This window comes from Lycium barbarum, chromosome 10, assembly GCF_019175385.1.
Source record: "Lycium barbarum isolate Lr01 chromosome 10, ASM1917538v2, whole genome shotgun sequence".
Classification (NCBI taxonomy): domain Eukaryota; kingdom Viridiplantae; phylum Streptophyta; class Magnoliopsida; order Solanales; family Solanaceae; genus Lycium; species Lycium barbarum.
Genome location: NC_083346.1, coordinates 112,149,008 through 112,213,468, shown reverse-complemented (window position 1 = coordinate 112,213,468; position 64,461 = coordinate 112,149,008). Strand labels below are relative to the sequence as shown.

At 35.2% G+C, this 64,461-nt stretch overlaps 3 protein-coding genes, 1 non-coding gene and 1 pseudogene across 12 annotated transcripts; all 5 read right to left on the bottom strand.

Moving 5' to 3' along the window:
• Window positions 1-8,612: 8,612 nt before the first annotated feature.
• Window positions 8,613-10,880, bottom strand: LOC132614407 (UPF0481 protein At3g47200-like). 3 transcript variants are annotated; one of them, XM_060328859.1, is made up of 2 exons: window positions 9,283-10,880; window positions 8,947-9,134 (listed from the first exon to the last, which is right to left on the bottom strand). In XM_060328859.1, exons 1-2 carry the CDS (start codon window positions 10,337-10,339, stop codon window positions 9,097-9,099), a joined length of 1,095 nt encoding a protein of 364 aa, XP_060184842.1. In that variant the 5' UTR covers window positions 10,340-10,880; the 3' UTR covers window positions 8,947-9,096. The 3 variants fall into 3 exon arrangements, with proteins under 3 accessions (XP_060184841.1, XP_060184842.1, XP_060184843.1); XM_060328860.1 differs by having other exon boundaries at window positions 8,981-9,134; window positions 9,287-10,880; XM_060328858.1 differs by having other exon boundaries at window positions 8,613-10,451.
• Window positions 10,881-18,570: 7,690 nt separating this feature from the next.
• LOC132613499 (DNA-(apurinic or apyrimidinic site) endonuclease, chloroplastic-like) lies at window positions 18,571-23,378 on the bottom strand (annotated as a pseudogene).
• A 484-nt stretch (window positions 23,379-23,862) lies between these two features.
• LOC132613496 (pentatricopeptide repeat-containing protein At2g39620) lies at window positions 23,863-36,017 on the bottom strand. Of its 3 annotated transcripts, none has more exons than XM_060327529.1 (4): window positions 31,238-36,017; window positions 30,509-30,597; window positions 29,328-29,408; window positions 23,863-24,126 (listed from the first exon to the last, which is right to left on the bottom strand). In XM_060327529.1, exon 1 carries the CDS (start codon window positions 34,776-34,778, stop codon window positions 32,214-32,216), a length of 2,565 nt encoding a protein of 854 aa, XP_060183512.1. In that variant the 5' UTR covers window positions 34,779-36,017; the 3' UTR covers window positions 23,863-24,126; window positions 29,328-29,408; window positions 30,509-30,597; window positions 31,238-32,213. The 3 variants fall into 3 exon arrangements, with proteins under 3 accessions (XP_060183512.1, XP_060183513.1, XP_060183514.1); XM_060327530.1 differs by having other exon boundaries at window positions 23,863-24,120; XM_060327531.1 differs by lacking the exon at window positions 29,328-29,408.
• Window positions 36,018-38,049: 2,032 nt separating this feature from the next.
• LOC132613498 (folylpolyglutamate synthase) lies at window positions 38,050-62,386 on the bottom strand. Of its 5 annotated transcripts, none has more exons than XM_060327535.1 (16): window positions 62,243-62,386; window positions 58,893-59,098; window positions 53,675-53,740; window positions 52,109-52,218; window positions 51,514-51,574; window positions 50,901-50,984; window positions 44,026-44,082; window positions 43,811-43,871; window positions 42,727-42,773; window positions 42,504-42,581; window positions 41,638-41,796; window positions 40,393-40,722; window positions 40,175-40,253; window positions 39,728-39,883; window positions 39,001-39,194; window positions 38,050-38,389 (listed from the first exon to the last, which is right to left on the bottom strand). In XM_060327535.1, the coding sequence occupies exons 2-16, from the start codon at window positions 59,079-59,081 to the stop codon at window positions 38,330-38,332; spliced, it is 1,731 nt and encodes a 576-aa protein (XP_060183518.1). In that variant the 5' UTR covers window positions 59,082-59,098; window positions 62,243-62,386; the 3' UTR covers window positions 38,050-38,329. The 5 variants fall into 5 exon arrangements, with proteins under 5 accessions (XP_060183518.1, XP_060183516.1, XP_060183515.1 ...); XM_060327533.1 differs by lacking the exon at window positions 62,243-62,386 and adding an exon at window positions 61,662-62,132 and having other exon boundaries at window positions 43,835-43,871; XM_060327532.1 differs by lacking the exon at window positions 62,243-62,386 and adding an exon at window positions 61,662-62,129.
• LOC132616242 (small nucleolar RNA snoR136) lies at window positions 38,777-38,873 on the bottom strand. Its single transcript, XR_009573059.1, has one exon. It is a non-coding gene; the product is annotated as a small nucleolar RNA snoR136 (small nucleolar RNA).
• Window positions 62,387-64,461: the final 2,075 nt, after the last annotated feature.

The window sequence follows — 64,461 nt, the reverse complement described above, 5'->3', positions numbered from 1 at the left end:
GGTTCGGTTCGGTAATTCGATTTTCGATATTTTATGCCCAGCCCTACATGTGTATTTGGTTTGTGTTTTATTTTGTTTACTCAAATATTTGATGCCTTAGTTTAAATGCTTAGACCCTTGCTTATCCTTACCCTTTTTATGTTCCATGTGATCCAACACTGGACCATTCGGGCCCCACTTGCATTAAACCTGGTTGGGCCAGAGGCTAGCCCAACCTTATTTCTTTGATTGAGTCCGGGTAAATTAAAAGGGAAGCTAAAATTTGCATGAAGGCCCAATCATGAGTGAAAATGATGAAGGCCCAACTATGATTGAAAATAGTAACTGGTGGGCTTAGGTAGGCCCACCAGCCTAACTCCCTTGTTATTAAATTAATTATGTGAAAAATGTATTTGTAAAAAACGCTTGATGATTATTGGAACCCTTATGAATGCTTAAAACTTAGGAAATATTTAGTATCTTAGGAAGTTGCCAAAACTGATTTTTTTTTAACACGGACAATAAGTGTTTCTGCATGAAATTTAAGCTTAAATCGTGATTTTTAAAAAAACTTAAAACTGGTTCAAGACCACGATTGAGTAGTATGAAAAAAAAAAAGGATTTGATTAAGTCAAATGAGTTTTTATTTTAAATGAAAATGAATGCTTTCTTCTTTCAAGAAACGTTAAGTGACGGATCCAGGGTCATTTTTAGACTGTTGAAAATTGTTTTTCACTTGGCAGAAACAAACTTCAAAACGTTGTTGTAAAAAATGGACATTAAATGATTTTTGCAAAACTAGGCTAAGTATCGAATAAGGGTAATATTGATTTGAACATTTTGGGCTATAGAGGACGATGCTGGACCTGATATGGATTTGGACTACTTTAATTTTGGACTTGGATATATTTTCTGGAAAAGAAAGACTTTTGGGCCATGAAGCCTAGCATTAAACTTGGAATGAAAACAAGATAGCTGTTTGGATTTGATTTTGGACTAAGTTGGATTTGGACTTAGAATATGGGTTGATCAAAATGGGTTTCAGTGGTATAAAAGTTGGACTTGGATAATTAAAGATTGTATTTCCTTACAACTATATATGTATAAAACGGAGATATACTTCATATTTTATATATATACGTATAATAAAATCCGTAAGAGCTAAACTCATCTTATTGAACTAGAATAGTAGTGACTCTACTCGGGAGAAATCTCGGGTGTGTCCTAGTCCGATAATAAAGTGAGTTGAATACTTATGCGGATTTTTGAACCCAAAAATCTCTTTTCTACGGGGACTTTTTGCCGAATTTTTTCTTAAATTTATGATATAAATGAAAATGACATTTTTGCGGAAAGTTAAACATTTTAGCAAATAAAGACATTAATCACACATTAAAGCTCGTAGGTCAATCGTATTCTACGGATCTTTAATATTAGGGTGCGTAAAATCTTTCCTAGGGGATCACCAGAACCCCTTACGTCGAACATTGGTCCAATAAGGTTTTTTTCTCTTGCTTTAAAAACTCTTTGAACCCGATTTTCCTAATTTCCTTTAATAAATTAGGTGGCGACTCTAAAATACTAAAATCCAATTAGAGCAATAACAACTTTTTAGTAGCTTTTATGCACCCACGTAAAAGTAAACCGTAGCAGATGGCGACTTTGCTGGGGATTTCCTAAGTTCTAACCATAAGGTTTCAATAAAATGTGATTTTAATTGCAATTATTTGCTTAAGTGTTTATTTTTATGCAATTATAATTGTCATTCATTTCATATCATAATTCCGTCACTCCTAGCAAAAAGCTTGATTTCAAAGGGGACACACGGGATCACCGTCCAACCTTGACTAAAAAACCCGAAATACCCTTTCTTTGGAACACGTTGAACGTTAAGTTGGTGTGCGGTCACCCAACGATCGACAACGGTTCACCCTGAGTAGTCCGCTCGGGTTCAAGGTCAATTCAAAAAGCCCACTCTTGCATATGCCCAGGTTAGAGCTAAACCAAATCCAAAGATGAAGTAAGCCTTATTCATGAGTCAGGGACTTAGATACCAAGACGGGGAGAGTCGGGACTGAAAATTTGCCTCAGATCGGTAAGCTGACGTTTTACGTCATTATAGGGGTCGTACATTTATGTACGGTCCGTACTTGGATGACGTACTCATGAGTGAAGAAATCAAAGATCCTGGAATTTTCCATTCTAGGTACGGCCATAATGTACGGGCCATACATTATTGTACGACCGTACATGGATCATGTACCTCACTAGAGAAGATTCGGGGCCACTGGAATTTGACATTCCAGGTACGGCCACATTGTACGGGCCGTACTTTATTGTACAGGCCGTACATGGTGCTCGTATAATTCCCGACGTAGTTAACAGTATAAATACGCAGGTTCAGTTCTAAATTCTAGTTTTCATATTCCCAAGCCCTAGCACAAAGATTTTCTTCTCCCACCATTAAAATATACCAAGGGAAGCCTATTCCAAGCCTTTCAAGTAAATTCTAACATATATCCATGAATGATAAGTAGAAATTCATTGTTGCTAACCTAGGTTTTCAAGAAAACCCATCTCAAGGATTCAAGATTGAAGCTTTTGGGATTCTTCTTCAAGTTCAGACATGTTCTACAAGTTTTGGAGCGATTAAGGTATGTAGGGCTTCTACGCACGTGTGAGAATATCATTTGTTCTTCCCTACGCCACGTTCTTCCATGAAAATATGAAGTTTCACCAAAACTAGGGCTTCTAGTCAAATTCATGATGACCCTAAGTACATGTACCATGATATATCATGTTCGTATTAATAATTCATTATTGTGTTCTTAATATTTCATTTTTGATTATTGGGAATCTGCCTGTAATCCATGAAGGCCCATTCTTTGCATTCCATGGATTTTTAAATGCAAGATATGAACTATTTATATATGCTTCTTTTCATGAAATTCTACATGCTTCCATGTTTTCATACAAGTTATTCTATATATCTATATTCATGTTATATTACACTTACGAATCATATTTATGTATTTCACGGGCTTCTAAGCCAATTATGTTCATGTTTTGAGAGTTGCATGGATTATCGAGAAGGTTTAATACCTGAACTATGTATGCCAGCTTAGGATAAGGATGTACTGTCGAAACTCATTATAAATGTATATTTTCTTCATCCACCTGTATTTCTTTGTGCAAGATCTTTAAATGGTCCGCAGTTTGTGCTTGTTTTTCCCTTATGATAACTGTTTTTATGTCAAGCCTCCATTGGGTGCCTTACTGTAAGCTTAGAGAAATATTTTTTACTTGCTAGTTTTTGACACATACAAATTATGCTAATCAGTATAATATTTCTAAATTAATATAAATAATTAGAATATATGTGATGAGTTATAGAAATTTAATTAAAAGCGAAAAATAAAAGCTCAAACTAATGATTGTTGAGGTTATTCGATCCACTTAATTGTTAAATGTGAAATGATTAACATTTGAAAATTGAATAAGTAAGCTTTTAGTTATGTAAGTACGATGTGTAGTGAAATAAATTTTGAGGTTATTTGGTACAAACATGTGATATGACCGTGTCTCACTCAAACACCTACTTATAGATAATTTGGTGGTATATTTCCCATTATAATGTTTTTCATAACCTAACTCTTGTTATGAGCATTAATATCGTTCTTGAGAGTGTAACGTACAGTTATCCATAAGAGAAAAAATGTGCGGGAAATACAAGCTAACATTGGGAATTTGACAAGAAGTTCGATGCTACAATCACAACATATTATAAAATAATCTTTCAAAGCATCATATATTGGAGAGAACAATTTTTGCTATTTAACTATTTATTCCAAATTTGGTTTTCCAACTTTAAAAGCTGCTAGCATGCACAATTTGAAGAAATAAAATAAAAAATTTAATTTAATATAGATACTGAACAAAGTGAAAATTTGTATCAACAAATGTAAATAAAAGATTGAGAAAATAATTTATGAAGTTGACCATCTGTGCAACATTTTTCTGAAATCATAAATAAGGTTAGACAGTTCTTCTTTTAAATTTCAAGCAAACAAACAATTTTACAATTTGATGAACAAATTCATGATAACGATTCTAGAAAAGTATATAAGGAAAGCACATCTTTAATATTACCACAATAATATTTAAAATATTAACGAAAAGAGGAATAAAATTACCTAATTTGACAGATGCAAATTAATTGTACATTGCAAATGGAGAAAAATATACCATATGATACCAACAATCTACTTACATGGGAAGAAGGTTTTACCAATTGATAATTATTTTTTGTTAGAAATAAGAAAAGGGGAAGTTATAATGTCACACATCATTGTGCACCTTTTTTTATTTTGAAACAGAGAAGGTAAAGAGGCTGCCATGAATAAATATTAATATTACTATTGAAAAGTGTAAGAACAAGCGGACACAAATCTAAATTATTATTGTGTTATTTTGTACAGTTATTGAAAGATGAAGGTGTACGGGCATTTTCCATAATAGAGTAACTATATGCACTGCTATGCTATTTGCTTCTCATAAGTTTCGTATTAAAAGAACAGTCAAAGCATGTATGAGCGTATGCAAATTTAAGGGCGGAAGGAAAACTAAAAGTTGCAATAATTAAAGTTCAGTCGATAGTGGAGACTATAAGAGTTGCCATGTACATAATTTAGTGTAGTTGAAATTATACATTTAATTTTTAAAAAATAATAATTAAAGGGCCGGGCAATATGGTGAATTAAAATATGATGAACATTTTCGTAATTCAACTTTATGCTTAAAGTCTTCCCACTTTTTGTATAACTATTTCCTCTGCACGTGCCGCTGCACATGCATTCTAGATATTTTAGGCATAATACATAAATAGGCCCTGAAACTCGGCCTCAGCTGGCAAGTATGCCCTCCAACTTTGGGTGTGCGTAAGTAGGCACCTCAACTTGTATAAAGTTGAAAAGATAAACACAAATGATGACGTGGCATATAAATTTTATATTCTATATATTTTATTTTATTTTTACAAAATGCTTATCCAAAAATAGTTATGAATTTTAAATATGCAAACATATAATACTCAAAAAATATTTAATTGTGATATTAATTAGAAAATATACAAGAAGTTAGCATTGTTGTATAACCTTAAGACCCTTTATGAACGCGTACTATTTATTCAAATCTATCTATGTTCTTCTATCATAATATCATCAATAACGTTTTGGTACATCTCTTGTATGAAATCTGATTGTTCCAATAGGTAATGCTGGAAGCAACATTCATTGAACCACTTTATCTTCTCTACATCCTTACGGCATAACAATATCAAATGCACATTGGCATAGTTTTCCTCTAAAGGTTGATTGCTCGTTTTTGAAATATTGAAGTTTCGCCTTTTCTATTTCAATAGACATGTCATGCACAAAATCTCCATCTTGGTATATATGCCTAAAAAATATTTTAATACATTGATAAGTGTTAATAGTACACATCTCATCATTCGATATGAAAGAGATAAAATTAAAGAAAATTGTCTCCATTTTCCTTGCACTCTTCGAAATTATGCAATTTCTTATTTTTCAGTAAAACCTTCGAGCTTGAATATAACATCGTTGGATATGTAGAACTAAATTGCATAATGAGTCCTCTTTTATCTACTAACTGAAAACAATGTAATCAATTGGTCTAAATATGCATTAGTACAGAAATACTCAATTTTATATTTTTAATAAAATCTTTGACCTTGATATGTTATAAGGGTGACTATGATCCTTTCTTCATATTAACCTTATCACAACAAGGAGCTCTCTCGAATTAATTGAATGAGGTTTAGATAAAGACAACATCAGTTCAACAAAAGAATAAATATAAGAAGTCAAAATAAATAAAATGGGATATAAACAAAGAATTAAGTTTAAACGAACTGACACATTTATCAAAATGAAATTTAAGGTTGCTTTGTCCTTATATTATCATGAAATGATCATCCGATAAGAAAAAAAAAAAAAAGACAGCTCAGTGGACTAAGCTCCCGTTATGTGCGGAATCGGGGAAGGGCCAGACCACAGGGTGTGAAATGCTCTTCTGATATGGTAAGAATATATTACCATCATTTGGAAGAAGTACGTTTTCAATGGCATAAGTTCATGAATGCGACAAACCAAAAACAGTAGAATGGGGACTCACATAGTTGTTGCCTTGTTGGCAGATATATGTGGAACTGTGAATTCATTTTTCTCAAATAATAGAATCTTTTCTAAGAAGCAGATAAAGCAGAGTAATAAGTCACGTAGCAACATCTTTCATAGGACATCCATATTCTAAATCTATTTATATTACAAAAGATTTTGTTACAAAGCTTTTCGATATTTAATAAGAGTTATCTTACTTTTATAGAAAGAATTTCGAAATACATTAGAAAGATTAATAAACAAAAGATAAATGCTAATGAAAAGAAGAAGCAACTATTGAAGTTAAACGTGCATTCTTTTGCTTCTACAAGAAGGTTTTACTCTGCTCTTCATATATTATTGCAAAACGTTTATTTAGACAATACTTCAATAATTTGTAAATAGGATAAAATTTTATATCAATTGAGATCATTATGTACAAGTTGACAGAGGAAGAATCTGAAAGGCCAAAAAGTTGCTCATTTAGGTGAATGTTATAATTTACTCTCTACTTACCTCCCTTTCTTGTACCTAAATAACGAAATTATCAAACTTGAAATTAAAAATAAGATTAACATTATTAGTGGAAATTTCTTCTTTAACTATTCTATTCCATTGAGAGAAAGTCTTACAAGTACATCTAATTCTAAACAACCATATATAAAGGACTAACTTCCCACAAGAAAACAGGGGAAACGAAAAGTAAATTAACGAACACTTAGAAGTTGGACTTAAAATGTAAGCCACCCATTCCCACACTTTGGTTTTAATTGGCTATTGGTCAAAATATGTCATTTGCAGTACACCCAGATTTATGGCACAAACAACCAACTAAAAAAAATTTCAATCTAAAATTAAAGTAAGTCTTGTTTAAGTTAAAAGCCAATAAGAATTGTGATGGGATGAATGAAATCTTTCTGCTTTTAACTAGAGATCTCAGTTCAATCCCTAGTATGAAAAAAATCTTCTTAAGGAGTGATTTTCCCTCAAATGAATCTTACACGGTGCGAATTTGAATTAGTGGGGCCCCAATACCCGGACATCAAATGAGAAACCCCCCCCCCCCCACACACAAAATAAAAATAAAAGAAGTTGAAAGCCAACCAAGATTTATATTAGGAGAACACAATTGTTGGTCCAAGCCAATATCATTGGTATTGCAAAAAACTTATCGTTGTCAGTTATGCAAACAAATAAAATCCCAGAACAAAAGGTTAATAACCAGTATTTTATGGTTTGTGGTTTGAGAAGATGGTTTATAACCAATCATTTTTTGTGCAAAAGGTTAACGTCAAAGGAACGCATTCCTTGTGGAAAAAAGAAAAATGGACACAACCCTTCAGTTTGGGGTGTTTGCACGGTACTCTTTTTTATTTTTTTAATAAATAGAATAATTAGATTTTTAAGAAGGGTATTTAGGTAATTTAACATTTAAGTTTAGGAGTCCATGCTTTTAATATTACTTCTTCTATATATAAGGGATAATCAAAGGACTTTTGTAGTCCTCACAAAAGTTTCCAAATTAATGTTAAAATTTTCAATTAATTAATTTTAGGTCCTTTTTTATTTTATAAGATAAATTTTTCAAGAATGTAATTTTAGCCTAATAAAAACGTTATGGACAATTTTATACGTCGCTTTTAAAATATCTATGATTTATTATAAATACAGAAAGTAAATTTTTTAAATGATGCCATATAATGTTGAAAATGAAGACAATGTCACCCATTGAGATCGGGTTATCTTTAAAATCTCTTGTTTGGTCAACTAAATTTAATTTTTTTTTTAGTATAGAGAATACATGAAGAATTAAATTTTATTGAATCTTGAGGTTCAATTTAATAAATATAGATTATTTCTTGAATTTCGTCTGAAACTAAGGTGAAAAATCACATTTAACTAGCATAAACCTTGGCGCAAGATAATGAAAGAAAATTTAATAAATGTAAAAAAAAATGATTTTTATCTATGAATAAAATCGCACGCTCACAAATTCAGAAAAAGACGAAAATATTTTTTGATTTATGAGCTTTGCATGTTGTAATTACCATACTTTATCATAATCATTGTTAGTGTAGGATATCGAGTCATTGTGTCCATTTGGGATTTGCTAATTTTTCTACCTAACTTTCTTCCTCATAAATAAATTTTGCATTAAAAATTATAAAACTTATCAATAAGATATCATTAACCTGCAAATACATTAAATTAATTATGCGGTAGAAAATGTGTCACGTTATACGTATTTAATAAGAATTTTTATTTTTATATTTTGAGTTTGGGCTCGGGCTTAGCACAGGCTTTCCATAATTAGTAATATAAATATAGATAGATATATGATTAATTCCATGAGTTTTCATCAAGTAAAGTCATTTAACATTTTCATATTTTACTTTTATAATAAGAACACAATCGCACAGAGAATACATGAAAAGGTACAATTACATACAAATATGCAATTAAAAACAATTAGGCCTGCCTAATTATTGTTTATTCAAATACAACCACAATGGAATACAACAACTTATGAAGATACAAGACCTCAATACAAAGCAGAATGACATGTTGACAGGGATACTACACAGTCGTCAGTCTTTTTTGAAAGTCTGAATGCCTGTGAGGACGGTCTGAATTATAGTCATACTGACTGTGAAAATAACAGCAAGAAACACGAGGAAATTCCAGGGACCACTAAAGTACCTTTGGTTAAATTCAGCACAGGCAACTTTTAGAGGGAGCCTTTTGCTTTTGCAGTAAGTAGAAATCTTTCGTTTGACGCCCTTAATAACTTTAGGATTGGGCTCATGATGTGCTGTTATATATTTGAAGAATTCAACCACTGCGTGATCATCGTCATCTCTGTGGTTGAGCTCGACCAGTCCCCTGGCTCGTAGCTCCTTAACATCTTCCTCTCCATGAATGAACGTACCCATTGAACTCAAGTACGATGAGATCCCGGAGGATCTATATTTTGGGCTGCACGAAAATTCGTAAGCAGCTAGGTTTAAAATCAGGGTCTTTCTCCAACGGTCGAAAGTTAGTTGTGGAAGAAACAACTTCCCTGATAACATATTTGAAGAAAAAGAGATGTCTGATGGGAAAGTAGTACCGCTGCATTTAATACCTACTTTCTTCAACTCTGTGACTGTGGAAGGTGGACGAGGAGCTCCTCCAGTTCCAACAAAGATGTCCAGCAGATTTCTTTCGTCGTCGTCCTCGTCGTCGTCCTCCTTGTCGTCGTGGCCGTCTTTTTTTTTTTCTAAAAAAAAGATCAATAGGTCTAAATAATATTGAAGAAGATGTCCAGAAGCTCGGGCCGCCTCCTCCCACTGATATTCACGGTCAAGGAATTGGTCGAATTTTTTCTTCCACCGCCTAAATTTAATGCATAAACAACTCTCGATATAATCAAATGTAGGACCTGGAATAGAAGATGCCGTTAACATGAACGGCATTTCGAGTGACATCCGCTCTAAACCTCCATCCAAACTCTCTTTACATCTAAATGCGTCTGCTAACGCGTCTAGAACCGCGAAAGGCAATTGATTTTCATACAATAAAAGGTCAATACGCACCAAATTGCTATCATCGTTCTTCATATTCAACAAGCTCCTCCCGAAAATAGTAACTAGTGGATTTTGATCGTAAATGAATGCAACAACAAAGCAGCTATCGAGGAACATCATCTTACACCACTCACGGTCTTCTTGAAACGATTCGATAATATCGCAAGAGTAACAATTCCGAGCACTGAGCAACTTTTCTTCCACACTTGCACACACTTGTCCAATGGATACCTCATCTTTTACTCTTTCTGCTAATTCCCTCACAGCTTTCCGCTTGAAATCCTCCATGGGTTTAACATAAGGTCTTCCGTGGTGGATTGGACCAATGGAAACCACATGTGGCCTGTAGTACTTGACATGATCTTCCTCACTAGTATTCTCGAGAAGTGTAGGGGAAATACGTTGTATTTTGTCCGACTCTTCATGTAGTGGTGTACCTAACGGAGGGCCAGGTATATCAATGACAGATTGCGACCAGTCAGGCACTTCAGCTGCACTACTGTTGATGGCATCAGCCTGAGACATTTGAGATGTGTGTGTGTGTGTTAAAAGAGGCGATAAGATCAGTTGGACCATCCATGCATATATATATAGAGAGAGAGAGAGAATGAACATTAAGAATCTTGCACTTTAATTAGTTTCTGCAAAAGCTACAAGTTTTTATATTACTTAATTTGATACCAAGTCTGGTATTTTTTTTGCTTTAACGGTGCCTTTATTCTCAACTTGACACACTAACAAAGGCATATTCTAATATTCTACTCATCCTCACTGTTATTATCATGTTAAAGTGCTGAATTTAAAATTAAAATCATCCTTAAAACTACAAATTTGAACGTCACGTGTGAATTCCTTTTTTTTTTTTTTTTTGATAATCATGGTTTTCGGGCACCTCAACTAATTTCATTGAACATGTGAATTCTATGTCAATGTTTGTTTATATATAGACTAAAGTTTCTCTGAAATGCAGCTAGATTCAGTCAAAGAATCTTCCTTAATAATAAATCATCATAATCATATCATATTGTACTAAAAATGGAAATACCCAAAGTGAAAAGTTAAAATACTAAATGCCCTTATAAAATTCAGTGGAACTATTGCCCTTCTCTTCTATTAAACGCCAACAAACTTATTTATTTTTGTTAAAACCTTTTTCCCAATTAATTCTTTTCATTTCAAACTACCTTCATCCGGTAAAACACAAATGAAGAGTCATCCATATATATATATATATACCATTAACTTATCTTTAATAATAGGGAAAATATCAGCAAAATAATAAATTTACTCAATAAATAAATATTTTTGAATCCATCAAGATGCTGCCATTAATGTACACAAAGTCATAACTTCCACGATTAATAAAAAGATAGTTACTAAATTGTCACATCAATTTGACCCAAATATGGCCACATTTATGTAAAAACTATCATAACTTCTATTGTGCAATTTTAAATTAAGATAAATCTTGACAAGAAAAGATAGAAATGACATTAAGTAAGCATAAATTATTAAATTTGACCTAAATAGTCATATCAATTTACCCCATTTAATTTGGGTCATTGTGGTCAAAGTAGTGTGGCCAAAAGACACTCTCATAAAAATAGTTATGTCTCTTCCATTACTTATCCTAAATATACTCTTTAAACAAGTAGAAATTTAAAAATTAGTTTGGTTAATCTATCCTTGAAAGCAAATAAAAAGACTTCTGTTATAATTTTATTATTTAGGTTGAATAAGTGAAAATTATAATAGTTATATTTATATTATTCTAAAAGTGAGTTTCAATATGAATATATTGATAGGTTAAAATAACCCTATAAAATTGAGAGACAATAACACCCTAAGTAAAAAAAAGTAAATTAATCCTTCTTAAGTTACTACATTAATTAAATTTATGTTAGCCAACCTCTTGGTTGCTGTAAGAAAATCGTAGAATTCAGAAAGGTTCTAATGAGTAATTAATGTAAATTAATCCAAATGATAAATGCATGACTAAATTCAAGGAATGACAAAGCAAGAAAGGGTTTATTTCTCTCAAATCTCTTCTCCTCCATCTTAGTGTACTTAATATTTTGCATGTGTTTTCATTAATTTATCCTTTTTTTGTTTTCTTCTTGGTTTTTTCAGAAAAATATAAAATGAGAGATGGGAAGCACATGTAGCTCTTGGAGGTTGAAATGGAAATAGCTGTGAGAATCAACTCTCGCTACATTTGCTATCTTCTTGCAAGAATGTAAGAAGTTCAACACAATATTATTTTTATGGCACATAATTTTTGTGTATCACGATAAAAAATTTAATGTCTTTTGTTAGCCTAGCATATAGTGCTATAATTTTAACATACAAATATTTGTCTTCTATTTGTGGCAGGTTATCTCTACTTTATGTAAAAAAGTTGATATATCTTTAATTTTCTTTCTAATGAGGAGACATTTGTTATTTTTCTTTAAGTTTAATTTTGTTAATTGGTAATTACCTATACCTTCTATCACAATTAAGGTAAATTATTTGGCAAAAAGGAAGAATAGTTGGGGTTCTATCAACACCTTTAAGACATAAGAAGATAAATAATCTTCCTAACAATAATTAACTGAAAAAAGAATGATAAGTCATTGGTATTTAGACTTGAACATAGTTAAATCTAAAATATGCAAGATTAGAAATGATAATCTAATTAATAGTGCAACTTACAATTTTCTTTAAGATCATGCAGGTTTCCGTTTCGTAGGAATGGCAAGTTAGGGGAAAAAAAATAAAAATGCCAATAAAAACTTTTTCTACAAGTTAATTTGATAACTAAAATATGATTTTTATTAATTTTGAGATCATTTATTTGTGTGACGATTATTAAGCGAAAGATAAAATAATCTAAGCAAAATAATTTCATAGAGAGAATCGAATCTATAGGGAATTGCTGGAAGAGTAAATTTATTCCTGAACTATTGCAAAGAAGGAAATTTTGATACCAAGTCTGGTATTTTTTTGCTTTAACGGTGCCTTTATTCTCAACTTGGCACACTAATAAAGGCAGATTCTAATATTCTACTCTTCCTCACGGTCATTATCATGTTAAAGTGCTGAATTTAAAATTAAAATCATCCTTAAAACTGCAAATTTGAACGTCACATGTGAATTCTTTTTTTTTTTTTTAATAAACATGGTGTCCGGGCCAGCTTGCACGCACCTCAACTAATTTCACGAAACATGTGAATTCTATGTCAATGTTTGTTTATAGACTAAAGTTTCTCTGAAATGCAGCTAGATTCTGTCAAAGAATCTTCCTTAATAATAAATCATCATAATACATTTAAAAAATGTTTTACTCGTTTTTTCATTTCTTTCTTTTTTAAAATAAAAAGACCGGATGAAATTTTCTTCTTTTTAAAAAAAAATCAATACTCAACAAAACAAGGATCACACCATATTCATCAATTCATAGCAAATAAAAAAAATGCTGAGATGAAATAAACTAACCAACCTTCCTGAAAATCTTGACCCAAATGAAAATCGTTGAACAGTGTATGAAGTCAACTGCTGCTTTATCTTTCGAACAACCAAAGCTTTGAGTAAGCAGATTGCAACTTTCTTCAAGGAGTTATTTGCTAGCTATTGGAAACTACTAGGATTAGGATGTCTGGTACAGTCAAACCTCTCTATAATTGTCATTCGTTCTTAATAATAACATTTCATTATAACGGACTGATTTTTTCCGAAATCTATTTTTCATTATATTTTTTTACTTTTTTATATAACAACATTCTACCTATAACAGCAGTGACATTTATTATAGCGGTACACTCTTTACAAAATTACCTTTCTGTAATAGCCATACTAAAAATTGTGTAATAATATTTTGTAAGAAATAGATTATATATAAAAATAAAATATTTAAAAGATCATTGCACAAGTCATTGGAGTGGAAGAACAAGAGACAACTGATGCAGAAGGCGACAATGAAAGTGCTGATAAAGAGCCTCAACTTAATGTTACTTGAAGAAAGATAGAAGAGTTAATTGTTAAGCTCTTATACGACCTTCAAGGAAAAACTATTGAATTCCCTTTTATTGAAAGTTTGGACAAAAACGTCAATTCAAGTGTTATATTATCACTATAAAACTGGAATTCATGAAACAACTTACAATTGTAGAATTCTTATGTCAAACTTGAAATATTTAAATTTTCAATTAATTTTAAATGCATATGTTCCTTAGATTATAATTCTTATAGGCATAGGTATGGTACAACTAATTATGGACTTATTAGTCTTTTCAATTTTGTATATAATGAAATATAAAAATTAATTGAGATTTTAAAATTAACAAAGTATTTTATTTTCGTTTATAACATAAAAAGAACAGAAAAATAACTTTTTGCATACTTTTATTTATAACAGTTAAATGAGATCTAAACATCAAATGTCAGTACACATACATAACAACCATGAAATTTTCAAATAAATGCTACATTAAAGAGAGGTTTGAGTACTTTAGTACTAAATAAACCTCCACAAGTCAACAATAAACATTACTAGTTCTCTCATAAAAAAAATTATCAAGAAAACTAATGGAATAAAATACTGGTTGAATGAAAAAGAATACAACCAGGGGCGAATTTATGTATATAATTTGGGTCACGTGAATACATGGTCACTCGACCAAACTCGATATATAATTCTGAAAATATATCTAATATTAACTGAAGGAACACATGGTCAAACCAGGCTGAGTGGAGCACTAGTTAGGGGCTATGTTTATATACTCAAGGTCTTGAGATCAAACCTCAGCTCCTGTACGTTTTTGTTTTTTGCTTTTATTTTCTAAAGCAGCCTTTTAACCTTCCTTTTTATATTAATCTAAATCCTTTTTCTTCTATAATTTTAATTACCCAGAAGTAAAAAATGTGTTTCTTTATTATATTACATCAGATGACGTTCCCGTCCTTTATTTCTAATTTATCAAGTCCCAAAAGGCAAAATAAATAAATAAAAACCCCTTGGCGCTAAGCTTTAACTATGAAAAACAACTTACTTCATTAAAAAAATGTAACGTTTTTGTTTTTTGATTTTATTTTCTAAAGTAGCCTTTTAACCTTCCTTTTTACATTATTCTAAATCTTTTTTCTTCTATAATTCTATTACTCAAAAGTAAAAAAAAAAATCTTTATTATATTACATCAGATGATTTTTTTCCTTTATTTCTAATTTACCAAGTCCTAAAAGGCAAAAGAAATAAAAAAAATCCCATGGCGCTAAGCTGCAACGATGAAAACAACTTTCTTCATAAAAAAATGTAATTAATTATCTTTTTCTCATCAAGTTGATGTCACTATGAAATTTTATATCTTATCTTAAAATAATTGTGAACCCATCCTCTTGAAATTCTGGATTCGTCTTTGAATACAACTCACATTTTACTCCATAATGTAAACATCAATTTTTTTCGGAAAAGGGCCTAAAATACCCTCTAACTATTGAAAATGGTGCAAAAATACCCTTTATTCACCTTTCAGCCTCCAAATACCCTTATCATCCACCTATTGGGTCTAGAATACCCTTATTACTAACAGACCCATTTCATTAAACACGTGGCAAGTTTTTATTGGTTGGCATATAAAATTAACTAAACTAATTACCTTTTACAAATCTTGACGGGATAACCCAATCCCCCCCCCCCCCCCCCCAAAAAAAAACAAAAACCCGACCCGCCCCCTTTTCAACTAACCATTTAATAGACTAAGAAACCCTCCGACCCATTTGATCCAAAAAAAAAAAAAAAACTACACCTAACATTCATAAATACACCCAACAAATACACATATACACAATACAAAAACAGAAAAAAAAAAAAGAAAAAAAAAAGAAAAAAAAAGCAAGAAATGAAGAGGAAAAAACATATAAGTGGTCTGACCAACAAAAGATTCCAACTTGACACAACAATCAACAAAATATTCCAACTTGAAACAATAATTAAAAAAAAACTAACTTGTGACACTTCATATAGTGTGATGGAGTAACAACAACAAAAAAAATGACTAAAACAAGCATATAACACATGGAAGATCAACAAAAACGACAACATACATCAAATCTCGCACAAAATCAAAAAGATTCTAAACCTAACTGAAAATAAATAAGCAATAGGCAGTGAAATCTTACTTCAAAAGGAGGAACACAACTCGTACAGTCCAAATCTTCACCCAACGAACGTATTCACGCAAAAAATAGGAACATTTTGGCCAGAAAATAGGCACTGATTTTTTTTTTTAATGAAATGGGTTCAATTCATTTTTATTAAATGGTTAGTTGAAACGGGGGCGGGTGGGTCGGGTTGGGTTATCCGGTCATTAGTAAAAGGTAATTAGTTTAGTTAATTTTATATGCCAACCAATAAAAACTTGCCACGTGTTTAATGAAATGGGTCTGTTAGCAATAAGGGTATTTTAGACCCAATAGGTGGATGGTAAGGATATTTGGAGGCTGAAGGGTGGATGGAGGGTATTTTTGCACCATTTTCAATAGTTCGAGAGTATTTTAGGCCCTTTTCCTTTTTTTTTTCTTTCTTTTTGAGAAGGTAATAAGCTTATATATTAATATATAGGCTACACAAAACTTTGGAGCCACCCATATTTACAGTGTGAAATACAGGAAGAAACTCCTAATCCTTTGTTTTCTCACAAAGATTTTAAAACATCAAAAATTGACTCATGGTCTTCTAAATACTTCTCTTTGCACTAAAAATAGAAACACTAGACACTTCATTTTCATCTTCTGGATGTCAAATTTAGATATCTGATTTTTTACATTCTGAATACGTATTCACAGCCGAGTGGTGTCACACTTTAGGTGGGAGAGGCAAAGGGCTAGCCTTCTCTCCACATCCCCTTATTAATAATTTTATATAGTAATCACGTAGTTTCTTACTCTTCGATGTGCATTACTATTTGTTGCGCATTTGCGTTGTATGTTGCTGCTATATTTTTTGTATTTGTTTCGATTTTTTTCTATTTCTCCTCCTTTTCTTTTGAGCCTGGGTTTTCGGGAGCAATCTCTTCGCCCCACAAAGGCAGGGGTAAGATCTGCGTTCATCTTTCTCTCCGCGGACCCCACTATTGAGATTACACCGGGTATGTAGTTGTTGAATGTACACACAATTCTACAAATGCTTGGTTGGTAGATAGGCAACTTGGCCACTTGAATATCAATTTTCATCATATCTCCTGCCGCATTTATAAATTGTACAAAATGAAAATCAAGAACTTGGAGAACGAATTGCAATGTTCCGTCTTGAGGATGAATGTTATGAACCAGCCTATTGGGCCGACAAGAAGCAATAGGACCAGAAAGCCTTTACAAAGATTGATTTGATATCCAGGCCCAATTAGCAATTAGTGTTAAAGGACTAGGTGCCACAAAGAAGGGATTATGCAGATGGTAGGAAAACAATCTTTTCCTTATCTCCTTTCTCTAAGTTTCTCATCCTCTTTTGGTTTCCTCTTCTCAGTTTTCCTTAATGACTGTTACTCGGTAATTACTTATTGTTTCCCTTTATGAGTTGTAATTGGTGTTCTAAGTGGTTATAAATATATTAGTGTTGTGTTGGATAATTAGGTGTTGTTCCAATGAACTTGGAGGTGCAAACTCAAAACGAAAATCAAAACCAAACTGCAACAATATGCAACTCGGGAAATGAATCCGAGAAAAAGAAACAGAAACAAAATTACGAAATGCAAATCCATGAACCATAAACGAATTAAAAAAAAAAAAAAAACCAATTCAAACTGAGGAAACGACATATAAGAGGATAAATAATATGCATTCTCTTGCTATAAATCAAGCTCATAACTCAAAACTATATACAATATCTACAGGAAATATACTTGAATTAGTTGCGTGACTCTGTAGCTGAAATGACAATAGTTGAGTGACCGTGAAACAACAATAATTGAGTTACTTTGTAGGTAAAATGTAAAAAGTTGAGTGACTTTTTTGTTACAAAACAAAATTGAGTGACTTTCTTAGATAATAACCATTAGTTAAGCGACTTTTATATTACAAAAAAAAGTTGAATAACTTTCTGAAGTAAAATCTGTTAATTGAGTTTCTGACTCATAAATTAACTCTCTCTCTCTCTCTCTCTCTCTCTCTCTCTCTCTCTCTCTATATATATATATATATATATATATATATATATATATATATATATATATATATATATATATATATATATGATATCAATAGATTGGTTAAATAATTACCAGAAATTAGAGAATTTTGATGGGGAGTCTGGTAAGGGAATTAGTAGCAAGCAAGTTGTGGGTTGCGATACCCCAATTTTACTTTAAAATTAAACTTGGTAAATACTTAACCGCACTTGTTTACACTAAATCAATTCAGTTACTATGGTTAGTGAATATATATATATAATTAATCATGATTAAGCAAAGTTGTATATGCACAAACACCTCATACATCATTGGATTGGTGTAAATACGTGTGTAAACTTTTACCGAGTGAAAGGAGGGACTTGGAGAGATAATATTTGATCGTAGGTTCTTAACAAATTGCATTTTATGGGTAAGATATGCAATTGAGTTTTGAGTGACTTCATCGTAAAAGTAATTTATAGAAACAAATAAAATAAAAAAAATTATATTGAGAAACTTCTTTTTCTACCCTTAAATTAGAAATTTTGATTTGAGACTTAAAAATAGAATCCACTTTGATAGTGAGCAATAAAATCCTCCGCAATGAGCCTTCTACGAACATGAATTTAGATTAATCGGAAATAGGGAGCACTTACCACACGTCAGGCAAAATAAGGAGCACTGAAACCCCCTTAGTAGGCTTATTACGATGCGAATTCGAATTAATCGGGTCAGTAAGTTCAGAACATGAGAGATAGTTAAACAAAAAACAATAGTTGGGCAGTATTATGACATTCAATATGCTCATTCCAAATTTTTACTCAGTGCCCACTCCAGCTCTCCCTAGAAATGTGACACCGTTTGCTTCCTTTGTGAATCAACAAAGCATTAAAATAGCAGAACAAATAAGGATATCCTGTATGCCATTTTAAAAATCAGGATCACTAATTATATGTCAAAACATAATCATCGTGTTTTCTTGTTACAACCCCATCTCAGGAAAAACATCAAGATGTTGGAATCAGCAAAAAAGATGGTTGGAACTTGGAACCTAAAGCTTCAGGACAAGGCCAATGGGGCTGTGATCACTGCCATCAACACCTGGCAGAAGTACGAGTCGTGCACCTTGTCAGCAATGCATTCCGAGACAAGGAAGTAGTCGAGCCGCCATCCTGCCATTTTATACCCCAGGTGGAAAAAATATCATAAGAGAAAGATCACAGCGTATAAATTCTATGCCAAACTATCTGAAAAAACTTCCTTAAAATAGCAAATGACATTGGACAAAGAATGTGATGTTGGAATTATCTTATGAAGTAACAAATATGATAGTCCACGAGACATTGAAGGGATAAGATGTTGGACGATTAGCATAAACAGGTCAATATGTAAAAAGAGAGTTCACACTCAAAAGTTGGACTTTTACAATCACCGCTGTCTAAAGGGCAATGTTGTCATTTCACTAGACAGTAAAACACAAAATGAAACACGCGAAAATATCTAATTTTAGGGGCTATGGAAAAGAAGAGTACATCAAGAAGCACAAACTGAGGCATATTTCAGGTTTTCTTAATTTGTCATAATAAGAACAGCCCGAGGAAGCAGAGGACAAGTTAACAGCATCATAATAGAATAAATGTTTAAATACCTTTATTAGTTTTGCGTCCACCATGGCGGTAACCCCAGTAAGTATAACCAACGACACCAGGATGCTGCTTCCTGAATGTATCTACAAACCCCTTGTCTAGGAAGTTCGTTTCAAAGGACTGTCTTTCTTCTTCAGTAAAGCCTGCACTTCTTTTATTTCCCTAAGCAAATGAAGGGAAAAAAAAAAAAACAGAAACGATGAATCAGAATGATATCAAAACTAAAATGCACCTTCAGTAAGCTAAACTAACAACTGAAGACAATGCTAAAATCAACAAGGAAACAGCAAGTTACGAAGTCAAATCATTCTGTTAGCAATCATAATTTCCAATACTTGATTTGTATTCTTTAACCAGTGAAATAACACTTCCAATAGATGAAGGGAGCAAACAAGTTCCCGTGGTGCTAGGTCAGTAGGCTTTGCAAAATTGATACTCCCTCAGTCTCAATTTAGTTCACTTTTTGCTTACTAAGGTTAATTCAACCGACTTTCGAGCAAAATTGTACTTTCTTTTAGGAATTCAGAAGCTACACCAAGAAGGACTAAAAGATGCATATAAACATCAGGAAATAATACATTTAAATTAAAGTGCAATCACCGACCACTCAGTTTGACTCCAACAAAGGAAAAAGTGACAACTATTTCTGGATACGAGAAACATTATATTGCCACTATCAAGCAAATCTTCTCCACTTGCTTCTAGAATGTTTCCTGCTAAAACTCTAAATCCTGAATCATAAATCAGAGGTCCTTGGTGATTTTACTATTCCATGTTTCATCTTTCAAAGAATATTTTGACCTGTATACCGTAATTGCATAAGCTTTCGTTTATGTTCGATTCCAATGCTATTCCTAAGGATAGATGCTAAGACAATCACCTCAAAAAGTTAGTAACTTAATTGTAGTATCGTTTCAATCTGCTCTAATGCTCGCTCACTCATAGCTTTATTTTGTTCTCTTGGGGTCAATACTGATGCTACTTTGTATCTTCTCTTACAACTATATATTAAGAGTCACTTAGCGCCATCTATCATTCACATAAGCATAAACTGCTTCTGCATCATTTACATGATAGAACGTGACAGTAAAATACTTACAGCAGGATTATAAATATCTATCTCCTCGTGAGTGCAATTTAGATCACCTATCAAAACAACAGGCTTCGACTTTTCTAGCTCCTGCAAAGCCACAGAAGAATAAAAATACAATGAAGATAAGACGTCAACAAACCAAAATAGAAATCTCCAGGACAGAATAAACAAGATACACCCAAAACAAATACGAAAGGAAAAAATCCACAATTTTTTGACGACCATGAAAAATAGCAGCAAAATAAGAACAAATAGTGCTTGAAGACAAAAGTGGAAGTATCCCTAGCTGGATTCAGTGAATGAAGGCTAAATGGCTTGATGATTTTGACTTGATGAGATTCAAGATGCCTATCTGAAAATGAAAACTTGAAAAGAACGTAACCTCGAAAATTGAGGTACCTGTAGACAAATGATACATGGTGCATAAGACGTCAGTAAAGAAAATAACACTTACTTTCATCTGATTGCCAAGAGAAGGATCCCATTCTGTAATTCTGTACGTCTGGTAAAGGGGTAAGAGGAAATGCATAACATAACAAATACAAAGAAGAGATATAGACGTAGCGAACTACCAATCATCGTAGTCCATCACCAGAATTTGGAACATATCTACACAGTAAATCAAAGTTATAAAATTCCACCGTGACAAGCCGTCCTTCAGTACCATGATCAGGTATACCGTGACCATAGCTGATAGAAAGTGGTTTAATCTGTCAAAGAGGAAAACAAAAGGATAATACTAGTTAAATACCAAAGAAACCAAAACCAATTCAAGGAAAGAAAACCTCAATCTTCTTCCTTCTACTCTATAAGTAACAAATATTTCTCAGAGACTAAAGTAAGGCACCCAATGGAGGGCTTGACATAAAATCAGATATCATAAGGGAAAAACAAGCTCAAATAAAGAAGATTAACTGCACAGACCATTTAAAGATCTTCATGCACAAAGAAATACCCGCAGATGAAGAAAGTGTACATTTATTATGAGTCATGGCAGTAGCTAATTTTCGCGGTACTTTCTTTCCTCCGACAAGGTCCATGTGGCACAATGAGTCGTTTACTCAACACCTCATCAACAATAGATTATAAGGTCCAAAATAAACTTTACTCGCTAATAAAAATACAGTCATCCCCTTCATTGTCCTTAGACAGAGAAAAGGAACACATTGCATTACTCTCTGACCGGATTGCTAAGTAAAACAAATGATTTACTGTTAAACAACGACGACAACAACTACACTCCTCCAAGCTAGTCCGAATCAGCTATTATAAATTGCTCGGCTTAGACCAGTTTCATTTCAATACTCTAAAAGTAGAATTTCTCCATATCTTCTATGAAGTACATATCTCTAAATAAATCAAAAAAATTCTCCTAGCAAACACTGGTCCTAATGTAACAAACTAACATGTCTAGACCTTAACCCAACTAGTTCCCCATATTTATGTGTGTGTGTGTATATATAGCTTCCCTTGCATTTTCCTTTTGCTAAGTCTACATAGCTTCCAAGAGATAGTAGGTCTATGCAGGAATTTTCTTCAATGTGATTTTAAGTCGACCCTTTTCCCCTCTAACTTCTTCAACTCAGGTTTTACACTTATGGACCGGTGTATTTGGAAGTCTATGTTCAGTGCATGCATGGTGGAGTAAGATAATTTGACCGGTGTATGAAGAAGAAAAACTGAATGAAAAATAAAATAAAAAAAGAAAATGGGAAGAAGACGGAAGGGCAAAGGATCATACCCTTGAGATGATTGCAGTACCAGAATACCCAAGCTTAGAGACGCTGCATGTCCAAATTCTCATAGCCGTGGAGACTTTCTTTGATCGCTTCAACGTCTTTTTCCTGCTTCAAAGAATCAGATGTGAAATTAGCCCAGACAGCACAAATATTTGTATGGAAGGGAAAAAATCTCTAGTTGTCACATAGGAATTTACGGAGTATTCATAAACCATCACTGATGACATAAACTCATTGATGGCTGTAAGCAGTTTAGTTCTAAACTATACTAGAAAGCAAGTTTCCATCTTTTTTCAAAGTATACCAATAACTAGAGTTTGTAGAACTTAGTTTAAAAACAAAATCATAAAAGAAAACCTCCAGTTTCTGTTGCAGTCTCGACAATCTAGAATCTGAGAACTCAGTCCGCCTTAAGTTTGAAAAATTGTGTCAACTAGGAAGCAAGTAACCTTAAGGAACTTATGATTACACACACACATACATTAATATGAGTGTGTGAGGATATACATGAATATGAGTTTGTAGGTGTGGTAGAAAAAGAAAAACAATTTCTTTCGCCGAGAAATTAAGAGGAAATATGTAATGAGACATAACTGCCTTCAGGGTATTGACCATGCTGCTGTTACACGCAAGTTTTATTGTTGTTCGAAAGACGAAGACCATAATTTTGATAAGTGAAGTATCGTCTGCATCCCAAGTTGTTTACAAAGATCTCAATACGTTGTAAGGTTGATGAGTAAGATAAAGAGTTGTCATATCGCATGCAGAAATTTGAAGGACACACTCCAGAATGTCCAAACATCATAAGAAATTTACATCTTGTCATATCGCATGCAGAAATTTGAAGGACGCACTCCAGAATGTCCAAACATCATAAGAAATTTACGTCTTGTCATATCGCATGCAGAAATTTGAAGGACGCACTCCAGAATGTCCAAACATCATAAGAAATTTACGTCTTTACCATTTCCCTTCCTTTCATCCACTCCAATAATCTAAGAACCGAGAAAGATAGGGTACCAACTCCATGCCTGAAATTTTGAAATGTGTGTTACTTATGTAGATAACATGCATTAAAACATCAATTTGATCTCTATAAGCAGAAAAGAGATAAAATGGGAGTTTGCCTGTAGCTTAGTCTCCTGTGGGCATAGTACATCAAAATCTTCCCTATCAGCAAGCAGCTGTATGCAAAGATTCTTTGACTTCAGTGGAGCCCTCAAACCATTGACATTCCAAGACAATAACTTAACATGTTTTGTATCCTTAGAAAGAGGAGGTGACCTCATTGTTTTAGGATTGCATACAATCCACCCATCCTTGGGCTTCTTGTGAGCGAAAATAGTCCAAGGTTCATCTTGATGAAAGATCAACGCCCTCAGAAACTTTTCTCTTTGCTCGTACATTTTTCTTTCCTATAAAATTATTCATCATTTAATTCGCTGTCACAGAAAAGCCAAGATGTACAGTAAGTCAAGTGCGAAATAACCAGACAAAACGAAAAATACCAAATCACCTTTGATGTCATTAGATTCAATCAAAAGTTCTTCGGTAATTTCAGCTTTTTTGACAATAATGTCAACACAGGTATCCTTGGTGTGGCCTTTTTTCACTCGTTTTTTTTCGTCTGCCTAGCAACCTCTGATGCAACGACGTCGCTTTGGTCACGATTCTTACTTGACACTTTTCTAGACTTCTTTTTTGAAGTGTTATCTGCTACTCCTACACTCTCCTCAGATGATACTTGATCCTCCTGTGCCACAGATCCATTGCCTGCATCTATAGCAGAAAGTTACAGTTTAAGAGTATCTCTCTGTTACATTTTGGATTTTTGAAAAGTCACAAAATAATACTGAAAATTTTGGTACCCAAGTTGCATACTTTATTCATCTGTAGGGGTACAAATTTATAGTAGAAACAAACAAACAAACTAGCTATCTGATCCCTTGATTCTAGCAGATTTGATAATCAAGGGATGATTTTATTTGATCTAATTTCCTAAAACATCCAATAGCATATCAGATCTGATTTTATCAGATCAATTAAGATATTACAAAATCAGGTATGATCATAATCAATTGATCTGATAAAATCAGATCTGATCATAATCAGATATTCACAAATCAACATTCCCCCTCAAGTTGGCATGTAAATATCTGTCATGCCTAACTTGCTTACAAGAATTTCAAATTTTGGTTTAAAGAGTCCTTTTGTGAAAACATCCGCAATCTGCTTATTTGTTGGGACAAAAGGCATGCACACACTTCCTTCTTCAATCTTCTCTTTTATGAAGTGCCTATCCACTTCAACATGCTTTGTTCTATCATGTTGAACTGGATTGTGAGCAATACTTATGGCGGCTTTGTTGTCACAGTACAACTTCATTGGTAGAGCAAATGGTTTTTTAGATCTTCCATCATCTTCTTGAGCCAAATCATCTCACAGATCCCATGAGCCATAGATCGGTTTTCAGCTTCGGCACTGCTACGGGCTACGACATTCTGCTTTTTACTCCTCCAAGTCACGAGATTTCCCCAGATAAATGTACAATATCCAGACGTAGACCTCCTGTCAGTAGTAGAACCTGCCCAATCCGCATTTGTAAAGCTTTCAATGCTCCTTTGTTGGTTTTTTTTGAAAAATAACCCTTTCCCCGGTGAACTTTTCAGATATCTTAGAATCCTATAGACCGTGCATGAATTGACTGACTAAGCTTACAGCAAAAGCTATATCCGGCCGAGTGTGTGACAAGTAGATCAACTTTCCCACTAGTCTCTGATATTGACATTGGTCAATTAAATTTCCTTCTTTGTATCCGAATTTTATATTCGGATCAATAGGTGTTTCAGCTGGACGACAACCACTCATCCCTGTCTCGCTCAAAAGATCTAGCACATACTTCCTTTGTGACACCATAATGCCTTCTTTTGATCTCGCTACTTCCATGCCAAGAAAATATTTCAATTGGCCCAAATCTTTGATCTCAAACTCCGTGGCCAACTGATTTTTTAAATTTTTCATTTCTGACAAGTCATCTCCTGTAAGTATGATATCATCAACATACACTATTAGGATAGTTGTCTTTCCCTCAAGTGAATGTCGAATGAACATGGTATGATCTGCTTGCCCTTGAGTGTATCCTTGTTTTTTCACAAACTGAGTAAACCTCTCAAACCAAGCTCTTGGAGATTGTTTGAGCCCGTAGAGAGATTTTTTTAGCTTGCACACTCTAGGTCCATACCTTTCTTCAAAACCCGGGGGAGGATCCATGTAGACTTCTTCGTCGAGTTTTCCATTCAAGAATGCATTCTTCACATCTAGTTGTTGAAGTGGCCAATCAAGGTTGGCAGCAATGGTTAGAAGAACCCTGATTGAGTTCAACTTGGCAACTGGAGCAAATGTTTCGAGATAGTCAATCCCGTAGGTTTGAGTGAACCCTTTTGCTACCAGACGTGCCTTATACCTCTCTAGGGACCCATCTGATTTAAACTTGATAGTGAACACCCACTTGCAGCCCACTGTTTTCTTTCCGCGTGGTAGTTCCGCCATTTCCCAGGCTTCATTTCTATCAAGAGCGTTCATCTCCTCTAGAATTGCCTCCTTCCATTCGGGAACTTTCAAAGCATCCTACACATTTCTCGGTATCTCCATTCCAGATAATTGAGAAAGAAAAGCTACATAGGAAGGGGACAAGTTTCTATATGACACAAAATTTGACATGGGATGGTTGGTGGCTTTTCTTACCCCTTTACGTTTGGCAATCGGAAGATCAAGGTCTAAAGTAACAAGGGGTAAATCAGAGTTAGGTTCTAGAGAATTACCTTGTATCTCAGTGAGATCTTGCGGGCTGGACGTTTGGTTCTGATGAGAGTCTTTAATCTCTTTTTCTTGGTTCCGGTTTCTCCTCGAGTAAACTTGTAATTCCCTTGTTTGTTCCCTGTTCTTATCATTAATTGTATCATGAAAAGGCTCTATTGACTCAGTTTTTTCATTTTCATTATTTAAGTTGTGATCTCTTACCTTCTCATGGTTGTTATTACCAAAAGTACTATTTCCAATGTCTATGATAAAACCCGGGTCATTTTGTTTGTCACACATGAGGTCAAGAGGTTCCTTATTATCCCTCGAATCTTCACTATGTTTCTCCCCCTGAAGATGAGTTCCAAAAAACAATTGAGATTCAAAAAAAGTGACATCCATTGTGACAATGATCTTCCTAGAATTTGGGTCATAACACTTGTATCCCTTTTGACTAGGAGCATAGCCAACAAAAACACATTTTTTAGCACGCGGATCAAGTTTACTCCTATTATGATCATGAACATGAACAAATGCACTACACCCAAAAACTCTCAAAGCTAGATCAGCAGTCAATCTAGAAGCAGGAAAGTATGTCTTGAACATACTGAAAGGGGTTTTAAAATCTAGAACACGGGAAGGCATCCTATTAATAAGATAGGTGGCTGTCAAAATAGCTTCTCCCCAAAGAAATTTAGGGACTCCACTTGTGAATAATAAGGCTCTGGTTACTTCCATAAGATGCCTATTTTTTCTCTCGGCTATTCCATTTTGCTGGGGTGTATCAGGACAAGAACTTTGGTGTACTATTCCCTTGGAAGTGAAAAAATTGCCTAGCTGGTCATTAAAAAACTCTCTCCCATTATCACTCCGAAATATTTGAATCTTCTCATTAAATTGTGTCTCAACCATAACATAAAAAGCCTCAAACATATGTTTTACTTCCCTTTTGTCTTTCAATAGGTACACCCAACTTAGTCTAGTGTGATCATCTATGAAACTCACAAACCACCTTCTTCCATTTACAGTTGCTACCCTAGAAGGTCCCCAAACATCGCTATGGATTAACTTGAAGGGTTTTGTGGCATGGTATTTTTGGGAAGAAAAAGATGAGCGTCGGTGTTTAGCCATTTCACAAAATTCACACTGGAAAGAAGATGGACTTTTATTCATAAATAACTGAGGTAACAAGAGTTTCAAATAATGAAAACTGGGATGACCAAGTCTATAGTGCCATAACATGACTTTATTATCAACTAGAACCGAATTCAAACAAGTTAAACTAAAATTTGCTGATTTGTCACCATCTTCAAGAAAATAGAGACCTTCAGACTCTCTAGCATTGCCAATCGTCCTCCCCGAGACCTTGTCCTGAAATACACATGAAGTAGAGTCAAATATAGCACGACAATTAAGGTTTCGAGTCAATTTGCTGATGGACACCAGATTGCAAGACAATTTTGGAACATGAAGGACATCAAAAAGAGTCAAATGAGGGGTTAATTTGATTGTCCCTTTTCCAGCAATTGCTGAGAAGGAACCATCAGCAACTCTGACTTTTTTATTTCCTGCAGAAGGAGTGTAAGTCGAGAAAAAATGGGAATTCCATGTCATGTGATCACTAGCCCCTGAATCTATAATCCAAAAACTCACACCTGTTGAATTTGTACTCATAAAAACAGATGGTACAATACCTGTTTGGGAAAAAGAACAAGTGGGAGTGGAAGGATCGAGTTTACTGGTTTGGAGCTGAGATTGGAGAAGTTTGTGCAGTAGCTCTAATTGCTCCTTGGTGAATGGTGGCACTTCTAGAGAAGGTTGCAGCCCTGATTCTTCGCTGGAACTCTGAAAGGCCTAGCTGCCACGGTTGTCTGCCCCCTTTTTCTTCCAGTTAGGTGGTTTCCCATGGATTTTCCAGCAGGTCTCACGAGTGTGCCAGTATTTTTTGCAAAGATCACACCACGGCTTCTTTTTCTTGTCATTTTCATTTTTCGCAGTAACTAGAGCAGAGGAATCTATATTTTTTCCTTCCAGATTAGACTCTAATTTTAGCATAACATTCCTCTTTGTTTCTTCTCGCCTAATCTCAGAAAAAGTTTCCCTCAAAGTTGGCAGTGGGTTTTTTCCAAGAATTCGTGAACGAAGTTCATCAAATTCTTGGTTCAATCCTGCTAGAAATAGATATACCCTCTCATTTTCTTCTTTTTTCATTGCTTTTACACTATCCTTAGGACACTCCCATTCATCATTATAGCATTGATCTAATTCTTGCCATAAGGAAACCATCTCATTATAGTAAATAGTAACACCCCTCTCCCCCTGCCTAGCTTTCCACAGTTTAATTTTTAATTCAAAAATCTGAGAAGCATTTTCTACGTCAGAATAAGTCTCTCTAACAGCCTCCCAAACATCCCTAGCAGTGGGAAGAAACAAATATGGTTTACCTATGGCAGCTTCCATGGAGTTCAGTAGCCAAGCAATTACCATTGAGTTTTCTGATCTCCAGGCATTCATTTTTAGGTCTCCTGGTTCAGGTTTTTTTGTCTCTCCAGTTAGGTGCCCAAGTTTTCCTCGACCATCAATTGCCAAACGAACAGACTGCGCCCATTCCAAATAATTCTTGCCATTCAGCTTGTGAGAAGTAAGCTGAAAAGACAAATGAGAGGAATCTCCGCCTTGGTTCATAGTTGTCTCGGTCGGAACTTTGTTAACAGAATTCTCAGCTTCTGTTGATGCTGCTGGGTGACGTTGCCCAGTAAATGTTGTTTTAGTCATGAACAACACAAGAATAAAGTTGCTCTGATACCATGAAAATTTTGGTACCCAAGTTGCATACTTTATTCATCTGTAGGGGTACAAATTTATAGTAGAAACAAACAAACAAACTAGCTATCTGATCCCTTGATTCTAGCAGATTTGATAATCAAGGGATGATTTTATTTGATCTAATTTCCTAAAACATCCAATAGCATATCAGATCTGATTTTATCAGATCAATTAAGATCTTACAAAATCAGGTCTGATCATAATCAATTGATCTGATAAAATCAGATCTGATCATAATCAGATATTCACAAATCAACAAATACCATGACCACCAAGATAAATACCGTTCATCAGTTTCCAAATTAAAGAAATTATTTTATGGGCTTGGTTGCAATTAGAATGAACGAAAAGATTACCGTTAATTTTGCTGTCGAGGAAAGTCTTCAAAGAAGCAACAAGCTCTTACTTAGCACCTCTTGGAAGGAATCCCAAGACTCCTAAAAAGTAAAAACACAAAACTGGCAGTCATGTCACAGAATCAAAGCGAAAGCTGCTGCAACATTGAGCAAATTTTGTCCCTTCCACACAAATCATTTATGAAGTGGAACATCACCAGAACAAAGGTTCTAGACCAACTAGTTCAAGTTCCAGATGAATCACTTAGTGCTATATGCTATAATGCTTACAGCCACTTGCTTAGTCCAAACCAGGGCCAGGACTCTTTTAGCTCTACTAAGGCAGCATATTTTTTTTCACGAAGTTCGATAATTTTACTTATTCACTACTTAAGGAAGAATTTTGTGGATCAATCTGGCAAGAGCCTGGGTAAAGCTAGAGTTATTAATGCACAAAGGCAGTACATGTTATGGCTGTCAGGTAATCATTTTCACATATATAATTAACCTATATCTAATATGAGAAAATATGACAAGAAGCTATATAGAAAAATCTTCCATGTACACATCCTGACAAGGACTAGAGGCGAATCAAGGATTTCTAATATATGATATCAATTAAGTGGGGATTGATCCTTGAACCTCAAGGTAAATAACTTGACTTTCAACCAAGTGCACCACTGAGCGTTTTGTAGCATGGGTTCCAAAAGGTAATATTAGATATATTTTATAAATTATACACATAATATACCGAGTTTAATCGGGTAATCGGGTGACAATGGGTTCACGTTACCTTTTCTTCACACCTAAATTCACCCCTTGTCAGGACGGATGGCAACCAATCATCTTTGTTTGAAACAAAAGTCCAGCCAATGTTTTCCCCCCTCATTTTCTAAGTGACTAATCCAGGCACTTCATGGACCATAGGAAATTATTTGATCAAATCTCTAAACCAAGTATAAATCGGGATTCCTTTCTCCGGAAACCAAGAAACTTAATTGCATTACTACAAACATGCAATGCAAAACCCATCTTTGTTTCCTCCATTCTCTACTCTCTTATTATTTACTAATAATAACCAAGAAATCCCCGAGGGCCAATGGTGTACCGCTCAAAACTAAGTGATAGCAAACAAACATGAATCATTTACAACATAACAGAGCATACGATGCCAAACAGTTAGCACTATAAAATAGTAGTACCTAAGTTTTACTCTGAGCTGTGCAACTGTCATTTTCTCTATTGTTTCCATATCCTCCAAAAGAATCTCCCCGCGCTTGCCACCATTTTCCTACATGTAATAATAACAATTCATTCAAACAAGAAAAGGAACATATCTTTCCTACTGAACCATCCTCCAAATGCTAAAAAAAGACATTAATTGGTCAACAAGGAACAACCTTTGAAACACCCTTATCATCTGCAATACTCAATCATTCATTTGATTTTGCAGTAGCTGATGAAGTTGAAAAGGGTCTTTTCTTTGACCCCATTATTGTCAAATTCAAAGAAACCAAAAATTGAAACTTGGGGTTTCCTAAAAATGACTCCAACACTGAGAAAAAGTATTTTTCATATTTAACTAAAGGTCTAAGTTTGAGCTCTAAAAATGAAAATCGCCTTTGATAAGAAACGCTTTACCCTTAAAGTGAAACTTCAGAAAAAGAAAAGAAAAAAAAAAACACTTATTGAAGCCACAAAAACACTTACTGAAGCCACAACCCAACCCAAAAGCCAAAAGCCACTCTACAAGAAAGACACAACCCAAAAGCCACTCCCCTTGTAGACTCCCAACAAAACTCAAGACTTGCTATTTACATGAAAAGCCTATGTAGAAACACACGTAATTTACTTCAAATAGACTAAATATCAACTCATCTAAACACAACAAATACAAAGCAAAAGGAGAATGAGAGGAAGAAAGACTGTACATGAAGTTGCAGAACCCAACAACATACAAATCGAGATGCTGTATAGTCACCATTGCAGATTTCGTCTTGCTCCTGGTCATTTTTTGGCGAGTAAACCACGTGTTGATCCCTTCCAACATTACAACACTAAGGTCCGACGAGATTAAATATTAGTTGTAGCTCTAGCTCCTACTTCAGGAAGAGATATAAGACCTGTTTCACCTTCTAAATTTTCATCTAAGAATATACTCCCATCGTCCCAATTCATGTGATGCACTTTCCTTTTGAATTTGTCCCAAAAAGAATGAAACATTTTGTATTAGAAACAAATTAACCTTCAACTTCCATTTCACATTTAGCCAGATGATTTAACGCTACACAAATAGATGTGACTTGTTTTAGACCCCAAGTTTCAAATGTCTTCAGTGGTTTCTTAACCTTCATGCCCAGTCAAACAAATCGCATAAAATGGGTAGGAGGAAGTAATATTTTTGTGAAGCATGTTCTGTTTCCCGAAACTGAAGGGGCCTTATGATCAGTTATAGATCCAAGAATTTATGTGTGGAGCTTGAAGCTGGCCATATTTTGCAGATATAGGAGATTCAACCTCGAAGATGTAAGCGGCTGCATAATCATGGAGATTTTTTTTTTTTTTTTTATTTTTTTTTATTTTTTGATAACCTGGTGTCCGAGCCAGCTTTGCGCCCATCTGGACTAATTCCTTGGGCCACTTGCTACCTCCTACCAGCACATGTACCGAGTAACTCTGTCCTCCAAGGCTTGGACAGATGAAAGAAATCACCTAATGTTTTTGACAATGTTAGGTATTGAACCTGAGACCTAATGATTCTCAACCCACTTCATTAACCACTAGTTCACACCCTTGAATGCAAAATCACGGAGATTCTTCACCAGTTGGATTGCCACCCCCAGACCAGGTCAACAAAGAATAATATCAATGGCTATTTCTATTGCACCTACACAAAATCCATGTGCCCTACTTCACCTCAACCCAACTATAGCCTGGATTTTTTCTCAATCCAATTTCATTCATCTTTACTCTAGTATGAACTGCATCGTTCCACCTACCAGATTGAGAATATAAACTTGATAATACCACATAATGAGCTGGATTTCCTTCCTCAAGTTTGACAAGATGCTTCAAAGCAACCTCTGCTATCTCGATATTAGAATGCATTTTAGATGCATCCAACAAGGCTCCCCAAACACCGCCATCTGGTTTCATACGCATTGTCTTAAGTAGATCCATAATTTCATTAAACAAGCCAGCACGTCCTAACAAGTCTACTAGACAGGCATAGTGTTCCACGTCTGGTTCAAACTGATATTTGTCACGCATGCCCTGGAATATTTTCCTTCCTTCTTCAACCAAACCTGCATGTCTGCAGGCAGACAAGACACTAAGGAAGGATATAGAATCAAATTCGATGTCTCTCTCTTCCATTAGAGAGAAAACAGAAAGAGCACGATCACCTTCCCCATGCATAGAATATGCTGTAAGTAAAGCATTCCAAGAAACACCGTCAGTGTTCTTCATCTCCTCAAATATACGCTCCGAAAGGTCAAGTTGACCACATTTGGCATACATATCGATAAGACTGTTCCCTACAAGCTTATGGGACTGAAAACCATTCTTGATTACGTAGGCATGTATATTCATGCCCTCTCTCAAGTATGTTAAATGTGACACCGCAGGCAGGATGCTCACAATTGTGACCACATTGGGCTGAAATGATTCGAATTTCATGGAATGGAACGCGGAAAGGGCTTCCTTGGCGAGTCCATTATGCATATATCCTGCAATCATTGTGTTCCAGGACACCTCATCCTTAGAGAACTCAGTTATTTTGAACATGAACTCAGCCAAAGATAATCTTCCACATTTGGCATACAGGTCAATTAGAGCGTTCTTCACATGACAGTCCGACTCAAACCCGTATCTGATAATTTGACAATGAAGGCACATGCCCAAGTGTACATCACCCAGGGAGGCACAAGCTGGAAGCACACCAACCATTGTCCCTGGGTCTGGGTATAATCCAGCTAACCTCAATTGGCAAAACATTTCTAATGCATTACAGCAGTCACCAACCTGGGCATACCCATTTATCAGAGCATTCCATGTCACTGCCTCAGTTAATGGCATCTTATTGAACATATTAAGTGCAGAACTAAACAGGTTGCACTTAGCATACATGGAAACCAAGGCAGTTCCTGTTGAAATATCAGAATCGATATTGGCTTTGATGGCATGACAATGGACACTCTTTCCTAATCTCACTGCCCTTAGCTCTGCACAGGCTGGGATTACGCTCACCAGAGTAACATTATTTGGCTGTGAATACTCATTCTGCATATCTCGAAACAGAGAGATCGCCTCTTGAGGATATCCTGATTGTGAGAAAGCAGCTATTGCTGCAGACCAAGCAACCAAATCTCTTCGCTTAATCCCCCAAAACAGATCTCTAGCTTTGTCCAATACTCCACACTTTGCATACATTGTCATTAATGAAGTAGCAATCATAACATCAGAATCAATCATTTCTTGAATTGCACATTCATGAATTTCAATCCCTCTCTCTAAATCACCCATTTCACCAGCCCCGAGCAATGCACTTACAGCTGATACTTTGCTCATTTTCAAGCCCGTCCTCTTCATGCAATCAAACAATTCCAAAACTTCACGAAAATTCCCATTATATGCATAACCTGCCATCATTGTACCCCATGAAACATCATCTTTTCCCCTTAACTCATTAAAAACTCGGTGAGCAACATCGGGATAATTACATTTTGAGTATGTATCAATCAAAGCATTATAAACAGAAACCGGAAACACTCTCCTATATACATAACCATGTATACACCTGCCTGCCCTCATATCCATTAATTTACAAACCCCAGGAAGCAAATTCAATAACGTCACCGTATTAGGACTAATTTGACAAACAAATTGCATTTCCTTAAAAAGGTCAACAGCCTTAACTGGGTCTACACTCTGTGCAACCCCAGAAATCATTGCATTCCAAGCTACAACATCTCTTTTAGGCATTTTATCAAACACCTTCCTTGCACTATCCAAATCACCCATTTTGCTATACATATCAATAAGCCCAGTCCCAATAAAGACATCATTTTCAAGATCTCTTTTCACTATCTCTTCATGAATCTTGATACCATTTTCAAAATCATTCATTCCAGTACAAGCTTTTAAAACAAAAGTGAAGGTATACTTATCCGGTTTAATAGACTTATGTTCTAATATTGAAGTGTACATATATAAAGCTTCTTGATGCTGATTTGTTCTTACATATGCTCTGATCATTGAATTCCATAAAATGACAGGTGGGTTTGGTGTAAAATCGAAAAGGATACGAGAAAGATTGCATTTTTTGAAGGAAGAGTATAAATTTATGAGAAGGGTTGTTGTGGAAATGTTGAAAGTAAAGCCAGAAGTGATTATATGAGCATGAATTTGGAAAAGAGAAGTGAGGTCTTTGCAAGAAGAGAGAAGACGTTGGTGGTAAAGAATTGAGCTCATTCCTACTTCTTTATGTTTATATTTTTTTTGTGATTGAATGGAACCCTTTTTATTTGAAGAATCTGTGTTGGCGCCACTATTAGGCGTTTGGCCATGAAATCTTAATATTTATCACTTTATTTGTTTAAGTTGCTGCCCACGTGACCGGGAGTGACAGCTTAGTGCACTGTCCATTTTACTTTATTGGGAAAAAAACTTAAATATGCTATAGAATTATATAAAATGTCTCTTTTATGTCACTCATTAATAGTTGTGTCTATTTATGCGATGTTGTGACTTAAATGACTCATTCATGCCACTTACTGTTAACAGCTCAAATGGTTGTTTTAAAATACTAGGAAATATAAAAAATAAGTTGTTAATGGTAACGGGCATGAATGAGTCATTTTGGTCACAACGATAGCATAATATACCCAACTATTAATGAGTAGCATGAATGAGGCATTTCGGATAGTTCGGTGTCATATTTGAGCTTTTACCCTACTTTATTTGAAATTTTAAAGTTGGAGTTGAAGATGCCGTTGTGTTTGATTATAGTTTTGTAAAGAATATTTGATAGTTTGAACGTACTGAAAGTATAAAAGAAAAAAGTGACAACAAGATTCTAAGTGAATTTTCATTACAAACACCGATTTTCAAATAAAGTGAAAAAAAATTCAAAAAAAATGAAAATTTCTCATGGTCAATCGCTTTAGATTTGGGTCTCGAAAAGAAAAAAAAAAGGTAAGAAGTGTTGCTAACAATATTGTTTATCCTCTCCACCTATTAGACCACAATTGATCTTATTTTTTGTGTTTAAAATGTCATGCTTTCTGCCTATTAAACCTCAATTGTCCTTGACGTTAATTTTTGAATTAAATTCCTCTTCGTTCTAACAAAATTATGAAATGACTTATGTGGAGTTTTAATTGAACAGTTAGAACTAATTTAGAATAAGGTAAATACTACCTCATCGACACTGAAAAATGCATTTCCCCATACACTTATATTGAGATATTGGTCAAAAACATACTCAAAGTATCACGTTTTTGCGAGTTTCCTCCTGAATTATCAGGTGTTTGTGTTTCCTATCGGCACTATCAGCAACTATTTATGAAAACACACATGAACCATGAGTCCGGAGCCTAAAGGGTATAAAAAGACACAGTATTTACCAAAAGGGGATGACAAAAAATTAATATACCAAAAGGGGTATATCGTGGATCAGCCCACTATATACCTCAAAAAAATTTGATGGGCGGCTGAGTGTAAATATGGTAAACATAAAAGGTATCACGTAGCTGGATACAACAAGCAGCGAGAAAAAATTACCCAGCTGTAGATGGTGGAGTCTCTCTAATTGTTGCTCGCACAGCTGCGTTAAAAGAAACCAGCTTCGGTCATATCATTTTTTCGCAAACTATTTTAACAGAAACTCAAAAATTGAAGGCAATGCATAATATGTTACCAATTCTAAATTGATTCCAATCATCTTGATCGTCAAGACTACACCCTTGGTACTTTATCTTCGTGGTGAGATTAGCACCATTCGCTGTCTCGCCAACTGGAAGAAAATTTTCAAAAATAGTTGAATGTTCTATGTTCTGACTTGAGAGTGACAAATACTGCTAAAGGAACAGAATTGAAAGATGTACACTCATGTGATGTAATCATAAATACCTGGTAATATATATCGGTTGTGTTAATATAACTTGATCCACGTTATACAATATAAATTGTATAACGTGGATCATTCCACATTATACAATTTATATAATTGTATAACGTGGACTGATCCACGTTATACAATTTATATTGTATAACGTGGATCAGTCCACGTTATACAATATTTTTTTTTTTTCGTTGAATCGTGTCTGACAGGTAAAAAAAAATTTGGGTATATCGTGGGCTGATCCACGATATACCCCTTTTGGTATATTAATTTTTTGTCATCCCCTTTTGGTAAAGACCGTGTATTTTTATACCCTTTAGGCTCCGGACTTCATGAACCATCACCAACTACTTATCAAAACACACCTGAACTATTAAGTATTTGCATTTCATACCTGAACTATCATCAATTATCTATCAAAACACACCTCAACTAGTATTTGATGGTACTGAAAACTCGCAAAAAAGTGATACTTCAGGTGTATTCTCTTCTTTTTTTAAAAAAAAATAAAAATCAATTGGTTCCCTTAATTATCCACCCGGAGTATCATTTGACACCATTTTTTTTTTTAAAGAGAGATAATGTACACCAACTAGTTAAGGTGTGTTTTGATATTAGTTGGTGATAGTTCAGGTAAAAAACGCAATTTAATAGTTCAAATAGAAAACTCGCAAAAAGGTAATGCTTCAGGTGTGTTTATAACCATTACCTCATTTGTATTTTGTTCTCTGTTAAGAAAGAATCGAATGTTAAATCACCACGAATATCTATGGTTAAGATGAAAAAATTGTCTAGAAAAATTCTACACATGTTTTGAAACAGACACCATCATAGTTGGATAAACCTCGTCTAATCTAAGATGTTTTATGTTCAAAAGTCTATTATTTTTTAATACTAGATTTTAGATGATACAGATATATAAAATAATATTCTGATAACCATTAAATCTTATCATGGAAATCCAAAAGATTCTTATTTCTACATTTATGTGTCATCCTTGAAAAATCGAAAATCCACCCACTATTACAACAAAAACAGTCATGCCCTACTTCGCAACAACAACCAAACTAGTGTAATCCGACAAATGAGGTCCGAAGAGGATAGAGTGTAAGCAAACCTTACCCCTTCCTTGTGAAGACAAAGAGGTTATTTCCGATAGACCCTAGGCTCGAGGGGTGAGGAAAAAGAAGCAATAATAACAAGCAATAACAACAGTAAGATAGTAAGATAAACGAAGTGAAGCGAAGCCCTTTACTTCACTAAGAGGAAAGTAAGCAACTTCTGTTAGCGTCGGACCTTGAGTCAAATTGATCGCGTCATGTGCAATGTCCATCAATGAAGGTTCAAAAATGTCATGTGCAAGACAAAAAGCGCTAGATGATTTCACCCCATCATTTTGAGCCTGGTGGGTATAATTATCATGTACAAGTGTTGTTGAGAGGTAGTAGACACACTCGCGGTAAAATAGTCGAAGTACGCATAAGCTGGCCCAGACAGTACCGATATGAAAAGAAAGAAAGAAAAAAGTACTACAAACAATTGTTTTGTTCTCAATCAAACTTGCTATAACAAAGTCATCTAATACTCTTACAATACTAGGTATAGCTAGAAAATAGCAGCTTCATGGAAAAAGATTGCTCAAATCTCTAATAAATCTTAGAAGGATTTCAAAGGAATAACAAGCACTAAACTGTGAAATTATTGAATCAGACTGAGCAACTTCATCAATGCCAATATGAAACATTACCCGCGTAAACTAATGAAATAGAAATAAAAACGATAACAATAACAATGGCAGAAAATTCAATTCTATAGGGTTGCGGTGCATAAGCAACTCTCAAAAATGTTGCAACATCCCTCCATCAACCATCCCCAACCACATGTGGAAGGAAATTTAACATCACCTTCTTAGTAGCTTCAATACATCGCCAACGAGATGCAATGAACCAGTGACAAGAACCTGGAACAAGAAGTAATAATGCTTTAGCTATTATGATGGTTGACAAAAAATTTATTGTTCGAGCCTAGAAGTGTGGGGATTGGGATGTTACATCATCTTTATTACCTCAAATATTAATCAGGAAATTAATGTCCTAGGTTTCAGCCATGAGAAGTACGAAGCAACCAACATAAGCATGAAATTATCTTCCATCCGAAAGCTCTAACAGACATTTACAATCGAGTTGGTTGTCACTTGTCGGTTTCATGTAGGTCTAGTTGTAGCGTGATTTCTCGAGTTATATCAAGGAAAATAAGATAAAGCATTCATCTCTATCAACTTGAAACTCTAGTTTTGTACATGAATTTTTTTTTTTTTTTTTTTTTAAGAAACTAATCTTATGGATAATAATGTAGTTCCCCGACGTCCAAATACACCACAAAGGAGCAAAGGATAGCGAGAGGAACAATCTTTCTAGCTTCAGTTGTAGCTTTGCAAATGAACTTATGGTGTCATCTATGACTAGTATACATACATGAAAACCTCTAAAAGTCTAATGCAAGCAGGTTTAGCATGTATGCCATACTATAAACAGTCGTAGTGTATTGTGATATTCCAGCAGTGTTATGTACCTGAAGTCTAAGGGAAGGGTTTTCTCTAACACAATCCCTCAACCAATTTATTGCCAATGGTAATGAAGGAATAACCGCACTACTACAAGCAAAATATCCATCTCCTGGACCACAACAAGAAGCCTCTTCATAAAGGAATTCGCGCAGTGGTAAGCCTACTGAGGCCTTTATCTTGAGATTCTGATCAGGAACATCTGCATTAGACAGGAAGATATATGAGGCTTCTAGACGGATTAGCGCCCGAAAGCTTTTAGCGCTATAAGCAACCATTTCAGGAGGATCATTAACCAAGAAATAAGACGTGGTGTCAAGCTGACATGCTTGATCAATTCCGAACATACAGTTCTTCCTTTAGTGACAATGCCTAAGATAAAATTTGGAGTTCCCACACCTCTTTTGTTTTCAAATTTCAAACAAGGATGATATACACTGCTTAGGCAAACATTTTCGAACAGCTACTGCAGATTAAACCTGTTTGAATGATGACAGCCAAAAGATCGAAGTAACATGAATTAATAGGAACTCTTACATCAAAATCTTTTTATAAACCGTAAGCGGAGTATTCTTTTTAAGGATATGTTTCAGATGCAAGCTGCTTTAATCAGCAATTCAGAACAGAAGACCTTACTCCAGATAAAAGCAGTCCACCTAAGATAGCTCAACAGACACAAATCATGCAAGAGGAAATAGAGTAAGACAAGATACCAAGGAACGGGGCAGAAGTTACCTTTGCCATTAATGATTCTCTCCCAAATTCTCTGAAGGTTAAACTGCCACGATAAATCCTTGCCAGGGATGTATGAGGGTATAGTAGAGGTAGCAGAAGTAACTTTGGTATAGGCCGAAATGCTTGGCACAAAAATAGCTTTTGAGAAGTAAACACCTGCAGAAGGAAACATTCATATTCGCACTTATTATTCTCAATAAAACCACCTCGTCATTTAACATAAAAGAGATTTAAACGAGATCAAAGAATTTTATGTGATTTTCCTTGAACTAGACAGGCAAGGTGCCCAGGCACGAGCTATTTGGACAAGCATGAATCTATCGTATGTCGGTAAAATCATGCAAGCCAAATGGCAAATACGTCTGCAGAAGTAAAAATCATGCAAGTCTGCTGAGTTCAAACATTAATGACAACAATGAATTCCTACATGATTATCTTGTTCACTACCTGATGATGCACAGGTATTGACAAGCTTAGGAAGAAGAATTTGAGGATCTCTTGCATCCATGCAGTTGAATAACAGAATCTGCAGTGCAGAGACTATCTTGTTCAGAAAGCACACCACTCAACAAAGACAAGAATTAGAGGAAAGGAAAACACATTGCATAAGATTTATGAAATGCAGAAAAACTGAATATCATGTATTGATATGAAGTTTCTTTTACCCGCTTCAATATTTCATCAGACTCCTCATTATGACAATGTTTGATGTAACTGTTTGTCCTAGCTCTCTCCATTGTTTCGACTTTTGAAGAAATTGATGAAAGTAACAGGTCTTTTCGTTCAACCGCAGCAGCAGAATACCATCTTGCGCAAGCATCCATGCTCTCGGGACTGTGAGCTCCATCGAGGTAGAAGGTCAGATCTCCTGATAACCTTTCACTTCGTCCAGATGCATTGATCAGAGGGTCAACAAAAATCTGAGCCCTGCCAGAAAGATGTGCAGCTGAGAGACCCCTCAAGAATTGCTCTGGTAGACCATCTTCCTCATATGCCTGGTTTGATGCCAAGAAAAAAAGTCTGGGTCACTCTCCTTAAGCGACATTGACTAATGAAATCCCCCTACATTACATAGCAAGATGGCACAAAAAGGTGGAGGTGCAAGCATACAATCATCCTCTGATTGCTTCAAAATATGAAGGAACATCTGTATTTCTTGGAAATTTTAACAGCTTTAGAATTATAGGTCGTCCACACCATAATTTTTTATGACAAACCCAGCAAATCTGCAACCATGCAGAAGTATAGCAGTTGAAATCAAGGCTTTTATAATCAGGAGGATGGGAGACTTGCGCAGTATTTAAATGAGAAAATACATAATTACCCCCCTGAACCCGTACCTTATTTTCAAGAAGACACTTAAACTTTGTGGGGGTCCTATTACCCCCCCCCCCCCGAATAAATTTGAACCGGTAAATATGGCCTTTTTCGATCAATCCTACTTTTGAGAAAGTGAGTTTTCATAAGTTTTCATCTTTTCCTTTTCTTTTCTTTCTCCTAGGTAGAGAGAGAGAATTTAACTTAAAACTTTCTCTTTTACAGTTAATGAAATGATTTACAGCCACACAAATATATAAGGCTTGTTTAGAACACAAGTTTCAAAAGCCTTCCTTTCTTTCTTAAACTTGGTGCCTAGTCAAACTATATCACACAAATTGGGATGGAGGGAGTACTATTTTACACTTCATCTCAACAATCAAATTTCAGTTAGAAAAAAGAATAAAAATTCATAATCAGCAATGAAGGTTAAATTTTATCATCGCATTTAAAACTCAAAAACAAAACACAGGCTTTACGAATATAAACACTTGACTGGACAAAATCATGAACATTAGTACTGGTGGAGATGTTAAAATGTGATTCCCGTATGCACAGAGTAATACAGAGTAAAGAGTAAAGAGAGTACCAACATCTTCAAACAGATTTTTCCAGTTTCCTGTTCTTCTAAGCCAACTTTTACAAAGGGATACAGCAAGGGCAGCATTACTGAGCTGGTGATCACCAGACAAGCTTAGCCTTGTCCCATTTAGCTTTTCCATGGTTAGCGGTGCGACAACTTCCAGCGGAATCTGCACGGAAAGAGAGATAGTATTTAGAAATTGGTGTGTAGTATGTATATCATAGCTAGTGGAGCCTGTATGGAAAGAGAGAATAGCATTCAGTGTTAAGAATATTGTTAGTTATACTCTATCAATTAGGATTAGTTAGAATGAATTAGATTGATTCTTTCTTGTAATTAGGAACTCAGAATACTTTTCTCTCAAACACCTGTACACTCACTATTTAAACCCAGTAGCTTGAGGGAAAGATTAAGCTGAGTTTATCTCAATTCTCTATTCTGTCTCATTGTATAGTTAGATACAACATAGTTACATGGTGAATGGTTCAATAAGCTAATAGCTTATCTGCATCTTTCCTAAGATTATATGACTGTTTTCTGCATCTAGTATCTATCCAGAGCCATATATACGTGCAAGGAAATGAAATTGTGGAAACATAGTGACACTCAAAGATTAGAGAAACTTGCTTGCCATAGATACAAATTATATAGCCACTTTCTCACATCATGATTCTTCTGTTCATGGAAATATTTTAGACCCATTCAAATTATGCGATTATGTGGTAAAGAAAGTATTACATCAATGAAAACTGCCTACATGTGTAAGAAACTTAATTGAGTTTCACCAAAAGGTGTGATCCCAAGACATGATTTTAAAGGTAAATAAACATTAGTCAGTAATCTCACAAATCCAAGAGGTAATTTACAGTAGATTACCGTCAACTCATTGGCCCTTTCTTGAAGAACTTCCATTGCTTCAGAAAGTTGCGGTACGCTGAATGCAGGAATTTGAGGCTTCGCGAGCAGGAAAACCAACCCAATTCAGAAAAAAACTTCAAAATATAACTGCCAGCTCAAGATATGGGTAGGCACTTCTCCATAAACAATCCACTATAAACAAAAACATATCATACTTTTGAAATTGCACAAAACTAAGTACCTTAAAAATTCCGGCCTTGTGAGAAGCAATCTGGCCTAGTGTATCTCCTACACATTATAGTTGGCAGATAAACAAGTAATATCAAAAAGGTGTTCTGGTAGCCATCTAGCAAAGATTTTCATTCTTGCATCAAAAAGAATAAAAAATTTCAATCAATGCAAAATGAAAAGCTAATGGAGCACTCTCGTCTCCCACCAAATTAAAGAATGTTCCAAATCAATTTGCTCTAATAAAATCTCATTTAGATAGGCAACTATATATAGAGTTAATTAAATGTTAAATAGTTAGATTTAATGGATAATACTAGCGTCTCTTATGAATATAGCTATACGCATTTTAAAATGATATTTTAAAGTGATTCATGCTCAAGACATATGTTGAAGATATAACTAAGTAAATAAAAGTGTGCCTTCTCTAATAACTTAAGCTTTTAATGAGATGTCACACAATTCCACATGGTACCAAAGCAGGCAAAGGCTCTATGCATAATTCTCATCGCCAGCCATTATTAAAAAGAATTTTCACATGCTTATCCCATGAAAAAGAATCAGGTCTGCATGGGAAGGGCATATTTTTTAATACACACACACACTAACAACTTAAACTTTTAGATGAGATGGTCACACAATTCAACACATTCAATAGCATATCCAATTTGAAGCTGCTGAGCGTTTATGACCCATGCTTCCGGCTCTAGATGTGTATGCTATTATTAGTAGACATTTTTTTAATAGAAGTGAACCGAGTCATCTAAAAATTTAAGTTGTTATAAATTAGAGACAATTAATATTCATATTAGGGTTATCAACAACACTTAATGCAAATGCTATTACCTATTTAATGTTCGAATTAATAGAATATCGGTGTCTCACAGAACAAAATATAGCTATTTACCTGGTAAAGTGTGTCATTTTTTTTGTTTTTGTTTTTGTTTTTTGAGAAGGTAACAGTCCTGGTAAAGTGTGTCATAAAAGGATTAAATTTGTATTCACACATTTTGTCAGCCTCTTCTCCTTGTTTTCTTTTTTCTAATATCTTCACATAGAAAGTAACAAACAAGTCTATAGAGGACAGAACGCCACACCTAAAGTTTCCATGTGATCCATACCCAGAGAAGTAATACCACAGACAACAGGTTCCTTAATCTGCAAAATTGTTTTATCGATTAATTACATGGTCACCAATGCCAAGGCTCAACAAATTATTTCCCAACAAAGCAGAAAAGAATTCTCCAACGACTATGCTACCTTGCAAGTTTTATATGTAGGAATAACATGAATACACGATAAGATGCATTACCACATTCGTAGAATCCAGTTTTCCTCCGAGACCAACTTCAATGATGGCGACATCAACCTGTGAAGGTATAGCAAGTCTTGTTACATAAATGTTAGGCTCACTTGTTTTTTTCTTGTTGCAAAACCCAAATATAAGCTACAGATTTGGATGCAATTGAGAATAATGTTTCTTTATAAAGTAAATAATGTTATTACCGGTGGGAAAACTCTCATTTACAAGAGGTATGCCAAAAGTAGAGAATCTACCATAGAACATGATTCTCTATGAAAGACACCAAATCATCTATACAAGTAGGAACCTCAAGGGTGCAGCAAACAGCAATCAAAGACAAAAGGCTATCCCTCAAATGTACAAAATTAGTCTTAGTCCCCTCAAAGGCTCTCCTATTTCTATCCATCCAAACCAGTGGCGGAGCCAGGAATTTTATTAAGGGGTGTCAATTTTATTTATTTATTTTTTTTTTAAAAGGCCAATGACTGAAGTCAAAAAAAATAAGCATGTCACCAACTGGGATCGAACACGCAACCTTGTTAGCCTGAACCTTTGACACCCCTCAACCACCCGACTAAGCCCTCAACTTATTACAAGAGGTGTCAATAGTAATACATATATGTATAAAATCAGAATTTCACATACCTATACAACGTAATTTTCCGGCGAAGGGGTGTCGCTTGACACCCCTCGGGACCAGGTAGCTCCGCCCCTGATCGAAACGACCCACGTAAGAGCATTTAAGAATAATGTTATCAACTTTCTGACTCAAAATTATCTAATTCTTTCAATATTCTTTTTCACATTTGTTAATGAACGTTTTCTTTACCTATCAAAGAAAAAATACTCCTTTTTCTTTTACCACTTAAAACTTTTGGGTATAAAATTTATCTGATCGCACCAGTTATAAATAAAGGGTAGCTCGATGTGCTAAACTCACATTATTCGGGAGGTCCGGGAAAGGGCCGGAGCACATTGGATCTATTGCAAGCAGCTCTACCCTGTAATTCTGCAAGAGGCTAAGGCTTGAACATGTGACCTCTAGCCATACCACGACAACTCCAACCGTTAAAAAAAGCATCCCAGTGCACAAAGCATCCCGCGGTAGCAGGATCCGGGGAAGGGCCACACCCCAAAGGGTGTCATGTAGACGACCTACCCTAATGCAGGCATTAGTGCCTGCTTCTACGGCTCGAACTCGTGACCTATAGGTCACATGAAGACAATTTACCATTGCTCCCCTTCGACAACTCCAACCGTCAAGCCTAATTTATTCGGTCTGGAAGAATAGGACTTCTGACTCCAAGCCTACACTGCTCAGGAAAAGATTCAGCTATTGATGTAGCCTTTTTGTCGATACTACTAGTCTTCTCCCTTCAATAGCACTATCAATAAAAGAAGAAATTATTCGATAGTTCTTTAACACTATTAGGGTAAGAGAAAAATCATTAAACATATTTCATTTACAAAGTGCCAGAAATGACACAATTTGGTCACAAAACAGACACCAAGACATGTATGTCGCATGTTTGTTAATGAGATTTAGATAGAAGTTTGATGATATTAAAAAAAAAATTGATTAAAAGTTAGATATTGTCTATCCTAGTTGTTGACACCTAATTTTGGCTCGACGTGCTTAAAATTAACGTTTTGGGGGGCCCTGATTCTTCAAAGAGCACGAAATACATTTTTTACATTTTTTTCAACAATTTATTGATGATTATCCTTATTTTAGGAATTTTCTCAATTTATTGTCATTTTTTTCAAGAATCATTATTTTGCACATGTACAGCGTAATACTACAATTTTTTGTGCAATTAATAATTGTTTCTTAATTTTATAGCAATACATTTTTCATATCATAGACATTAATGCTTATATTTTATACTTGCGTTATTATTTATACATGTATTAATTAACTATATTTTAGTACAGTCTGACAGTGCAGGGAAAATCGGAGTAATTAATTTTTTTAACGCAGAGTAAAATCCGATCAAGTCAAGGTTTCATCACTTTTTTTTTAAAAGGGATTAAAATAAGCATTGAGGGGACAAAGGGGTGCATTCTTTCATTTTTTGGACAAAAGAGGGTGTTCATTGATATTATAAGAAAGGGTGGGGTTAAATTTTATTTTTTTCATCCTTTGTCTTCATTCTATACACAAACACACACTTACACAGACAACACATCTCATTTTCCAGATTTTATTCCTTTCCCCTTTTCTGCAGGCCCCACATGTTTTCTACCTTTTGAATTTTCTTCCATTTCTTTCCCCCTAAAAACTCTCTCTCCTCATTATTCCACACACACTAAATATTTTCAGATTTTTTGCTTCTCCTCTCTTCCAACAAAACAAAAACCCTAAACATTTTCTCCCCCATCTCACTCCCCTTTAGCCGCCGCCACGCCGGAGCTACGCTCTCCGGCGAGGCACCAAACTGCCCCCACGAACCGCCACAGTCACGAAAACACCTGCACAACTTCATCTTCCTCCATCTACCACCACCATCGTCACTCCGCCCACTCTTCACACCGGAGCTCCGAGCTCCGGTGAACTTCTCACCACCACACTCACGAACCCCCACTGCTTTAGGACCCCATTTCCTCTCCCTTCGTCTCTCTCTCTCTCCCCTAGACAGCCGCCCGTCTCCACCACGAGTTGAAGCTCCAACCACCTCCTTATTTCTCCAATCCAACAGCCGCCCATCTCCCCAATTCACGGCACACACAGGGACAAGCCTCATATTCACTGAGCAAGAAACTCAATTTAACTAGGATTAGCTAAAATTTCTTAAAACCTTTACCTAATCGAGTCTTTAGTCTAAAATTTTATTCTTTCTTTCTTTGCTGAGTTTTTCTAGTGTTGGGAAGCAAAGGAGTATCCCAGTTCCATTTTAGCATAACTCTGTGTTAATTAGTTATTAGCCTGTTTGCAGTAGTTCATATATGTTGGTTAGTTTAGTCATGTGTGTAGTTTAGTCCAGTTGTTAGTATGTTAAGTTATTTTATAATATTCTGTGGTTTAGTGGAATTTAAGTGCTTATAGTTATTTTTCTGTCATCATTTAAGTTTAGTTTCGTTTAGTTAATATCATACTTAGCTTTTTTTTTTCTTTTTTGTGTAAATTCTAGTTATTTAAAATGTTATAACTAGGATAGCTTTGTAGTTCATTTTTATTTCTTGTTCTTGCTTAAGCATGTGTTAATTCTGGTTTAGTTTAGTAATAATATGCATATGAGGGGTGAATAAGTCCATTCCATTTGCTTGAAAGCCGCTCAGTGCATGACTTGACTACCCCATACCATTAACCCCTTTACATGCCCCTCTAAGCTTAGATACTTACGTCTTTTCATGCATGTCAGGATGGCCGATGAAGAAATTTCCGTCGATTTCCAAGGCCTTCCATGTATAAAGACGGGTTTTTATTTTAAGTTTATTCATTATTTCTTTAGTTCATCCGATAGTTATTTATTATCTTACTAACATTTTTATTAAGTCTCATGCAGGCATCCGGAGTTATTTTTTGAAGATGACACTCAAAAGAAGTTCAAATAGCTTCTTAAATTCTTTGTTTATATTTTTTTTTTTTTACATTCTTAAATTATACAAGCATAAAGTATAGTGAAACTTTACTTTTTAGGGTGCCGGTTGGTGGTATTTATTTACGATCTGCTTAGGTGATTTAAATTTTATGTGTTTTAGACAAATTAATATTAGGTAGTTATTATTTTCGTAGCTAATATTCTTATAGTTATCATGTTTCGCTAGAGTTTTAATTCAATAGCTTGGCACACTTAAGTAAATAAAATAGGGTGATTTGCCTCAATATTTAGGCTTTAGAATGTACTCTCATAATTAATTGATTAGGCGTACATACTTAACTAGTTAAATTAGTTAACTCACTTCGAGTGCAAAATAATTTCATGTCCATTTTCTTTTTATACCTTTGTCACATACCCAAGTTTCTAAGTTGCACATAACCTTTTTTAAAAAAAGTAATTATTATATCACATATGTAAAAAATACATATTGCACGATTATTTATGTGAATAGTCATATTAGTTATTCTTTAGTCTAAATTCTACTAATTTTTGTAAGTAATAATCAAGCCTTTTTACACATCCCTCGAATAGTTAAATTGGTCCAGCCGGGAACCACATTTGTGAATTCTGAAGGATGCCTAACACCTTCCCTTCGGAATAATTTGAACCCTTACCTAGAATCTCACTTATTTTCGTAGACCATGTTAAGCTGCATATATTAATAATTTATAGGTACCCTAGTATACCTTAAATGCTAGGTGGCGACTCTGTACATAATTAACTATTTCAGAGCTCCATAAGTTGTGCTTTGTTTAGCCTTTGGTAAAAATGAGGTGCAACACTAGTTGTTGAGGATATAATTAAGTAATATAAGTGTGCTATGTTTTGTGCTGATTGACGAGACGCGAAGCAGTGTTAACGTGAGGTTGGAGGTTTGGATACAGACTCGGGAGTAAAAAGGTTTCAGGTTGAGCAGGACTAAGACAAAGTACTTGGAGTGCAAGTTCAGTGACGTGATAGTACATGTAGAGGACGAGGACGAGGACGTGCGGCTTGATACTCAGGTCATCCCCAACAAAGAAAGTTTCAAGCACGTGGGGTCGTTCATCCAAGGGAATGGTGAGATAGATAACGATGTCACACATCGTATTGGGGCAGGATGGATGAAATTTAAGCTCGCATCAGGTGTGTTGTGCGACAAGAAGGTGCCACCTAGACTTAAGGGAAAGTTCTACAAAGTGGTGGTTAGACTGACTATGTTGTATGGGACGAAGTGCTGGCCAGTTAAGAAAGCACAAGCCCAGAAGATGAAGGTAGCAGAGAAGCAGATGCTGAGATGGATGTGTAGGCATACATGAGGGATATGATTCGGAATGAAGTGATTCAGGACAAGGTGGGTGCAGGCCCCGTGGTGTATAAGATACGGGAAGGAAGGTTGAGATGGTTCGGCCATGTGCAGAGGAGATGCGCTGATGAGTCAGTCAGGAGGTGTGAGAGGTTGGCAATGGCGGGCCTAAGAAGAAGGAGGGGTAGGCTAAAAAAGCCTTGGGGAGAGCTGATTCGGCAGGATGTGGCGCAGCTTCAGCTTACCGAGGACATGACACTTGATAGGAGGGTGTGAAGGTCGAGTATCAGGGTAGAGGGCCACGAGGATTTCTTTTCAGTACTAGGAGTATCATTATCTTTGTTCATTCACTTATTTTGTAGATCTCTAATATAACTTGATTGTTTCTTTCTTTCTTTAACTACATTTATCTTATTACATGTCGCTATTATTGCCTACTGTTATTGTTGTCTTGGCACCTTCTCTTGAGCCGAGGATCTATCGGAAACAGCCTCCCAAGGTAGGGGTAAGGTCTGCGTACACTCTACCCTCCCCAGACCCTACCTTGTGAGATTATACTGGGTATGTTATTGTTGTTGAAGTGTGCTCTGTCTAACAGCTTAAGCTTTAGATGAGATGGTCACAAACTTCATCACGGTATCAGAGCTAGACCCATCCCAAATCTTGGTTTACCCGATGTTGGGCCCCCATTATGTTGTCCACAGTCCAGTTAGTAGGAATGAGCATTCAGGGGGTCTTAAATTGTCCCACATTCGTTGTGGGATGTGGATTTGGTCTTCTTACATAGTCTTCGGCAATCTCACCTCATGAGCTAGCCTTTTGGATTGAGTTAGGCCTAAGATTTATTTCCTCCCATAGTATCATAGCAGTTAAAGGTCATGAATTCAAGCCTCACACCATTATCAAAAAAAAAAAAAAAGTTTCCACGTGTTAGACCCATGAAAAAAAAAAAATCAGGCAAGCATGTGAGAGGGTGCGCTGACAATATATTTAAATAAATAAAAATGTGCTCTCTCTAACAGCTTAAGATTTTAGATGAAATGTTCACACACTTCAACACTGGTGACGGTAATGTGACAAGTCAAACTGCAAGTTAATGGCAATGCATTGTTGTTTACAAACTGTCTCATTAGAACCTCCACAACCCCACCCCTCCCCGGGCAAAAAAAAAAAAAACACTTAAAAGAAAAAACAATTTGTAGCCTAAATTGAAATAACAAGAACGCTGCTCTATTTCCAGAACTTCAAGTCTACATCACTATTAACTAATCGAAAAGAGAAAGTTATTGGTTTTAGCTTGATTTATCCATATCATTTCAAAGCCTGAAATATTTGTGATATGAACCAATACTTGGTCAGCCTTAACACAATCAGGAAGGCCTACAAAATCATCAGAGAGTTTAAAAGGAATTGTGAGTTCTCATCTAGCAGTAATCATTGTCTGGGTAATCAATAATCATTACAAGATGAAGATCCAACACCTTTGTCAAAGTAAAGATTTCTGAGTAACTATATCTAATCCACAAGTCGAGGTCAGAGGATAACTTAGTCTTATTCCTTCAGTAATTTTGTTCCAGGTACTGATTTTCCTATGGCCATGATATTTCTTTTTTGGAGAAGGCCGGGTTTCTCATGGACAAAGATATTTGGAGAGCAATATCAGTATCTCATATGATAATGCCACCAGACATGAACTGTATAAAACTTTCAACCATATCTTAGAAAAGAAAGATAAGCATCAGGACTCATAACTTAGTCTTTATTCCTTCAATAAATTTATTCCAGGTTTTGGTTTTCTACGGCCATCATTTTTTGAGAGCAACATCAGTATTCTCATATGGGAATGCCACCAGATATAAATTGTAGACAGCTTCCAAGCACATCTTAGAAAAGAGAAGATAAACACCAGAAGCCAAGTCAAACCATAGCAATGGAACCTCAAGTCACGCAGTGAAGGCATATCCATATCAAGCAAAATAGAGGGAACAGGTTTCTACCTTCTCGCTCACAAAAATTTTAAATGCCAATACGGTAAGGAACTGGAAGAGAGGAGGCATAGGCAAGTGTTCAGAGATGTTTGCCTGCAAGTTAACATTTCTGGGATGAGCAAAAGCTAACCATCAAAAGTTTTACCGAATGCAGATTACTTGAACTAACAGTAAAAGGTGTCAGATGATTTGTCAAACTATATTTTTCTAATCCAACACAAACCATTAAAACAAAACAAAAGTATTTCCTAGCATGAGCTTAAAGTAAGTCATATTATACTATATCGAACAGTGGACATCAAAGAATGATGAAGTCGAGAGATGGTAGATCAAGCAAATGAAGGATTCCTATTGAAAAAGTGAACCAATAAAATCAGAAAGATCTAGACATCTCTAGTATTATCATGATTTTTCCAATTTGCTGTAACTAGTATAATCCCACTGTAATGTTGAATCATAATGACGAAGAACTTCATTTTTAAACCAGAAAAAGTACTTAAGTTTACGTAAACGTGAAAAAGAGAACCAACTGACATGTAGTCAAGGTAACTCGGAAGATCCACTAGCATAATTAGATAGAGGCATCTTGTCTTCCAGCACAGAGCTGAAAATGAAAGAATACCTTGAGCTGATTCCAACAATCCCAAAAGTATTGAAGAAACTTTTCCTGGCATATGTCCATCCTAAGCAACATGTTGTAATGGAATCAGAAATTTCATCAATAATTAAACTATAATAAAAAATAGGAAAGACTTCAATCACATAAGAAAACCAATTAACAGCAATGAATTAAAGCTCAATTTTTTAAATTCCAGTAGGGATCCCTTGTGTACTTCAAGACATACAAAGTAGCATTTGAAATCGACAGGCTATTGAGTTATTCCCTATCTGTTGATTTGTTCTACAAAAACCTCATTGGGTACACTTAGTAAGATGATGAACGAGAAAATCAGAACTGTTACCTAGAGTCATCTACTTGGTCAGCGAGAAAGTATTTAAGTCCATGAAAAGGAAAAGATTGAAATCCTCCTCGAAGAAAATCATTTTATTAAAGTGAAGAAACTTGCTTCCATCCGTCGAGTTTTCTCATATGCCTTTTCTTCTCATCCAACTTTTCAGCATACAGAATTCCCTCCCCACCCCCCAATTAATTTAGTACATACACTGAATACTCTAATAAACAAGAGTTGGGAAAATTCAGTAACAAGAATACATACCCATCAAGACGGTATCTTTCTCTAACATCGATCAAATGCGGCGAAGTGAAAAGTCCTGTTCTCAAACCACACTCCCGTAAAATTGCTTCACAGAATGCACATGTTGAACCCTGATATGAATTGCGGAAATGGAGAGAAACAGTAAAGGAACGAACTAGAGAATTCTTGCTCTCTAGAAATATCAGTAATTGCAATCAAATACAACATGGGTTAACTTTCCAATCAAAAACTAAAAGAACATGAGAAGTCAAAATTTCTCTAGAAAAGCTTTTCCATTTTGCCCTTGTTCTGGGCTACACGTGAATGTTAGATGCTGGACAATTGCAGCCAACTAGTAGAAGATGTTGGAGCGCAACATTGGTTGAGGCCTTGAGGGTATGGACGGTAGTCTCTTTATATAGCATTGGACAATCCTCACCAGATGATCTGAAGTTAACTTTTGGGGTTGAGTTAAGCCCAATGTCTATTTCTTTATCATTGTATCATCAAACCCAACTTTGCTCTTAGTTAAGCCAATACTGAACCCGTGTTATATTGTCCACGCTACAAATATCCAGGCCTAAGCGTGTGGGAGGGAGGGTGGTTAGAGTCCCACAATAATTGATGGTGGACTTTTTTGTATTTTTTTATAACCATGGTGTCGGGGACAGCTTATGCGCACCTCAACTAATTCCAGCAACATGTACCAGGTAACTCTATCCACCAAGGCTAGAACAGATGAGAAGAAACCACCTAGTGGTTTGTCTCTGCTAGGGATTGAACCTGAGACCTCATGGTGCTCAACCCACTTCATTGACCACTAGGCCACACCCTTGGGTGCTTAATTGAGGGTGGTCTTGGACAATCCTTACCTCATGAACTAACTTTTGGAGTTGAGTAAATCCCAACTTTCAATTTCTTATCAGAAGACAAACATAAATACTCAAGAAGGAGTATCAAATTCACTTAGCTATACATAATATTCGTTATAAACACACCACGTGCATAGCAACAGTAAATATTGTTGAAATCCTGGAAACTGACAGGTTACCATAAAGATGTATAGACATGCAGTATAAGTTAGCAACTTAACCATCAAAGATACATCCCAAAAGCTACAAGAGAATCTGGCACATGCTTTTTGACACTTTTTTAATCTCTCTTTTTTTTTTTCTTTTTCTTTTGGGGTTGGGGGGGGGGGGGGGGGGGGGGGAGGGCGGATGAGGGGTTGGAGGGAAGGAAAGTTCCATTATGGGTTCTGCATCGAGAGCCTTGACAAATGAAATGGTAATTCAACAGTAAATGTCTTTTCTAAAATTGTGTCACCTTTTTCCGAAAACTGACTCTGCTTTCTAACTTGTACTTTTTTCTTTATTTTTATAAAGGTATTAGATCTCATATTTTTAATGGAAAGCATCACATCAAATCATCAAGGATATCGGGAATGACTTGGATCAAATGTTACAGAAAGGAACAGGTACAAAAAGAAAAAAGAAATGAAGGTCCAGGGGAAATAGACATCCTTCGAGCTCTGAATGAGAAGAAAGCTGGATTTCTACATTAATCATAACATCAACTATGAGATACCTTTCCTTTAGTTCCAGCAACATGGATAATCTTAAGGCTATCTATCTTTTCTTCCAAGCCCAAAATCTGCAACAGAAATAAAACACGTTATCATGTCTACCTTTTTTCGAAAAATATATTTAAGAACCAATATTCTTGTAATTTGAAAGATATGAAGTTCCAAACTTCTACTCCCTCCGTCCCAAAAAGATTGTCTTCCTTTCCTCTTTAGTCTGTCCCAAAAAAATTGGCACCCTTCTATATTTAGAAACAATTTAACTTTATGAGAAGACTTACAGCCACACAAATATCTAAGGCTTGTTTTGGACCACACATTTCAAAAGTCTTCCTTTGTTTAGTAAACTTTGTGCCAAGTCAAACTAAGACAATCTTTTTGAGATGGAGGGAGTAATTGCTATCATATAACCAGTGGTACACAGGTACAGGTAATCCACCCACCAAGGCTTAGGCGGCTGGGAAGAAATCACCTTACAGTTTTTGTCTCTGTTGCAGTTTAACTACAGTTCTCCCACGGTTCTCTTTAATCTTTTTTTCTTTCTTTTTATTTTTATTTTTTTGTTTTTGATAAGTAAAGTGATCTCTCATGATTTTGACCACTTCATTAACCGTTTCCTCTTGTGCTTAAAAAACATCCTAATTACCCAAATTGGTAATGGAACCTACAATTAGCTTTTTGTGGTTTCATGCAACTCATTGATTCAGGCTTACTGCACTAATTTCTAATCTCACTGGCAAAAAGCATAGTTGAACACCAACACTCATATATATCTTTTACAAATGGGGGGGACAGGGTGGGGGGGTTGGGTCTTGGAATTAAGGATTTAAAGGTCTTTAATAAAGCTTTTATTAGGCAAGTGGCTTTGAAGGTTCGAAATGGAGGTGCAAGCTTTGTGGAGGGGGGTGATAGATGATAAATACGGGATTGAGGATGGGGGATTTAGAGATATCACTTTGCCTTCCGGTTGTGGTTTGTGGAGGAATATCATGACAGGACAGGATTATTTTTGGGTAAATATCTCATTCAAGGTCAGAGATGGATGGAGAGTAAATTTTTAGGGACATAGCTACTGTGGAGAATTTTTTCCAAAGATGAATTCCACAATTTCTTGTCAAAGAGACTCGACAATCCAGCAAATTAGGGGGGACAAAGTGGAGAAACTTTTTGTGACTTGAGATTTAGAAGGGCATTTCACGATTGGGAAGTGAGATTGTTAGCCTTACTACATAGTCAAGTCAACCAGGTTGATAACTCCAATGCTTGGTGGTGGGGCCTGGGGAATAATGGAGTGTTCTCTATGAAGTCCTTTGATGAGAAATGTTTGGTTAGGAAGGTGCATGTTTTTCCATGTAATGCAATTGCAATATGGTTCCAAAGGGGCCGAAGGAAGTGCTTTTTCACTTGGCTAGCCACTAGAGGGGTGATTTTGGCAGTGGAAAATCTTAGAAAGAGGAAGGTCGTCTGCATCAGTTGGTGTTACATGTATAAGGAGGCGGGTGAGGACATGGATCATCTTCTTCTACATTGCGGTCTAACCATGAGGTTATGGTGGGATATGTCTAGGTGGTTTGGCATTCCATAGGCAATGCCACAAACTATGAAAGATTTGATGTTCAGCTGGAAGAGAGGGAGAAGGAGGAGAAGCAAGATAAGAGCCCTCCACTCTCAAAGAATAAACTCCAGATATGCATACTTGGAACTGCAAAGATGCCACAATTGCAGATAGCAGAGATGCAAACGGATAGCAGATTAATGTCATAAGAAATATTTACAAGAAATCTTTAGGAGTGGGAAATTAAGAGAGTTTCACTGCTTCTTCTAAAGCTGCGAGAATAAGAAACTACATCTTCTGAGGCAACACCTTGAAATGGAAAATGAATACAGAAGTCAAAAGCCCCCCACCCCATAAAGTAAAGAAGCAGCTAAGAACAATGTGGAGAGCACTTCTTGTGTGCATTTATGGACTCTTCGGCTGAAGAGAACTTCTTGTGTGCATTTATGGACTCTTCGGCTGAAGACGAACAGAAGATCTTTTTAAAAAACAAAAAAACAAGAGCAATTTCTGTCTGAAATATTTAAATTTCGGTCTTTAAGTTTTTTGTGTAATATTGAAGAATGTATGTGGCTTTGATACTACTTTAGATTTCTTAAATCCAGTTGTTGAAGGAGTGTAAATCTGTTGTTCCTGTATGCACTTTTAGCACCACTTAGTGCTATGATTAATGAAATTATCTAATTTACCAAAGGAAAGGTGCATCTTATGTATTCAGAAATTATTAGGGGAAGCAGCACCTGTTCTACCAGGAATTGATATAACCATAAACAGAGATGGACCTTGGCTATCAGTCCCTCAACAACAAACACTATTGCAGCCTATAAGACTATAACTGAGGAAAAGATAGCTCAAGTAGTGAAATCCCTACATTGGTTCCCAAAGCAGTCATGCAATTCTTTGATACAGACAAGCTTCTCAAGGAAGTAAACTATGCCAGAGTCACATTGGTTCCAAAAGTGACTAACCCAACGTTTGTCAAAGAGTTTAGACCCATAGCATGTTGTACTACATTGTACAAAATTATTGCCAAGATTCTAACCAACAGGCTCAAAACAGTGGTGGATTTCCTAGTAGGCCCTGCACAGTCAGCTTTTATTAAAGGAAGAAACATACCGGACAATGTTATTGTAGCTCATGAACTGATTAAGGGGTATGCGCAGAAGAATATCTCACCTAGATGCACCATCAAAGTAGACATCAGAAAGGCATATGACAGTTGAATGGAGTTTCCTAAGGGTGTTGCCACTGGAATTTGGATTACCCACTAGATTTGTGAATCTGATAATGAAGTGTGTAACTACGGTTAGTTATATTCACTACTAGTTAATGGTGGGCTTACTTCACAGTTTCAAGCAAAGAAGGGCCTCCAACAAGGTGACCCCATGTCACCATACTTATTTGTGTTGGTGATGGAATACCTGAGCAGATCTCTAAAACAATTAACGCTAAATCCTGACTTCAACTTCCACCCAAGATGTGCCAAACTTAACATAACACATATTTGAACTGATTAAGGGGTATACGCAGAAGAATATCTCACCTAGATGCACCATCAAAGTAGACATCAGAAAGGCATATGACTCAGTTGAATGGAGTTTCCTAAGGGTGTTGCTACTGGAATTTGGATTACCCACTAGATTTGTGAATCTGATAATGAAGTGTGTAACTACGGTTAGTTAAATTCACTACTAGTTAATGGTGGGCTTACTTCACAGTTTCAAGCAAAGAAGGGCCTCCAACAAGGTGACCCCATGTCACCATACTTATTTGTGTTGGTGATGGAATACCTGAGCAGATCTCTAAAACAATTAACGCTAAATCCTGACTTCAACTTCCACCCAAGATGTGCCAAACTTAACATAACACATATTTGCTGATGATCTATTGTTATGTTGTAGGGCTTTCACTCAGTTCTCAGAAGCATCTGTCCTAAAAGCCAATATGGAAAAGAGCTCTATATCATCTGAGTTCAAAGATCAAATACTTCAAGAACCGCACTTCACTGCTGGATCTCTCCCATTCACATACCTTGGAGTTCCACTGTCCTCAGGAAAGCTAAGTGTTGCCCAATGTATGCCACTAATTGAAAAAATAGTGGCAAGAATTAAGTGTTGGACAACTAGATTCCTGTCATACTCTGGTAGACTTCAACTTATCAAAGGTGTACCGTTTGAGATCCAGACCTACCGGGCCCAAGTGTTTCTATTACCTCAGAAAGTACACCAGCAGGTTAAAGCACTATGCAGAAGTTTCCTATGGAAAGGATCCAGTGAAAGCAGCAAAAGAGCACCCGTAGCTTGGGAGAAACTATGTCAGACAAAATCCTCAGAGGGCCTAGATATAATTGATTCCATTATATGGAACAAAGCAGCCACTGCCAAACTGTTATGGGCCTTGACCAAGAAGAAGAATCGACTATGGGTGCTATGGATAAACTATATATATTAAGGGACAGGAGTTGCAAGATATGATCACGCCCAAACAAGGAAGATGGGTGGTGCAAAAGATTTTTGACATTAGAGAAGGTCTGGCCAATGGAATAAATGACCTTAATTCCTTTGTGTCTGTTGAGAAATATAGTATGAGCAAAGCTTACAGAGCAATGCAACCTACTTGGCCTAAAGCTCAATGGAAACAGTTGGTGTTGTTAAAGGGACTAGTACCGAAACATCAGTTCATTCTGTGGCTAGCCATTCAAAGAAGATTGGCAACAGTGGATCGACTACAAAAATGGGGAATCCAGGTTGCAAAGGAGTGTGTACTATGTGAGACTGATGCAGCAGAAACTCTAGACCATTTCTTCTTCCAATGCTCTTATTCTCAATTCCTATGGAGGACAGTACTTACTTGGATGGGATTCACCAAACTGATTGGCTCTTGGGAAGCTGAGGTAGTATGGATGGTCAGAGAACAACAGGAAGAAATCCAATTTACACTGCACTGGGTATCACATTTGCGGCTGCAGTTTATCACACATGGATTGAAAGGAACGCAAGGAGATTTCAACAACAAAAGAGAACCAAGGAAAATAGAGTTAGAGAAATAGTATTGATGCTTCATACAGTAGGCCAGAATTGTAAATGGCAAAGAGTATTAATGATTTTGAATAGTTTCACATGTTAGCAGGTTGTACACACTGAAGGATACACACTGAAGGGCCTATGCTAACTCACAATTCCAGTGAGGTAACAGAAGGGGACAGTGTATAGGAATCCATAGAGTATATTTTTGAGACTGCCTGACTCTAGAGTCCAATGAGCAGGATGTGTAAATACTTCCACTTGGTTGAAATAAAATTTTACCTTTCGACCAAAAAAGAAAAAAAAAATAGTGTATAGACACGTTCCTACCAAAAGATACCTTAAATCTGATAGATAGTTCTATTTATTTAGGATAACATTTGATTCAACACATTCCGCAAAACATAGATACCAAGAAACAACGAAGTATAATTGAATCACAACTCAAAAAAAGTGGTATCATTAACAAAGTGAAACAAAGAATACAATCAGTATCTACATATTCTGGAAACAGTTGTCAAAAATTACAAAACTAATTTCGATAAGTTTGTGACATAAACAGAAAGGCAAGACCGGTACCAGCAAGATGCACGCTGATCACACAAGTGTTAAAGGTGAAACAGTCTCAGCTAGAAATGGCACTACCTTAATGTACCTCAAAATTCTGTCCAATTTCTGGTTTTGACCACTAATGGCTGATGTACCATTTCTTTTTTTCTGCGTAATGAGAGTTGAAAGAGCTTCCATGGCAGATTCATATGCGGATGGAAGCTGGAACTCTTGTGAGATATCTTGACTATTTTGACTGAACTTCCCCACAATTTGAGATGACATATTCCTATATCTAAGTCCTTCAGGGTCATAAAGCCAATATATTAGCATGGGAATTCAAGTTGAAATTTACTCCAGTACAGTGAAAAGAATACTATTTCATAACTAATATCATCTTAAATAAGAGTTTTAAGTAAAACACATCTCCAGTGACTGACATATACATGGATGAAAGCAACCCTTCTACCAAGAAAACTTTGTTGTTTTAGTTTAGAATCGTAATTGTACATCTAACAATTGTTTATATATTAAGGAATAGGAAAATTTGCAACTTGAGAACAATCACAACTCAAATGCAAATATCTAAAGCACTAAAGACGCTTCCTTTCCGAAAAATGAAAGATACAACTGTTTACTTGAACTGAGAAATCACTGCAGCTTAACCACCAAAGTCAAACAAAATTACAAAATACCACATGTCATATGGGAGTCAGAAGCAACCAAGAACCTGTTCTCAGTTCTACAAATAGCTTCCAAGAAAGGATTTTTATATCATTGCAAGAGATAAACTCCACGAATGTGAGCTTAGTACCTCCCCCAACCCCCCACACAAAAAAAATCATATACCCAGCCACAAGTCTATATAAAGGGGAGGATGACCAGCTTAAAGCTAGTTAATATATGATGAAACGAGTCCAAATTGAGCAGAATCAATATATTAAACCTCAACTAGTATAATAATTGTGTAATGCTAGTTAAACGCAAAAGGGTATCGAAGGGGGGTAAGCAAAATTGTACCTTGCAGCTTTTTCACACTACAAACTAACTTTCAAGAAAGGATTATTATATCATTTCAACTACTCGAGTACTGGACCTTCAAAGTTTATCACATCCACTAACTAATTCTTTTCGAAGCAAAATGTATAGAGTACAATGCAAAGCAAGATACCTAGCTCACATGTCTAAATAAATGTGGGGACTTTATGATGAAACGAGTCCAAATCGAGCAGAATCAATATAGAATCAACCTCCACTACTTTAACAATTTTAAAACCTCACAATGTTTTACTTCGAATATATGCAAATGCTCTTAAAAATGACATTTTCCAACTTGCCAACCAAACACAAGAAAATGAGTAGAAAAATCATTTATTTCCCAAGAAAATATTTTCTTGGAAAAATTGTCCGTCGTATCAAAACACACCCTAAAGCTAGTTAATTTATGATGAAACAAGTCCAAATAGAGATGAATCAATTATATAATCGAACTCAACTACTTTAACAATTTCAAAACCGTGCCTCTTGCAGAAATACAGCTGCGTACAACAGACCCTGGTGGTCCGGCCCTTCCCCGGAGCCCGCGCATAGCGGGAGCTTAGTGCACCGGGCTGCCCTTTACAATGTTTTGCAACGAATATATGCAAATACTCGTAAAATGACATTTTCCAACTTGCGTACAGAACACAAGAAAATGAGTAGAAAAATCACTTACTCCCCAAGAAAATATTTTCTTGGAAAACATTTTCCGTCATACCAAAACACACCCTAAAGCTAGTTAATCTATGATGAATCAAGTCCAAGTAGAGATGAATCAATATATAATCGACCTCAACTAGTTTAACAATTCAAAACCTCCACAATGTTTTGCAACGAATGTATGCAAATGCTCTTAAAATGACAATTTCCAACTTGCATACAAAACACAAGAAAATGAGTAGAAAAATCACTTATTTCCCGAGAAAACGTACCAAAACACACCCTAAAGCTAGTTAATTTATGATGAATCAAGTCCAAATAGAGATGAATCAATATATAATCGACCTCAACTAGTTTAACAATTTCAACACCTCACAATGTTTTGCAATGAATGTTTGCAAATGCTCTTAAAATAACATTTTCCAAATTGCATACAAAACACAAGAACATGAGTAGAAAAATCGCTTATTTCCCGAGAAAATATTTTCCGTCGTACCAAAACACACCCTAAAGCTAGTTAATTTATGATGAATCAAGTCCAAATAGAGATGAATCAATATATAATCGACCTCAACTAGTTTAACAATTTCAAAACCTCACAATGTTTTGCAATGAATGTATGCAAATGCTCTTAAAATAACATTTTCCAACTTTGATACCAAACACAAGAAAAAGAGTAGAAAAATCACTTATTCTCCAAGAAATTTTCTTGGAAAACATTTTCCGCCGTACCAAACCACACCCTAAAGCTAGTTAATTTATGATGAAACAAGTCCAAATAGTTTCTTGGAAAACATTTTCCGTCGTACCAAAACACACTCTAAAGATAGTTAATTTATGATGAAACAAGTCCAAATAGAGATGAATCAATATATAATCGACCTCAACTAGTTTAACAATTCAAAAACCTCACAATGTTTTGCAACGAATATATGCAAATGCTCTAAAAATGACATTTTCCAACTCGCGTAAGAAACCCAAGAAAATGAGTATAAAAATCGCTTATTTCCCTACCAAACACACCCTAAAGCTAGTTAATTTATGATGATACAAGTCCAAGTAAAGATGAAACATTACATAATCAACCTCAACTAGTTCAATAATTGTTGTAACACTAATAAAATGCAAAAGGGTATTCATAATTCAATGGGGCTAACAAAGATATACCTTTAAGCTTTTTCACCCCATTAATGTGTGTACAAGAAGGCAAGCTTTGAACCATCCATGTAAATCCACTAAGTAAATGGTCTCTTCTAATTTTAGAATGACCCATAATTTCTTGACCCAAATAAAGATTATTGTAGAATAATACTTGGACCATAGATATTTTAATTTAAAGGGTTAATTTCATTTGGGGGTGCTTAAAATTCTCAATTCTTGAACCCCATAATTTATTTATTTTTCTTTCAGTCTCTTGTGGTCGTATAGATGACCAACGAGAAGATGAGAAATACTACCAATTTATTTACTTTGGGTAAAATATATAAGGTTAAAAAGGGAATGTGGAATTTCATGAGGGAATTTAACGGGAAGACCAGCTAGCTTCAATTTAACGAGATATACATATATTGTATATAACCAGTGTATATATTTTGACTAGCGCTCATAATTAAGTTAAGTCGACGGGACGAAAATGAAAGAATCCTATAATTTATTAAGGAATTCTGATTTAAGTAGAGGGATAAATGAGCAAACAGAGGTCGTTAATTTTTTATTTATTTTTTAAATTAAAATAATAAGAAACTAACCCGAAATTAAGTGAGGAAATGCGACCCCAACAACATTTATTGCAGCACCTGAAGAGATGCTAGAAAGCGAGACTCTTAACTGAACGCCAAATTGACTAAACCATCAGCTACTAAATTCTTCAACCCCATAAATTTTTTTTTTTCTTTCAGTCTTTTGGGGAGAGCACATTGTGAAGCTATGGTTGTATAGATGACCAAGGAGAAGATGAGAAATACTACCAATTTATTGTAGTTTGGGTAAAATAAGATATAAGACAAATGTGGAATTTCTTGAGAGAATTTAGTAGGTGTTTGGCCGTACAATTTGGAATTATCATTTTATATTTTAATTTTAAATTAGTTTTTATTTTAGGAAATTTGCATAAAATTTCAATTCAACGTCATATCATTATTTCAAATCTCAAAATTCCAAAAATTAGGTTTGGTATTTCAAATTGTGATTTTTAATATTTTTGAAATTTTAAACTTGACTCATAAAAAAATTAGGATAAGGTCTCCTGAACTTTAGTCAAAGTTACTACGATACACCTATCATTTTCAGGGGTCCTATTACCCCCGTAACTTTTTTAAAACAGAACAATTACAATCTTAAGTGCTAACGTGGTAAGGAGAGTGTATTTCACTGTCTTTGTCTTTGAGAGAGTGAGAAGCATAAAATCTTGCACGTGTTATTTTTTAATGGGTACTTCATATTTAATTACACCTAATTAATTATCATTAAAGTTTAAAGTGTTTTTCTAAGCTGATATGAAAAAAATCTAGTTTTCCAGATTTAGTTTTAAAAAACTGGTTTTCCACATTAGAAAAAATAATAATTAGTTTTTCCAATTTTTATAAAAATTCATATTTTTCACATTTTGACAAGGAAAAACACTTCTTCCAGATTTTTTTTAAAAAACAATCCAAATTTTATTTGAAAAATAAAGATGTCCTTAAAAAAATGAAAATCAAGATTTTTAACAACATTTGTTTAAAAAAATCCAGTTTTTCATATTTTTAAAAAATCCATTTTTTCCATATTTAAAAAAAATATTAGCTTTTTTTTAAAATATCCATTTTTAATTTATTTGTTTGAAAGAAAATTCAGTTTTTCAAATTTTTTAAAAAGTTGCCATGTAAGTGAATTTTTTTTTAAGAGATAGAAAACAAATAGATATACATGCGGCAAGGAGAAGAACTCCTAAAAAGGAAAGGTGTGTCATAGCAATTACGATCAAAGTTCAGGGGTAATAATGTCTTATCTTAAAAAAATTCATAAGTTCGTAGATATTTTCTTGAAATGTAAAAACTTGACTAAGTAACAATATTGATTCGTTTTTTTAGTTATTTGATCGAGAACGCATACTCGACATGAACAAATTGTTCATACCATGTCATGACATAGGTGAATACATAGGCTAAACTATGGGGCATGTGGACCAATTCTCTCTCCGTAAATATTGAGAATAAACACACATCCATTCATCACTCGTCTTCAATGGTAGCTAGGATTTCAGATGAACAGAAAGGAAAAGTGAAGAACTCATCCAAAAGTGAAGAAGAGTCTTCGGAATCAACGAAGTCTCTTGTGATGTCTAGAAGGGTCAAATGGGCCAGTCAAGCCGGAGCAATAAGTTGGGTCATTCTTTCAATCCAAAACAAGACACAAGCAGCAAAGGCCCAAATGACACAAGCAGCAACAGCCCGAATGGGAAAAACATATTCAACACCTGTGACAAAATTGGACAGTTGTGATTATTCTTAAAAGCTTCCAATGTATAAACAAAATTAGTTATTTGACAACCAAAAAGAAATAGACAAAATTGTATAGAATTTATGATTGAGTTTAAATTCTTTATTCATGCACTTGTATAAAATACCCAGTCCTGATATAGAAATATACAACAAGAAAATTTCTTTACACTGTTTCTTATTCAATGTTCCATAGTAAAATTAGGTATTTTATGTATATATATTTTTAAAAAATTGGTATGATATTATCTGACACTCATGCTACAAGAAAGCTAAATGGTTCACTTATATTGAATGTTGAGTTATTTACCTAAAGGACTACGGATCAATTTTCATTTGATTTTTTTTTTTTGGTGGTGCACTCATGCTCTAAAACCCTAGGTTCGCCTCTGTTATGTGGTGTGATTTTATTAAAGAGTAGTTACACTACAAGTCATATATATATTTTTAAAATGTCTTTTAGTAGCGTATTAACTTTGTTATGAATT

Bases quoted from the DNA above. Each gene is read 5' to 3' on its own strand.
- LOC132614407 (XM_060328858.1), bottom strand. From the start codon at position 10,339: ATGTTCATTCTCTCTCTCTCTCTATATATATATGCATGGATGGTCCAA.
- LOC132613496 (XM_060327529.1), bottom strand. From the start codon at position 34,778: ATGAGCTCAATTCTTTACCACCAACGTCTTCTCTCTTCTTGCAAAGAC.
- LOC132613498 (XM_060327532.1), bottom strand. From the start codon at position 61,815: ATGGTCCAAGTATTATTCTACAATAATCTTTATTTGGGTCAAGAAATT. The intron at 40,254-40,392 runs GTAAAAGAAACT...TCTGCACTGCAG, and splicing joins CTGATGAAATATTGAAGCGG to ATTCTGTTATTCAACTGCAT. The intron at 38,390-39,000 runs GTACATAACACT...TTCTTGTTCCAG, and splicing joins ACCCTTCCCTTAGACTTCAG to GTTCTTGTCACTGGTTCATT.